Source organism: Silene latifolia, chromosome 7, assembly GCF_048544455.1.
Source record: "Silene latifolia isolate original U9 population chromosome 7, ASM4854445v1, whole genome shotgun sequence".
NCBI lineage: Eukaryota > Viridiplantae > Streptophyta > Magnoliopsida > Caryophyllales > Caryophyllaceae > Silene > Silene latifolia.
This window is the reverse complement of record NC_133532.1, coordinates 26,887,256-26,959,344: the sequence shown is the minus strand read 5'-3', so window position 1 is coordinate 26,959,344 and position 72,089 is coordinate 26,887,256. Positions and strand designations below refer to the sequence as shown.

Genomic DNA, 72,089 nt, shown 5'->3' with positions numbered 1-72,089 from the left:
CTATGCAATATGGCAGTCTTATTCATGTCATATGGTTTAATAGACTCTCTATTCTAGGTATCTCATGGTTGACCATCCGATTAGAATTACTTGTCCGAATTGGATTGCAAATTCCCAAACTTGAGTTCAACAACTCAAACCAACTTATATTAGTTTGATCTTATGGGTAGTGACACTAGGTCATAATCCATCTTTAATAAATCAAATTTATTACTTTGATCTTTGCCACTACAATCGAATCGTAATGCTTTAGTACTTTGTTCAATTGATTCTCTACGTCATTTTAGGAATTTCTCAAATCTCTCAAATGCTTCACCTTTTATTTGATTAAGTAAATACACCCTTATCTACTTAAATCATTGGTAAAAGTGACGAAGTAGTCGTAAATTCCCCTTGCGGTTGATACCCGTCGTTGTGAGTACCAAAGATAAAATTTATAATCTCCTATTAAGACTAACCTAGGCTAGTGGTAACAGGGTCGATCCGCAAGGAGGCAGTTGTAAACTTTAGTTGATTAATGTTCAGTCTGAGGTAACTAATATGGGGGTTGATTTGAATTGTTCTATAGCTAATAACAATGAAAGGAAAATAAACTAAAGATATGATTTAAACAGATAAAAGAAGGGTACTAGGATGGTCGGGTCATTATAGCTTCGGCGGCAGCAAACTAAGTCGGTCTGAATCAAACACAGGTAAGGCGGGAAATAAGAGGTCCTCTCGGTCCACTCCTAACAAATAGCATCTCTCGATCTCGCTATAGGTCCCTAATGTCACTAATACTAACTTTCGTCCTGAAAAGTGACTAATGGTCTAAACTATACCTATCTTTCGATCTTAGCACAGTTTAGTCGAGTTAATTGATGGTCAAACAACCTTCCCTATCTTTCGATCTAATGGGTCGGTCACAAAATAGGTATCTAACTGGTCGCATGCATTCGATTTGTTAAATACGAGATTAAATTCAATTAAAACGAATAACAACCTTACAAGGTCAGTCGATCGACCAACTATGTCAGTCGATCGACTGACACGCGGGTTCAGTCCGTGTCTAATCTAATGCCGCCTATGCCATAAATCGCCTACATCCTAGCACTAGAGAATTAGCTACTCATGATGAAGGTAAAAACAACAATAAAACTTATGACAATTACGGAATTCATGCTTAAAATAAATAACAATGATGATGAAACGATAATTGGCTTGGGAACACTAACTATCAATTCTATACTAACAATGGAAGTAAAACAATAAAACTGAAATTAGGGCAGAATGGATACTGAGATTAAAGAGGCAAGATTAAGAGCAAAGGCAGAGATCCAATGTTAAAGTCGATAACCCAAAAACCCTAACTCGAAATAAGCTAGAACTAAAAATACTGTATTGTGATAGAAACTTAGATGAAAACTTGATGAATAAAAGACTTCCCCCCTATTCTGATGTTTTAAGGTTACGTTATATAGCAATCAACGTAACAACTTATTTCTAAAACCTAGACTTCACGGGCCTTGAAGTTTCTCAATCTTTTAATTCCCGTCTGGAATCGAAATCTGGTCGATCGACTGATAATGCTGGTCGATCGACTGCTCCTCAGCAACAGTAGCTTCTGGGACCCGATAGTTGGTCGATCGACTGATGGGACTAGTCGATCGACTGGATGAGCTGCTACTTGACTTCTTTAACTCGTGGACTTGTCTTTTGGGCCTTGGATCGCGCACCAAGCTCGTTCTTTAAGCAATTCCTTTACGTCATTCGCAATGCAGATTACTCGGGGGCGGATTTGGCTTGATTTCCCGTCGAATTCTCCACATTTCTGCAATAAAGCACAAAAGTACGAAAGTAGAGGAAAATAGAGAAATATCGGCATATATAGCACATTTGAGCTCTGAAATGCGTGTAGAATGCAGTGTGAAACATCATATTTTAGACACGCATCAAATCTCCCCAAACCAAACCTTGCTTGTCCCCAAGCAAGAACTAGACTCCATCTAATGACCTAATGGAACGTGTTCAATCTCAGAGCGAAATGTCAACTGTAAAGCCCAAACCGATTTAATGCACAACCAACAATCAATCAGTAATGTGAATCATGCAAACGAATTATAAAGTCGTCAAAAACTGCTGAACCGTTAACTGTAGAGACTTATCAAACTGGACTCTCGCGGGTCGCTCAAATCACTCAATAAAGCACAGGTGATATATATGTAAGATAGAAAGAATTAATTTTTGTAAAGACTCTCACCTAACTACGACCTATGAAGACATGCCAGCAATAAATTATGAAGAAGACCTCTATGACCGTACATATGCATTCCAACCAAACAGATGACCATTGACACATGCCGAGGTATAATTATGGAAGTGTGAGGTATGGGTAAGAAGAGGCAAAACATTTAATGGTAAAGTGGAGGTACAGGTGATCAAGCTAGTACCAAAACGGAACCAAATGGCAACATCCAACTTCTTGCTCATAATCAAACGAAACAGTGCTATAACAAGCACAAAACTCACAAGCTCCAAACTAATAAATCAATAAACTCCCCATAGGATATAAATGAAACATGGGAGCAAAAATCGCCAAAAGATAAGGATTAAATTATGCGAATTGACTTTTTTCTCGGATCTTCAGTCGATCGACTATAATTGGCAGTCGATCGACTGCTTTGAACAGTACAGGACATTTTTCTTTTTCATTTCTTTTTCGAATCATTTTTTCATTTCTTTTTTCTTTTGTCTCTTTCTTTCCTTCTTTCATTTTCCAACCATCATCTCAACAGAGCAAATGCCACCAAAAACGAGTAACAATCCCAAGAAAACAGACTACTAGCTTGACAAAGGACAGGCTAAATGTAGGATGTAGTAAATGGGACAAAAAGGTTATTTTTGGCAGTGTGAAGCTTATGGGTAGAATGAGAAAAAGGAAACCTCTACCACATGTGTCAATTAACCACAAACCGAATGCATACAGGTATTAAGTAGATCAAATTCATAATTATGCGAATTAAGGAAACATGTCTCATAAGGAGTACTACTCACATTCCTAGATGAACTGGTCATGAATGTCACCAGTTATGGGCTCTAAATCTCAGAAATATGATGTAGGTTGCCAATTATTAAAGTCAAGTCTCAAGTTCAGCAAATAAATTAACGAAAAACTCGTAGATATGCATTTACGATTCTACTAATATCATGTTAATCAAGCAAGGCTCAAGCAAGACAGGTGCAAATGCTAAATCATCATAGAAATACTACCGTTCCGACTCGACCTATATGCTAAAATAAACGTGCATTTTATGGGAATTTTTTTGAAATTTTTCAATTTTTTTGAATTTTGTATTTATGTAGGAATGAAATGAAACAATGCAAAACAAAATGAAACGTGAATGCAAGCAAATGATATGCGACGCAAAACCCTTCCCCAAACCAAATCGCACAATGTCCCCATTGTGCAAAATCATGTAATGAAAGCGAAGAGAAACGGGAATTTGCGAGAAAAGGGAAATAAAAACATAATGACATAAAGTAAAGACTTGGGAACTCACAAGACTTTAAGCGCAGCAAGGGAAACCTCCCCAAACCAGCGTGAGCTAGGAGGTTTCAGTAGCCAGCAGTGCTACCAATAAGGACCTGAAAAGACAATTAAAAACCACGCATAAGACTGAAGAAAGCAATTTTGAAACGTAAAAATTGTGCACAATTGAAGCAAAAGAAGAAATAGATGATTCGACGGAAAAGTGGAGTAGAAAACTCCCTTGAATCCGCATATCGACCAAACACAGCAGGGGAGAGGTCGTGAACGCATATAGCAGCAGCAGTGGTCGATCGACCACTAAGGTCAGTCGATCGACCAAGTGTGGCATGAACAGTAGCTCTGTAAACCTGCAATTCAGTCGATCGACCAATGGTGCCAGTCGATCGACTGACAATACTGCCGCGTCTTATTTCTTCATAATTGCTCAATGATTTGAGCTAATAAGCTCTAAATACCTACAAATGCACAATAGTACGCGCCCAAAATTGCGCAAAACCCAGAACGAAGTCTAAAGTACTTAAAAATTCTAAGCAAACGAAATAAAGGCGAAGTTTTCGCGCACACAAAAGCAATAAAAAATAGTTCGAAAGCAATAAAGTGAAGTTTATAACGAATTTGATCAACTAATAGTTGATCAAAAAGGACCACGGTATGGCCCACTTCGTCGGCTTCTGGCTACTAGAGGTAGCCTCAATGGTGCTCATCTTATCAGTTGCACCCTTCTTAGCTTCGACAGTCGGAGAACTCAGCTAATCAGCTTCGTCTTCTCCCCAATCAAGGATTTCCTTGGAATCGTCGGACTCCAAATCCGCCCATTTCACCTTGACGGGCTCATCTTCCACTTCCTCGTCAGTCCCATAACTTAGGCATCCAAGACCGCCTCTTGAAACGATCCGCTCACGCCACTGAGCATCCAACGGCTCTTCCTTCCCCAAACCAGCTCCTGCGATGTCTAAAACAACAAGTTTTTCCTCCTTCTTGCTCCCAGTTCGGGGCGGAGGGGTTAACACAGCAGTAGTAATAGGGACAGGCAATTCAGGAAGCACAAAATACGATTTCTTGTCAGAAACCGTGTTACAGGTGACAGGCCACATGGGATCCTTTTTCTTAGCCGGCTGGGCAAAAACAATGGTGTGCTTTCCCACTTTGAAAGTCAAGGTACCTAGACCGACATCGATGATCGCACCGGCGGTGTGCGAAAATGGCCTACCCAAAATGATGGGAATATGGTCATCCTCAGGCATGTCAAGGACAACAAAGTCAACAGGGAAGAAAAACTTCCCTATCTGGACGGGTATGTCCTCTAGGACTCCTATGGGCTCGACCGCAGAGCGGTCGGCCATCTGGACTGTCATCTCAGTAATAGCAAACCTGGTCAGTTTAAGCTTCCTAGCTAGACTTAAGGGCATGACACTTATGCTAGCTCCTAAATCACATAAAGCCTTTTCGATAGAAAAGGTACCTATGCTACAAGGGACGGAAAAACTGCCCGGGTCTTCTAACTTATGGGGCGCAGTGTGAGACAAGTAAGAGCAAGACTCTTTAGTTAACGCAACAGTATGAACATGTTCAAGTGATTTTTTCTTTGACAACAACTGTTTCATAAACTTAGTATATGCTGGCACTTGGTTAACTAACTCAAGGAAGGGTACCTGAACATTTAAGCTACGGATAACTTTCTCAAATTTACTGAAAGATACCTGTTCCTTGGTTGGCACGAGTCTCTCCGGATATGGGGCTGTAAGGAGCACCTTAGCCCTCTCCTCTAATTCGCGTGCGCCGGCGTCCTTGGACTTTGGCTGGAAGTCCGTCACCTTTTCTTTGTTGAAGCTAGACCCCTCATCGGACCGTCTCAAATGAGACCCATTAACCGTCATTGGATCGAACTTCGGAGCCGGGACTGACCCATCAGCACTCGGGTCTGCCCCCAAAACTTTCGGGATGGTGGTTCCCCGAAACAAGTGGTCTCGTAGATTACTTGGCATTAAAGGACGAAACTCTTCAACATCAGTAGTAATATTGGTCGATCGACTACCCTCCTCAGTCGATCGACCGGGTTGCACAGTTCCAGAAGCTCCTATAACCCGTGTTTCAGTCGATCGACTAGGTACTTCAGTCGATCGACTGAAATACCTGGCAGACGGCTGTTTTTTTGATTTATTCGTTACAGCTTTGTTTGGACTCGGATCTGCCTCATTCTTCTCAACAGCTTTCTCGACCATGGCAGGACCCTCAAGTGTGGACCCGCTCCTCAAGGTGATGGCATGTAGGGTCTCCTTTTGTTCGGGTTGAGTGGGTAAGTGACCGGGAGCTCGAGTGTTACTTTTGCTAGCCAACTGAGCTATTTGGCTCTCTAGTAACTTCATCCCGGCCTCTCTTGCTTGGGACTCCTTCAGCAACAGATTCTTTAGCTCGGAAAATTCAGAATTTTGTGTTTGTTGCTGCTGCGGCACATAAGGAGGCTTTTGATATTGCTGTTGCTTTTGATGCGGAGGCACATATGGCTGCTGCTGTGGCGGAGGTTGAGTTGGGTTTTGGACATTCTGGCTCCTCCAACTCAAGTTCGGCTGCGGTGGCTCGTAGTAGGTGTTGTTCTGCCTGTAGTGTTGAAAGGCAGCACAAGATTCAAAGGGACTAGGGCAATTCTTCGAGACATGGCCCTCTACTCCACACCTTTCACAAAGGAAGGGACCGTCTGAAACAGCATTGACTTGGTATATCCCACCCTTAGAGGCTCCTCCTAGCTCATACTTGTCAAATCTCGCGGTGAGAGCCTCAAGTGCAGCAACAGAGGAAGATTCAGCAGCTCTCCTCTGGTTCCCTCTCGAATTCCCATACTCGGCCTTGTGGGTAGCTAGATCATCAATGATCTTCCACCCCTTGGTTGCTCCCAAATTTTCAAAGAAATCTCCCATTGGGCAGCAAAGATCCAAAATGGCCCTCTGATCGTCGTACAACCCATTGTAGAAATGATTGCACAAACTCCACTTTTCGAACCCATGGTGCGGTATGGTTCGCACTAACTTCTTGAATCGGACCCATGCCTCGTGGAAATTCTCATCTGGCCCTTGTTTAAAGCCCGTGATTTGAGCTCTAATAGCGATCGTCCTCGAAGCAGAAAAGTACTTCTTGTAGAACGCCAAGGCCAATGTATTCCAATCGGTGATCTCCGAGCGGCTCGGTCCGTATCTCTACCACTCCCTTGCAAAGATCACGAAGGAGAAGATGAACATGGTCTCTTTGATTTGATCCTGGGTCACGCCACCGGTGGTGGGGGAATGGAGCAGCGAGAGTCAATAAAGGTCTCCATATGTCTAGCTGCATCTTCGTTTGCAGCTCCCCCAAACTGATTTCTCTCGACCATGGTGATGTAAGCAGGCTTTGGTTCGAATTTCCTGGCATCTCCCGGTAACTCGAACCCCTTGTATAAATTGTTGGCTGTCGGCTCGGAAAAACTAGCTATACTTGCTTCCTCACCATGACCGAAATTTCGGAGAAGTAATCGTCTCGGCCAAGTCAGAGAAACGGGTGAAGATGGTGGATTTCCCTCGAACAGCTCGTTCTCGTAAAAGCTAGAATGAGAACTAGGCTCTTCCAGTTGTCGTTCTTGAAATAATCTCCTCTTTACGTGCAAAGATCTTTCAATCTCTGGATCAAATGGCAGTAATGGACCACCCTGAGACCTGCGCATAAGAGGAAACTACAACAAAATGTAAGAATAGTTTAAGGAACGGATGTTCCTTAAACTAAGAAAGACGAAAAATTAAAACAACTAAAATTAGGACTATTGCCTCCCCGGCAACGGCGCCAAAATTTGATACCCGTCGTTGTGAGTACCAAAGATAAAATTTATAATCTCCTATTAAGACTAACCTAGGCTAGTGGTAACAGTGGTCGATCCGCAAGGAGGCGCTTGTAAACTTTAGTTGATTAATGTTGATCTGAGGTAACTAATATGGGGGTTGATTTGAATTGTTCTATAGCTAATAACAATGAAAGGAAAATAAACTAAAGATATGATTTAAACAGATAAAAGAAGGGTACTAGGATGGTCGGGTCATTATAGCTTCATGGCAAAAACTAAGTCGGTCTGAATCAAACACAGGTAAGGCGGGAAATAAGAGGTCCTCTCGGTCCACTCCTAACAAATAGCATCTCTCGATCTCGCTATAGGTCCCTAATGTCACTAATACTAACTTTCGTCCTGAAAAGTGACTAATGTTCTAAACTATACCTATCTTTCGATCTTAGCACAGTTTAGTCGAGTTAATTGATGGTCAAACAACCTTCCCTATCTTTCGATCTAATGGGTCGGTCACAAAATAGGTATCTAACTGGTCGCATGCATTCGATTTGTTAAATACGAGATTAAATTCAATTAAAACGAATAACAACCTTACAAGGTCAGTCGATCGACCAACTATGTCAGTCGATCGACTGACACGCGGGTTCAGTCCGTGTCTAATCTAATGCCGCCTATGCCATAAATCGCCTACATCCTAGCACTAGAGAATTAGCTACTCATGATGAAGGTAAAAACAACAATAAAACTTATGACAATTACGGAATTCATGCTTAAAATAAATAACAATGATGATGAAACGATAATTGGCTTGGGAACACTAACTATCAATTCTATACTAACAATGGAAGTAAAACAATAAAACTGAAATTAGGGCAGAATGGATACGGAGATTAAAGAGGCAAGATTAAGAGCAAAGGCAGAGATCCAATGTTAAAGTCGATAACCCAAAAACCCTAACTCGAAATAAGCTAGAACTAAAAATACTGTATTGTGATAGAAACTTAGATGAAAACTTGATGAATAAAAGACTTCCCCCCTATTCTGATGTTTTAAGGTTACGTTATATAGCAATCAACGTAACAACTTATTTCTAAAACCTAGACTTCACGGGCCTTGAAGTTTCTCAATCTTTTAATTCCCGTCTGGAATCGAAATCTGGTCGATCGACTGATAATGCTGGTCGATCGACTGCTCCTCAGCAACAGTAGCTTCTGGGACCCGATAGTTGGTCGATCGACTGATGGGACTAGTCGATCGACTGGATGAGCTGCTACTTGACTTCTTTAGCTCGTGGACTTGTCTTTTGGGCCTTGGATCGCGCACCAAGCTCGTTCTTTAAGCAATTCCTTTACGTCATTCGCAATGCAGATTACTCGGGGGCGGATTTGGCTTGATTTCCCGTCGAATTCTCCACATTTCTGCAATAAAGCACAAAAGTACGAAAGTAGAGGAAAATAGAGAAATATCGGCATATATAGCACATTTGAGCTCTGAAATGCGTGTAGAATGCAGTGTGAAACATCATATTTTAGACACGCATCAGCGGTGATGCTCATTAGAACACATACATCGGCATGTATTAGTCTCAACAAATCACTTGCTTGTGTCCCTTTACCACTAAAGGAAGTATAAATTATATTGCAAAGGAGACAAGATTCGCATATTCCATATGATTGAAAATCAAATGGTTCAATAATTCTAGTCGACACTAGCGTTTAATGCGTTTCTCATTTACGTAACTTAATTGAAAAATCAAATGAACAAATCATTTGAATTACCAGTTATGAGTCTTATGGTGCGTATTATGTAGATATCTTTACATGAGTTGGAACTGTCTAAAACTTGTGTATCATAAAGATAAGTGACATGGCTCACATCCATGTCTATTTCAATAAAATACAACAATTGTCTTTGATGACAAAATATAGATCCTTTCATGTCTCACATGGAAATAATGTTTTAGACTAAGTGGGAACATAATAACAATTATGTAAATCATAACTCAAAGCTATTTGCTAAAACAAGTACATAAGTTTCTCATGAAGTGGCGGCTACCCGAGCTCCATTTCATTGTCGGAGATTCATATCACTCTTGTTTAGCTTTTCCACATTTCCAAGTCCCACTTGGAGTAACAAGTCCAACTTTGATATCTTCCAAATACTCGGGGCAAATATGCTTCCATTGGCCCATGACATTTAAATAATGATATTCATGGTAGGATTGGATACCCATCTTGGTTTTGTGGTAGTCTCACTATCAACTTCCAATTCACAATCGGATTTGGGTTTCTTACCTTTCTTTGCTTTTCCTTTATTAATACCAATACTTCTTTCATTTGCAAGGACACTCTTGCTAGAACTCCCACTTAATTTGATATTTCTCCTTGTTTCATCAAACAAGGATATCTTGGAATCTTTGAGATTCCCCTCATATGATCCTCTTACCTGAGAGGTAGGCATGTGAAGGAAATGTAGATTCATATACATATTAACATACTCATATATGTCTAAATTAATTTGTCATAAAATTAAAACGGATTTTATGCATGCAAACAAATAATATAATAGAAGAGAAATCTTGTCCTTACATTGTGGATTTCGGATTTAAGGGCACAAAAAAGATCACCTTTCTCTTTTGTTCTTGAGCTTTCCTTTAATGGAAGAACAAGATCCAAGTGTAGGATCTCTCCTTAGGAATAATACCCAAAGCTTAACTCTTAATCTAATTAATATTATAAGAACTAGTACAATATTAATTTAGTAGAAAAATGACCCAAAAATATTACAATACACTTGATATTTTCGGTTTTTATGAGGAAGAATAAGAGAGCTTTTTATCTCTCTAGCAATCTTATTTTGGATGAGTAAAAAGTGAATGAACAATACAATTACATTATTGTATATGAGGTAAAAATTAAGAGAAAAACCAAATGTTTTTCTCTTCTTAAAAACCGGACAAGGGTAGTGGGAGGAGAGCCAATGCATGGAAAAATTGTTCTTTACAATAAACCATAGGGTTGTATGGCTAGTTACTAGGGTAATCATCATGCCCTCCACTAATTATAATCAATATATAATTAGCTTAAAACTCCTCTAATTTTCGGCCCACTTGAGTTAATATGGATTCCATATTATTTTTGTCAATTGTCAATATGTCACATGTCACATGTCACATAAATTTGTTATGTATTTTTAACATATTAAAAATCAACGTATCATCAAAAATACGTCACATACAAAAATCGACTTAGTAATTTCATAATTACTTGTGCCAAAAATTTTACCATTTATAAATCACAACAGATTGTATTTATAATAATTCATTCAATTTTTGATTGTTTCTTTAAACATTAATTTCATCCGAGTAATGATACAATTCAATTACTCGATCAGTATCTCATTTAATCACATTTCAAAATGATACGTAAATTATACTTCCAAAATCGTCCGTCAATTTTCAAGTAATTTAATTAACTCGTAACATTATACGATTAATTAAATAATCAATTAAGAGTGTTGCCCTATAGGTATGACCTAGGGGTCAATCGATCACCACCGTCACACGACAAGAATGTCAAACTCTAGTCGACCAATCATTACCGATATATGTTGACCAGTTGACAGTAACAATATTACTTCCCAATTGTATTCTTTATAATGAGAATTAAACATGTGATCATCATGATCGTGATCGCATTATTGTCGGAGGACACATATTTCAACAATCTCCCACTTGTCCTCGACAAGTGTGCGTCACCAATTCTCTTGTCCTATTACTATCTCCCACTCAATGCAAGGTGTCTTTCAGGTCGTACTTGCAAGTGATCATATCGAGAGTGGTTTCCTCGATCTGGAGAATAACTGTTTGACCGGATTTATCCACTCTGGATACCTTCCGAGCGTGGCCACGCATTTCCAGTTCATTACTCCTCGAGTGGCCCTGAGATATTGTTTTAACCCTGACAAGGGGATGGACAATTCCTATCGCACTCATTCCCTTCGACTAGCCACAGCCATCATAACCCAAAATATGCCCATTTGACCCCATTTACGAAGGTCGTAGTAACACAAATCAAAGTTAATCTGAAACTGTGCCATCTTAGGTGAATAGTCTTTAGTCAAAAGAATCGACTCATTAGAATACTATAGTAGCTCTCGCCACGACCAGGCTATATAAATTTGCCAGAACTCTATAAGCGGTCATAAGGCCCAACAAGGTGTTCCTAACAATCTGCCTATGTGATCGACTAGTCATCTCACATGACTCTATGGCATTTGAACTTGCCATCAATCGCATCACACTCTAGTCACTTCGAGACGTCACCTCATACAAGTGACTATGGGCGAATACCATGCTAATCCGTGTTCACTTTAACGGGGTTCAATTGTCTCTACAACCCGTTTGGATGTAACAAGGTATAATAAAAGAGTTTTAAAGTAAAACTCGAACGACAAATGCGATTATCACATATGAATAGTCAATGCTTGATTACTATTCATGTTCTATAATCTAATTTGATCTTGTACGTAGTTGTTCATTTCAATTCAATTGAAATGACATGACTCATCATGTTTAGCCTTTGAGAAGGCTTTGGTTAGTAGGTTTTATCAACTTCTTGTACCTTACTCAACCTTACTACATACTCGTTTCCCTTTGTAATGTATACATTTGCATTACAAAACTTTCTGAGTACGTGTCGAGATCCAATCAAGACATAGGCCCTCTAGCCTAAGAATAGCTCCCACTGTTTTCACGAAGGTGACTCATCCTTCTTGCACATCTCATGATCACAAGTGTACTCAATTTCCGTTATAAACATCACTCATTGTTCTTTATTGCCTAGAACGATTCTAGAAAATCTACTTCTTAATTAACATTGCCACAATGGTATCTTAACCATCCTAATGTATTTTGATTATGGTTTTGTCGGAAACCATGCGCAATCTCAATTGTCAATTGTCACTTGTGTAACACCCTTACACAAAATTGCATCATAAACACTTTGCTTTACTTCCTTAATGCTTCTGCAAGCACTTAAGGGTTATTTTTATATCTTACTTGGTAAAGATTACTTAAATTCGATTTTTGAAAACAATTCATCATACTCAAAGCATATGAAGTGTTATACATCATTTCTTTTTAATTGATTCGGCAGCGGAAGCAAATGAAATCAATCAAATATGTTCAATTAATTGAACTAGTCATGAATCTTATCAACATAAGACTTCTTACTGACGCTAATATCATGTGGATTTATCTTCATAAATCCGGATATTCCAGATGTATTATAATACTCCAAAAGTCTTAAATCATTCTCAATGATCAATATGTCATCCACATATCGGACTAATTAAAACTTCCGTAACTCCCACTAAACTCCATGTATAAATACAACTTCTCGACTTATCGAGAAATGTTTTATCACATGATCAAAAATGTTGATTCTAACTCATTGATGTCCTACTTAAGACCCTCTCTTAAGTTTCACATTATCTTAGGATTGCAAGAATCTACTAAACTCATGATATGTATTGAATACATTCCTTCTATTGAAGAAGCGGGTTTTAGATTCACTTGCTACGTATTTCATAACCTCATAATGAAACACAATCCTTAAGAAGATCCAAATAGACTTAAGTATTTCAACTAGTGCAAAACCCTTTGCAACCAATCTTGCTTTGAAATATCTCTTTATTAGTGCAAAACCCTTTGTCACTAATCAAGCCCTTTCGTTTCGGATTTTCATGGCTCTAAGCCTTATATTGAGTTGTGACTTAAACACTCTTATGTAAGTCATATGTTCATTACTTTCTAGAAGTAATCAACTTGAATCAAACAATTTCTTTTGTAAGTTATAAGCTCACTTTCTAGAAGTAATCAACTTGAATCAAACAATTTCTTTTGTAAGTTATAAGCTCTTTACTTTCTTAAAAGTAGCATGAATTCATCATTTTTTAACAAGTGACGAATTTAACCTCCTAGGTTTTAAAGAAACAATTTCTTACACAAAACGTCTCATGTAGCCAAGAAAGACCAGTTTCTTGCGACATAACATTCTTTGTGGCTCTTGAATAATTTCTCCCACTCTGTCTTCTAGAAATAAACTTGTATTTTAGAAAGACAGCTTCACGAGCCGCAAACCCGTCGTACTCGTGAGAAAAGAAAGGGAAAAATGAGCATTTGTTTCTTGTGAAAACTTACAAATATGGTACCCTTACCATTTCATATCTCATATGATTTAGTGGAACATAATTTAGACAAAATGATAAAATCCCCAAGGGATCAAGTAACTCAAAGTAACTTGATCGAAGTCCAAACCATATCGAATAGCGTTTGATTTCTTATCCAACCACACATTGTCCCATAATGTGTGTTAAGAGAGATTAACTTGTGATACTATATCACATTTGCTTTGGCTTATATCAAAGTCTTCACTTTGATAATCCCATCACGACTAAATCGTGATTTCTTTAACTCTTTAAACTTCTTTAAAGATTTTCTATTTACCTTATTAAGTTAACACATTAGCGTCAACTTAAATCGTTGGTAAAAGAGAATGATCAACCTATTATGGATCAATGATTTATAACCTCGATCTCCTTTTCAACCAAAAGGCACGAGACATCTTGCTTTGAATACAAGATACGCCTATACCATTAACAATCTAATGGTTTCAAGAGTACTCGATAACTCTTTACGTTCATCATTCCAAAATTTAAGGTTTAATCTTGGGTTACCAATTTGAGTCTTGCATCATCTTTATGATATATCGTTCTAGTTTGGTTTAGAATATAATCACCTTGATGATGGGCTAGACATACATCAAATTGTGGTGTATAGGGTCACAAAAGTGAAAACCTCTTTTGTATCTTAACAAGTTTATAAGCACTTAATAGTCACAATTAAGTACAACTTTAAATCCAAAAACTAGATTGAGTACACAATTACTCTATCTCTCGACATTATTGTCGCTAGTCGTCATATTCTTATCATCCCATGTATCAAACATAATGATGAAAACCACCGCCGGTTTCTAATATTGACGAAGTAGAACTAGCAAAAATTTATGTTTAATCAAATAAACATTTAAAGAAGAAGGTCCCATTAGATGTCCCACAACTAACTTGTTGATTCTTCAATAATTTGGGGTAGTTTCCTTTCTCGTGTCCAACATTTAAGACAATGGAAACTTTATCGGTCGGGATTGATAGGTTTAGTATCGTCATTCTCAACAACTTTACCTTTAACATAACCTTGTATCAATTCCATTCTAATTTTACTTCTTTAACCTCGTCCTCATCTTAACGGTTTAAGAGAATGCTCCCACTCATTTCAATGAGTCTTTGCTTTGAGAAGCAAAATTTGAATTCATGAAGATTACTCTTCATTTGTTCGTTTTAGTCTTAAAACTTTCATTGAAGTGGTTGCGTTATTTTGGTCAATTACGAATTCTTGACAAAACTAATTACCAAAACAATTTATCGCTTCAAGGTACTTAATTCAATTAAGTATATGAAAAATAATCCATTGTAAGTAGATGTGTTAGTCAAGAATCAAAAACCTGTTTGATAATGAATAACTTCAATCTATACTCTTTACAAGAGATCCTTAGCAATGGTTCATATGAGGTTTTAGAAGCAAATTCATATTTGTCTTTAGTTACGATGTTTTAATGGAGATTTGAGTCAAAATCGAAATGATATCGTATATGAATTGTGGTAAAGAAATAGAACAATATAAAAACGGAATAGTGGAAAACTTAACATTTATCGTTTTATTAATACTTGGAAAAACAAGTATAGCATTTACATAGTGACCTCTACCCAACTATGATAAATGATTCCAAGACCCAAATTCATATCGACTTGGGCACGGTGGGGCCGATACATCCCTTATCAATATAACTCGGTGGATTAACTCTTTAATCGATTCTACTTTTAGAACTCTTGGTCGATAAAATTACATTAACATTTATCTTTAGCCCAAAACACATCGACAAGGGCACGGTGGGGCCGATACATCCCTTATCAAATACTTTTGTTGAGTTCAATCCAAATTTCGAATAAATGTGTCCATGATCCAAACCCACATTAACTTGGGCACGGTGGGGCCGATACATCCCTCATCAACATGAATTCGGTGGATTAACATTCATCACCCACTTCCCCTACGTAACAAGGTTTGTACCCCGGTGTGGCCGAGTGCACTCCCTCATGAAATAGGTTTTCATGGTTTCTACTATTTGGTAAGGCTATGTCTCAATTGATTGTTTTAGCGAGAGGTCATGTCAATTTATTATCTATCACGTTTTAAGTGAACTAAAGCGGTGAACTACGATAATTCTAATTGACACGGTCGATAAACTCGATAAAAGATAATGCATGTTTAGTTATGGCGATTTAGCGATGCATGTGACATAAAATAAAATGCAAGCATAAAGATAAATAAATCCTAGTATGGCCTTTCCTAAAATAGAAAAACTATTTAACTATTACATATTCGGAAACCAACTCCATTGGTCCCTTGAACTTCGGTTGTGGCACGGATCTCGAGGTAACACCGTCTTTATGTATCGCCATTCTTGAAGAAATCCGTCTTTTGGAACTCCGGAATGAATAAAATTACATAATAAATTACATAATTTCCTATTATACATTTGTAACTAAAATAAAATAAATCTATTAAATTACAAAACGGTGATACGAGATCACAATAAAATTACAACCGAATCGATATTCCCATACATTTCGGGAAATACCAATTAAAATCTAAGGCCATACTAAGTAAAATTACATAATTTAAAATTACATAAATTAAAATTATGACAATCATAAAGAAAAAAGCAGCATTATAATATGTATGAACATGCTCAATTTTTATGCTAAATCGCCTTTAAATAAGCCAATATCGTATATTACTCGGTTTTTACGGATTTGCATGATTTCAACATTTTATAATCACAAAAATACATAAACTCATATTTATGCATAAGTTAATTACCCTAACCTCTTAGGACTCAAAATTTAGTCTTCACTAATAATTTGACCATAATTAACCCATATTTTATAAAATTGTTCATAAATGGACCAAAATTACAAAAATAAGCTATTAAACTTCAAATAAATCACAAAATTTCAAATAAATTCAAAATTTGAAATTTAAACTCATGAACATTCTGAAAAAATTCCATGACACTCATAATGTTCAAAATCTTAGGTTAAAAATTTCGAAAATTTTCTGGAAAAACAATGTTGCGGTTTATCGATTTTAATAAAATAATCATAAAAACATGGAAAAATTATTTTCATTAACTTTTCAATTTTAGATCTGAAAAATATAATAAAATGCAACATTAGACGTTTTTCCTAAGTCATAGATTATGTTTTATTAATTTTCCACTAATAATGTCACTATTTATGCTATTTTTCTTCAAAAATTCATAAATCATGCAAAAAGACTTCTTTATAGCCAATTATTTTACACACATCTTGTAAAATTGCATGTGACAACATATTAATTTTCTATGACCAGATTCGAAATTTAACTCATATTAACCTATTTTTCACTTAAATCCGAATTTTCTAATGAGAAATTCATTTTTCGAGCATAACAAGTCCAAAAATTATGAAAATTTACAGGTTATCTCAAAATAATATATGTGACAACATATCCAAAAACCAAGTGAAAATTCGAAGTATAGCTATTTTTAGACCAAAAATGACATTTTTACTCATAAAATCACATTTAAATGCCATAATTGTAAATTATGAACAATAAAAATCCGAAAAATTAACCAAAATATCCTAAAACACTTTAGGACCAGAAATATTAACATGCATGTAATAATTTCGTGGTATATCATAATAACACAAATTTTACAAGTTTTATTTGTTATTCATATAACTTGGAAAAACTTTTAACCAATTTGCATGCAAACAACCGTGGCTCATGATACCGATTGAAGGAAATGTAGATTCATATACATATTAACATACTCATATATGTCTAAATTAATTTGTCATAAAATTAAAACGGATTTTATGCATGCAAACAAATAATATAATAGAAGAGAAATCTTGTCCTTACATTGTGGATTTCGGATTTAAGGGCACAAAAAAGATCACCTTTCTCTTTTGTTCTTGAGCTTTCCTTTAATGGAAGAACAAGATCCAAGTGTAGGATCTCTCCTTAGGAATAATACCCAAAGCTTAACTCTTAATCTAATTAATATTATAAGAACTAGTACAATATTAATTTAGTAGAAAAATGACCCAAAAATATTACAATACACTTGATATTTTCGGTTTTTATGAGGAAGAATAAGAGAGATTTTTATCTCTCTAGCAATCTTATTTTGGATGAGTAAAAAGTGAATGAACAATACAATTACATTATTGTATATGAGGTAAAAATTAAGAGAAAAACCAAATGTTTTTCTCTTCTTAAAAACCGGACAAGGGTAGTGGGAGGAGAGCCAATGCATGGAAAAATTGTTCTTTACAATAAACCATAGGGTTGCATGGCTAGTTACTAGGGTAATCATCATGCCCTCCACTAATTATAATCAATATATAATTAGCTTAAAACTCCTCTAATTTTCGGCCCACTTGAGTTAATATGGATTCCATATTATTTTTGTCAATTGTCAATATGTCACATGTCACATGTCACATAAATTTGTTATGTATTTTTAACATATTAAAAATCAACGTATCATCAAAAATACGTCACATACAAAAATCGACTTAGTAATTTCATAATTACTTGTGCCAAAAATTTTACCATTTATAAATCATAACAGATTGTATTTATAATAATTCATTCAATTTTTGATTGTTTCTTTAAACATTAATTTCATCCGAGTAATGATACAATTCAATTACTCAGACCGTATCTCATTTAATCACATTTCAAAATGATACGTAAATTATACTTCCAAAATCGTCCGTCAATTTTCAAGTAATTTAATTAACTCGTAACATTATACGATTAATTAAATAATCAATTAAGAGTGTTGCCCTATAGGTATGACCTAGGGGGTCAACTGATCACCACCGTCACACGACAGTAATGTCAAACTCTAGTCAGCCAATCATTACCGATATATGTTGACCAGTTGACAGTAACAATATTACTTCCCAATTGTATTCTTTATAATGAGAATTAAACATGTGATCATCATGATCGTGATCGCATTATTGTCGGAGGACACATATTCCAACAGCATGAGTATGTGAGTGGGAGGTGAAGAAGTAGTAAAAAGGCAAAGACTTCCATCCTTACTAAAGCCAACGCGTAATTCTCTAATCGTATCATTGTCATAATCGGAGCATTTTTCATCGTATGATCGGAGCTATGAATTTAGGTGATTAGTGTAGGAGTATAAGATGAATTCATTGCGAATAATTAACTACAAAAAACGGAAATGAAGGAAATAATTAACATCCATCGTTTTAATAATACTCGTAAATTAACTACAAGTATTGCATTTATATAGTGACCTCCACCCAACTACATAAATGATTCCGAGATCCAAATTCATATCAACTCGGGCACGGTGAGCCGATTCATCCCTTATTAATATAACTCGGTGGATTAACTCTTTAATCGATTCTACTTTTAGAACTCTCGGTCGGTAAAAATTACTCTAATTCTCATCTTTAGCCCGGAACACATGAGACTACGGTCAACAATACTTCCGTTGAGCTCAATCCAAATTTCGATGTAATAACAGTTTATTACCCCACTTCGCCAACGTAACAAGGTTTGTATTACGGTGAAGCCGGATTAACTCCCTTGTGAAATTGGTACTTCATGGGTTTCTACTATTTGGTAAGGCTTTTTCTCAATTTTTAATATGTGAGAGGTCTTGTCAATTTATTATCTATCACGTTTTAAGTGAACTAAAGCGGTGAACTACGATAATCATAATTGACACGGTCGATGACTCGATATGATATGCATGTGTTGTTATGGCGATTTGGCAATGCATGTAACATATTAAAAGAAATGCAAAGCAATAAATAAAATTCCTAGTATGGCCTTCCTAAAATAGAAAATCAAATAATCTATTACATATTCGGAAACCAACTCCTTTGGTCCCTTGAATCTTCAATTGGCACGCCTCCCAAGACATCGTCTTTGTCGGATCACCTTTCCGAATAGCACCGTCTTTGAAGATGCTCCATAATTACAAATAATAATAAAAATACAAAGCTATTCCTATTATACATTTGTAAAATGGAAAAACTAATGTAAATAAAAAATAAAAGTGATTCGAGATCACATTAAATTACAACCGAATCAATATTCCCTTTCATTACGGGTAATATTGATTAAACTAAGGCCATACTAAGATAAAATTACATAATTCAAAATTATATAAATAAAATACATTCAACAATTGAAATATGCAGCATTATAATATGTACCTATCATGCCAAATAATGTGCCAAATCGCCCTATTTAACTTATGTCGTACATATAACCCGGTTTTATGGAAATGCGTGATAATAACCTTTTAAAATCACTAATTAACACTTAAATCACATCTAAGCTCAAGTTAATTATCCTAACACATTTTAGGACTCAAAAATTAGTCATCACTAAATTTTTGACAATAATTCAACTTGATTTAATTTCATGCTCATTTTTTACCTTAAAATCATCATTTATATGTAATAAATCCAAATCAAATTATAAAAGTTTCAAAATTTGAATTTTAAATTTTTGAATATTCTGGAATAAATCCATGACACTCATAATGTCAAAAATAATGGTTAAAATTTTCGAATTAATTTTGAGAAAATATAGTTGCATTTTTATCGGTTTTATCTCATAAAATGTATAAAGTATACGAAAATTAAACCAATAATTTTTACAACTTTAGATCTGATTAGTGGGATATTAATGCAACTTAAAATAATTTTCTCAAGCCATGCAATACGTTTTAGCTAATTTTTGCTAAAATAGTCACTATTTATGCCATTTTTACTCAAAAATCCATAAATCATGCTAAAGAAGATATTTAAATCTAGAAATTTACATACTCTCTGTAAATCTTGCATGTGACATCATATTAAAAGATCATGGCTTAATTCGAAATTTAACTATTTTTAACCATTTTACCTCTTTTAATCCATCTTTATCTCATAAAAATCATAAATCATGCAAAATTAATCAAATTAACTCGTCCTTTTACACACAACTTGTAAAATATGCATGTGAGGTCATATAAATTTTCCAAGGTCAGAAACGAAATTTAACTATTTTTAGCATTTTAATTCCCATTTTAGTCATAAAAATGTAATAAAATGACCAAAAATCCTTAAAATGAGCAATAAATTTCCATGAATCATAAAAATGACCTAAAAACATTTTAGGACCAGAATATATAACATGCATAGTGATTTCGTGGCTTATACTTATAAATCACAAATTTTTAGTTTTATATGTTAACCTTTTAACTCGGAAAAACAATAACCGATTATGCATGCAACATCCTTATGCTCTGATACCACTTGTTAGGTTCATATACCTATTATTAGACTCCTCTAATAGTGAACTAATTAACTTGTTAATTATTTGTTCTTTAGATCTAGTGCATGCATAACAAAATGAAAGATTTATAAGAAAAACAATGTTCCTTACATTGTTATAGGTTTCAAAATATGTGGGCACAAGTAAGGTCACCTTCCTTCACTTGTTCTTGAGCTAAATATTGTGGATGATCCTCCTAAGACTCCAAGTATAGGAGCCACTCCAATAAATTGCACCCAAGATGAATCCCAAAAATTCCTACTAATATTAACTAGATATATAGTAGAAATATTTCCTTAATAATACTAATATTCTTGCATTACTACCTCTAGTAATATATGATGAGTGTATTAGTATTTATAGAGAGTTTTGTGCAATTGCATGTGAGGAAAACTTAGAGAGAAAAAACAACACAAGCAAAAAAAACAAGAAGTAGTAAAAATGAGCAACTAAATGCTCATTTTATCATGCCAAAACCGGTTGGCACACCCTTGAAGGGAATCTTGGCTTTTTGTTTTTACTCTTTGTTTAGTTATAGGTAGAGTGTAGGATGTAGGTTTTAAGATGTGTCATAGATATGTCTCTATCACACTAAGTTACAACAAATGAACAAGACAAACTAGAGCATCTTTTGCTCTTTGTTTTTGGCCGAAATATTGGTCCTTTTATGGACTATTTTTGCCTTTTGTCATTTGTCCCACAAATGCTTATAAGTCATATGTTTAACTATCTTACATATTTAATTATTAATGTAATCATTTAACACTTAAATATTACAATTAATAATATAATATACACTCCACTTTTTGAGTAGTATACTACCATTATATCAACATATAATGGGTCCCAAAATTACTAGTTAGTTAAAATTACAACTTCTTGTAACTTTAAATAACTAATTACCTCTACCTCAAAACTTATATTATTACCTCAACTAATTTAGTAAATTAACACTTAATAACTAAATTTAATCTTATTTAATCACATTATAATAAGACGCAAAATTGCACTCCCATAATTAAGGAATTAATTAATCTGTATCGCATACAATTAATTAAATATCTATTTGGGCCTCATCCTATAGGTGTGACCTAAAGGGATCAACTGACCACCACCGTCACACGACAGTAATGTCAAACTCTAGTTAGCCAATCATTACCAATTAATGACGGTCAGTCGACTGTATAAAGAATCATCCCTCACGTATTCTTAGTATGAGATTTAATTATGATATTTAAATCATGTGATCGCACTATTGTTGAGGACACATTTCCCAACAGTAATGACCTGGAAATGCGTGGCCACGCTCGGAATGAATCCATGGTGGATAAATCCGGTCAATCAGTTATTCTCCAGATCGAGGAAACCACTCTTGATATGATCACTTGCAAGTACGACCTGAAAGACACGTTGCATTGAGTGGGAGACAGTAATAGGACAAGAGAATTGGTGACGCACACTTGTCGAGGACAAGTGGGAGATTGTTGGAATATGTGTCCTCCGACAATAATGCGATCACAACTGTTGATCATGATGATCACATGTTTAAGTCTCATTTTAAAGAATACAATTGGGAAGTAATTTTTACTGTCAACTGGTCCACACATATCGGTAATGATTGGCTGACTAGAGTTTGACATTACTGTCGTGAGACGGTGGTGACCAGTTGATCCCCTAGGTCATACCTATAGGGTAACACTCTTAATTGATCATTTAATTGATCGTATGACGATACGGGTCAATCAAATTACTTAAAATTGACGGACGATTTTGGAAGTAATATTTACGTGTCTCATTGTAATTTGATTAAATAAGATACGGTCTAAGTAATCGAATTGTTTTATTACTTTGATGAAATTATTGTTTAAGGAAACAATTGCATTTGAATGAATTATTATAAATACAAGATATTGTGATTTATAATTGGTACAAGTAATTATGAATTACTAAGTCGATTTTGTATATGACGTATTTTTATTAATGCGTTGATTTTTAATATGTTAAAAATACATAACAATATTATGTGACATATGACATGTGACAAATTGACAAAGATAAAATGGAATCCATTTTATCTCTATATGGACCGAAATATTGGGGTGGTATTAACAAAATATTATGTTAATTGAGTTAGTGGAAAACATGATCATTTTTCTATACCTAGCCATGCAAACCTAGTGCCTCTTGTGAAGAGCACCAAGCACATGCATTGGCCATTTCCCACCCCTCCTACCCGGTTTCCTTTGTAAGAGAGCCAAGGGTCTTTTGCTATTATTCTCTATAATTCACTACATGAAAATACAAGTGAATGATTATTCATTCATCATCTAAAATTAGAATTTTAGAAAGATAAAATCTTCCTTCTCCTCCCTCTCTCTTAACCGGTTTTATTAAGAGACCAAATAATTATTTTGGGTCAATTTTTACACAAAATTAATATTGTTCTAGTAATCATAATATTAATTTTATTAAGAGTTTACCTTGGGTATTATTCCTTGGGAGGGATTCTACACTTGAATCCTAGTTCATCCAATTAAGGAAAGCTCAAGAACAAGAGAGTAGGAGAACTCTCTTGTGCCCTTTGATCCGAAACATCAATGTAAGAATGAAGATTTCTTCCTTATTTTACTTTTAGTTTGCATGCATAAGATCACCTTTTAATTTTATGACTAAATTAAAATCATAGCATATATGAATATGTTGAGTAAAGAGATCTAGATTTCTAACAGGATGATCGGTCCGTTTCGTGTTCACAATTAAAGGTGTGGTCGTTGGGTCACGTCCGAATCAAAACACAATTTATAGCTTCACAAACAACTCTACAATTAGTAAAGAGGCAAGTAAAGGTCGGATCCCAAGGGACGGGAATTGAGATGAGATTTCAATTGAAACTAGTGGTGTCTTAGGGGTGTCACAAATTGGGTTGATGTAGAAGGTCACTAACTAAAATAGCAATGTAAATAAACAAGCAAGATGAATTAAAAGGAATGTAAACAATTGATAAAAAGCACTAGGGTGTCATGGGGTCATAGGGGAATCATGGGAATTGATCATACAAACATGTTCTCAAATTATAAGCAAGCAATTATTGTTGTGATGGATTGAGTTGGGTTATATCTTACAATCCTAGGAATGTTTGGGTCCCGGAGCCGAATCGATTAGATTGTACAACACCTACAAGTCGACTTAATCTTCCCTACTCAACAACATGCATGGTCTAATGAGACTCGAGTTGGTTTATGTCTTACAAGTCTCATTGAAAAGATAGGTGATGGTGGTAAAAGCAAGGATTCATAGGCTTAGCATTTCATCAAACATAACATGTGCATGAGCTGAGATCAAAACAAGCAAGAAAATAAACCATGAAAGCATATTAATTTAAGCATGAATCATTCCCCATGTTGGTTTCCCCTAATCACCCATTAACCCTAGCTAAGAGACTACTCACTCATTATCATGTTAATCATGCTAGCAAGGTTGTCAATCATTCCAACAAAATGAAACATGATGAATAAATGAAAGTAATTAACAATAATTAAAAAGGGATTAAGAGAATTATACCTACTAATGATTCCAATAATAAAGCAAAGATAAAAGAAGTACTTGATGCTTGATTGAGAGGTTGTCAATCTCCCAATAATAACCCAAATAATCTTCAATTACCCAAAATAAAAGATGAACACAAGAGAGATTAAGGAAATAAAACTTGTATTAGAACTTGATTAATTGTTGATTACAAAACTAAAGAGAGATTTGATTGATATTAACTACTCTACTTATTGATAAGAAGAACATGCTCTTCTAATTAGACTAATGGTGTATTTATAGTGGAAATTAGGGGGATGCATTAGGGTTAACTAAGGGCTAAACTAGTAATTACACTTTTTAGATTGAGCAGGGAGGAGCCGGTATTTTCCGAAGGAAGGGCTTCTTTCTTTGTAGCTTGGAGAAGACGAAAATGCGCTGTAGAGGAATCCGAGCGGATCAGGGTCGGGACGGGCGGATTCTGGCGATGGAACCCGAGCGGATTCAAGAGAATCCGGGCGGATTGTGGTGGTGGAACCCGAGCGTCTTGGTGGAAAACCGCACGGATTGTGCAGGTGGAGGACGGCCGGATTGTAGACAATCCGCACGGATTGTGCCTCAGCAAGACTTCTTCTTCTTTTCTTCCCTTTTCTTCATAAATTCCTTGGGGATTTCCTTGGGGACTCAAGGATCCTTTCTCAACATTGCTCATCTACTATCATATGTACAAAGGCCTTCTAATCTTGTCTCTCCTTGATGCTTGGTCATTGGATTCGATCAATTTAGTCTCGTTTTGCCATGAAAATGCAAAATTCTTACTCCTTTCCTACCAAGGGATCAAAATCTCAAAAAATATGCAAAACAAAGAACTAAAGATAATAAATGACCCAAATATGCACTAAAAAGCATGGGAACAAGGCTAATTCGGGGGTTAAATATGCGCTAATTATGGTCACATCAAATATCCCCAAACCGAACCTTTGCTCGTCCCGAGTAAAGAGGTGACAAAGACTAGGACCATTATTTAAACTAACCTAATAACATAGCCGATATGAGACAATTACCGGGTCTCACTCCGCCCCTTCAACTCACAACAAGACAACCATGAGGTAGGATGCCTTCTTGCAAGGCAAGGTGGGTCTTGCCAAAATGGCGACACATCCAAACATTAAGCACACAAAATCACATAATGGATGCATCTACAAAAGAATAGCCACTTCCTCATCAAGTGGCGGAGGCGCTAAAGAGGAACAAATTTAAGAGCATGTAATCCTTCACAAATACTAGTTCAACAAATTACTAAGGCTAAGAGGATGGCACTAAATCACCTCCAAATGGTGTTAAACTAGACTACTTTCGTCCTCAATTTCCAAATGCTTTCGTCAAGAGCGATCGGATGGTGGTGGAATGATGATCCCTATGATGCTAGTAGCATATGACATGACAAGTCTCGAATTCTATACAAAAGTAAAGGTCATGGATCGTCCCAAGCTCGACAAAGTGGCTTGACAAAAAGGCTTTTTGGGAATGAAATGCTCAAATCTTTATACACAACGGGTGGATATGACTAGTGTTCAAAACTTGACCTCATTTCAACTTTCACATTTCAAAAATTTTAGATGGGGTTTGTCCCTTCCGGGCTAGTGTCCTTTGCTTTCGCCAATCGCTTATTAGGAAACCGGTTAACCTCTAGACAATAGCTTTTCGGGGTGATAGTCACTCTGTCTCTGGGCGGCCGAATTCACAACCGTGTGGGGGCCCAATTCAATGGATCCCGCTCCAAAGCACATCGAAGTGGTACGCCTCCATCAAAACAATTTAAATTTCTCAACTTTCAACAATTCATAACATTTGAGGTTTCCTTGGCATTAAATTACTTCCACATGACAAAACTTTAGAAATGAGCACTTCAAACTTATTGATAGAAAATATTTTTGGGTTGCCTTACCACAAGGTCAATCAAGGTCACCTAGACAAGTTAACCAAGTCCACATCGCATCACGGGGTTGGATAGGTGACTCACATGCAAACCCTTGACTAGGCTTTGGGTCATGGGTCAAAAGACACTAGTATGACACTATCTAAGGTGTTTTACAACCATTCTAGTAGGCAAAGTCTTAAGTTGAACAAGTATTTGTAATGGCTTAGTTGCTCTTGTCAAAGTTCCTAATTAGGCATTTTTCAAAACTAACATGCAACTACATGCTATGATGCAACTAATATAAACATCCTAATGCAAATGATTCTATCAACTAATATGACATATAAACTAAATGCAAGTCCTAAGTTCACATTGTTATACTGCATCAATCAAAATAAAGCCACATAGTCATTAACATAAAGAGGAAAAAGGAGATTGGAAAGATCATACCATGCGGTCTTCAATATCCTCATGTCTCGGATGTGGCGTAGTCGATCAATGTGAACAAGGATAGAACAAACACAATATATACAAGACAATTTATACAAAAGGAAATAAACATGTTTTTGGGTTTTCAATTTTTCGAATTTTTATGATTTTCAAAATTTTTCAATTTTTTTGGATTTTTTGAATAAGAGTTAAATGTTAGAATTCCCATCCCCACACTAATATGGGCATTGTCCTCAATGGCCAAAATGATGAAAATTATGCAAAGATGATGCATGATTTCTATACTAAATGCAATCTATACTAAGCTACACTACATGATGCATGGGTTTTTGTTATGACGGAGAGGATAATTTAGATTACCTCCCGTTGTGTATGCATTAACTTCCCCAAACCGAGTGAGACACTATTGCTAATGTCTTAGGATGGGTGTAGTTCATGCACACACTATGCAATGCATGAAACTAATTTGTCATTTTAGATTTTAAAAGCGGGAACAATAAAATGAGAACACCTCAATGGTACCGAGGTGTGAGTCCTCTATGCTGCTAGGACTACTCCATCAATTATCAAGAAAAATATTTAAAACAAAGAGAGAAATAGACAAACCATGAGAGGGTAGGAGCCTCCAAGGCTTGCTAATCTTCTATCATATCATCATCATCACCACTTTCCTCATTAGAAGTGGTCTCATTGCCACTTCCCTCTTCATTTGCTTCTTCACTTTCTTCTTCATCTTGTTCACCATCTTGCTCACCATCCTCTCCTCCTTCTTCACTTGCTTCTTCACCAATGTTATCATCAACTTCTTCATTACCAACAACCTCATTGTCACCCGAAACGACCCTAGATGCACCCGGAAATAGGACTTCTCTATCCGCCCAACTAGGCAAAGGACATGATGGATCAAGTAGTCCTTGCCTAGCTAAGTGTAGGAGGGGTGGATATTGAGCCAAGTAAGCGTTTTTCCGATCCTCAAAGGCTTGATTGTGCATTGCTTGCATGAGAAGAGTCACATAATCATTTCTTGCTTCAACCCCCTCGGGCTTGAACTCTTCGTACTCAAAAGGGTAAGGTGGTATGACAATGGAAGAGGAGGGCATTTCAAGTTCACCCTTTTGTTGTTGGATAATATACTCGGCCTCTTTAGAAAGGGGAAGTAGATAATTGGTCCGGTGGACGCTTAGACGACAAATCTTTGAAGGCAAAGTGAACGATTTAGCTTCACTAGTGAGCCATCCATACTTGGTGTCAAGAGGGTTATGGGCAACCCACTTGTACTTGTTTATCATAGTATGCATATCAACAAGATGACCACCCTCCTTTGCTTCATACTTGCTATCCTTGTTGAAGTTAGGATCAAAGTATTTGGCTAGGATAGTGACTAAGCCGCCATTGACAATAACGGTAGTTCCCTTCTTCCCACAATCAATGTTGAGCCATCTATCTACCAAAAGCCTTAAAGAGTTGAAAGGCTTGGTGTGTACTCTCCCAATATTCAAAGCCGATTCAAGAAGAATAAAATCAAGTTTGGTGAAATGGTTGGTATCTTTCCTTGCGTTAATGGTGTTTCCTATGACCTTGTGCCATACTCTTATGCCCGGATGGTGGACTAAAAGAGCACGACTCGCATGAAAGTCCTCAAATTTCCTTCCGGAAATTGCCTCGCAAAGAGGGTCGGGGTCATACTTTCCATAATTATTGAAATAACTCGGTTCATCACTAAGACCCAAAATTTCACCCAATTCTCTAAAGGAAATGCGTCTACTAACATTAGCTAGACGAAACTCGAGATTTTCCCTAGTCTCAACTTTGGTGACTTTCAAAGAACTCAAAAACTCCAAGGTAAGGGAAGGGTATGTTAATTCCTTTGTTTCAAACAATTTCTTTAACCCCATTGCTTTGAAAAAGGCTCTCGTTTGCTCAAGGACACCTAATTTATCTAAGTATCTTCAAAAATAAATTTGGTGGATTGAAGTGATTTCCTAGCAAACTTGGCAAAAGTATCTCTATGGGTTTTGGAAATAAAAGTTACCTCCGGATAATGCAAGAGTTGATCGATTTCCGGAGTAGTAGATGTTGTTGCTCCCATAGAAGGTTGTTGTTGTTGTTTCACTTCCAAGTTTGGGGTTGCTACCACCATAGCCAATGCTTTCTTTGCTTGAAGAGCCTTTTGCCTTTGTGAAAGTGTCTTTGGTGCCTTTGTTGCCTTTGCTGCTCCCTTAGTCCTTGCCATTGATGAATTAACCAAGAAAAGAATGAAAAATCTTCAATTAGTAGTGTACCCAAGTCGATTTAAAGGTGAAAGGCTTTGCCTTTATGAATTCAAAAATCGACTCAAAGGTTGAAGATTTGTGCTTGGTTTTGATTGTTATTGGAAAAGGAGTGATTGATTTGTTGTTAGAAGGATGGTTTGATTTGATTTTGGTGAATTTAGTTGAGGAATTTTGTTTTTGTGATGGAGAGGATGAGGGTTTTGATGTTTTGAAGTAGTGTTATGAATGAATGAATGAATGAATGAAGGTGGGAGGGGTTTTATAAAGACCGAAATTTTCGAACTGCAGGGGCAATCTGTGTGGTTTCTGCCCAATACGGGCGGATTCTGCACTTTCTGGGTTTGATAAAACTCGCCTAAAGACGGGCGTATTCAAGAGAAGACGCTCGGATTAGCTGACACGGGACGGGCGGATTCTCCAGAAGACGGACGGATTTCAGTCCAGGAATTTTTCTTGTTTTCCTCAGCTTAGAAGACGGGCGTCTTCTTTTCAAGACGGACGGATTTTCAGAGACGGGCGGATTGCTGTTCAGGACGCCCGGATTCTCTTACAGTAAAAAATATTTCAAAATTGCATTTCATAGGGACGTGCGTCTTCTGCCCAGTACGGTCGGATTGCATGAAAACGGGCGGATTCTCCTGAATCCGCTCGGATTCTACCCCTTTTGTACCCTGATTAAGTTCCATCCGTGTACAATGCATTTCCCTTACCATTCTTCCATTCTTCTTCATGTCTCGTGTTCTTCATTGTGGGGGCATTACTAGGGAAGGATAGACTAGGCAATTGTCATCCCCACACTAAGGTAAAGCACTACACATCAATTGAAATTGTTAGTCCCTCCCTCACTTCTCTCAAACATGACAATTATCTTGATCAAAGTAAATAAAATAAATCCAAAGATGACAAAAATGCAATACAAGAATTGAAATGCGAGTTAGGGAGTTAGAAGTATTTACAAACGGTGGTTTAGGGAGGACTCCACCAAACTCTCATTCTTGATGAGATGTCAAGGGGGCATGTTCAAGGTGTTGTTGATGTTGCTCAACACCTTGAAGAAATAATCAAAAGCTTGTTCATTATCGTTATAAAGCTCTTCAATAGACCTTTGCCCTTGTTGTCATTCTTGATCAATGGCATTACCAATGTAGGGATTAAAAATCCCTTCAAATTCGTCGTCTCAAAGACCACAAACTTCATTAAGTTGATCATTGAAAATTTCTTGATTTGATGGAGACAACTCTCCCAATTTCTTCTCTTGGCCAATGAGGCCATCCTTTTCTTCTTTGATTGATTTTGATGAGCTTTGCAAGCTCTCCTTGTCACAATTCACTTGCTCTTTGAATGGAGCATCTTCAATTTTCTTCTTCCATTGGAGTTCCGATTTCTTCCTCTCATCCTTTCGGCTATAATGATCAATCATGAAACACGGTTCATGCAAACGAGGAGCTCTCATAGTCTTGTAAAGATTAAAGGTTATGCTTTCATCTCCCACTTCTAGAGTGAGCTCACCATGTTTCACATCAATCAACGCACCCGCGGTGTGTAGGAAAGGTCTTCCTAGCATGATCGGAATGTTGGAATCTTCCTCCATATCAACAATGACAAAGTACACCGGGATGAAGAACTTCCCAATTCGTACGGGGACATCTTCCCATATCCCTAATGGTGTCTTCGTCGATCTATCGGCCATTTGGAGTGTGATGTTGGTGCATTTAAGCTCTCCCATCCCCAACCTTTTACTCACCGAGTACGGCATGACACTCACACTAGCCCCTAGATCACATAAGGCTTTGTTGATCGTTGTGTCGCCAATGGTACACGGTATTGAGAAGCTTCCCGGATCCTTTAGTTTTGGAGGTGAACTCCCTTGAAGTATTGCACTACTCACCTTAGTGAAGGCGATAGTCTCAAGTTTCCGGATCGACTTCTTCTTTGTGAGGATATCTTTCATGTATTTCGCATAGGCCGGCACGTGATTGATTAATTTCGTGAAAGGAATCGAGACTTCCAAATTCTTGACAATTTCCATGAACTTTCCAAGTTGGTCATCAAATTTGGGCTTGGCTTGACGACTTAGAAAAGGAAGTCTAATCACAACGGGCTCCTTCTCCTTGACCTTGTCTTCATTTTTCTTTGAACTTTCTTCCTTTGATGATTCTCCATTTTTGGAGTTTTGCACAATTTCTTCCTTATCACTAGCTTCCACAACTTCATCCTCAACTTGCTTCTTCGGTGCTTCATACCTTGTACCACTTCTCAAGTGAATGGCACTAACCATTTCATGTCTTGGGGGATTACTTTGAGGTGGTAATTGCCCCTTTTGTCTTTGTGAGCTTGAAGATGCTAGTTGAGTCAATTGGGTTTCCAACATCTTGGTGTGAGCTAGGATGTTGTTGATGGTTGTTTCCTTTGCTTGGCTATCTTTTTGCATTTGAGTGAAAAATTCTTGTTGATTCTTTTGCATTTGGAGGACCGCTTTTTGGACATCAAAACCTTGGTCATTTTGGTGATTGTATGGATTTTGATTTTGGTAACCTTGGTTTTGATTGTAAAAGGGTCTTTGATTTTGGTTTCTCATGGGAGGTGGGGTGTATGTTGTTTGAGGGTTTTTAACATTTTGGCTTTTGTATGAGAGATTTGGATGGAATTTGATGTTTTCATTGTAATAGTTGGAATAAGGAGTACCACTCTTGTATGCTTGGAAAGCATTCACTTGTTCATTTGTTCCCCTACATTCACTTTGGTCATGTCCCAAAGTTCCACAATTCTCACATATCCCACTTGGGATTGATGAAGATGCCGTCATGGCATTGACATGATGCTTTGGTGATTTTGAGTCCTCTTCAAGTCTAGCCATAGCTTTTTCAAACTTCAAATTGATTGTGTCAATGTGAGCACTAAGTTGAGCACCCAATTGAGTAACGGAGTCTACTTCATGGTTTCCTCCTCTAGTAGCCTTGCGAGGTCTACTATATTGTGAGTTATGGACCGCCATTTCCTCAATTTTGTTCCATGTTTGATTGTCATCAACTTCGGTGAACATTCCATTTGATCCCATATTGAGAATGTTCCATGAATCTTCATATAAACCATTCCAAAATTGTTGTACCAAGAACCATTCGCTAAGTCCATGGTGAGGACATGAGCGACAAATTCCCTTGAACCGTTCCCAAGCTTCATACAAAGATTCTTCATCCCTTTGCTTAAAACCCGTAATTTGAGCTCTTAGCAAGTTAGTCTTTTCCGGTGGGTAGAATTTTTTGTAGAAAGCTAGAGCCAACTGGGCCCTTATCAAGGCCCTTTAACCATTGCTTCGCGGTGCCAATTAGAGAAAAAGGAAATAAGACCCATCGAATTTGGTCTTGAGTTACACCGGTTTAAGAAATCGCATCACAATAGTCGCAAAAGGTTTCCATATGAGAATGAGGGTCTTCACTAGGCATCCCCCCAAATTGGCTCCTTTCGACTAATTGGATAAAGGCGGATTTGGCAATAAAATTTCCGGTTAGATGTTGTGGAGTAGGAGTACCATTGGGTAGGTTCTCCTCGGTGGGTACGGAATGTGACGAAAATTTAGGCATTGTAGGTTGATTTTGGGGTGTATTGTGTAATGGGTTCTCCTCACCTTCTATTGCGAAAGGGTTGATGAACTCAATAGTTGGTTGAACAACTTCACTAATACCTCTCAAATTCCTCCTTGCAAGTCTCCTATTGTTCGTCAAGGTTCTTTCAATTTCACGGTCAAAAGGTAACAAATCACCTTGTGATCTTCTAGACATGCAAAATATCAAACAACTTTAAAACAATTAGAACAAACCTTGAGGAGTTTTACTTCCCCAAGGCAAAGAAAAGACACAACTAATAACAATGTAAAGAAATCTAAATCAAGCTAACACCGTCCCCGGCAACGACGCCATTTTTGATCGGTCCGTTTCGTGTTCACAATTAAAGGTGTGGTCGTTGGGTCACGTCCGAATCAAAACACAATTTATAGCTTCACAAACAACTCTACAATTAGTGAAGAGGCAAGTAAAGGTCGGATCCCAAGGGACGGGAATTGAGATCAGATTTCAATTGAAACTAGTGGTATCTTAGGGGTGTCACAAATTGGGTTGATGTAGAAGGTCACTAACTAAAATAGCAATGTAAATAAACAAGCAAGATGAACTAAAATGGTTGTAAACAATTGATAAAAAGCACTAGGGTGTCATGGGGTCATAGGGGAATCATGGGAATTGATCATACAAACATGTTCTCAAATTATAAGCTAGCAATTATTGTTGTGATGGATTGAGTTGGGTTATATCTTACAATCCTAGGAAAGTTTGGGTCCCGGAGCCGAGTCGATTAGATTGTACAACACCTACAAGTCGACTTAATCTTCCCTACTCAACAACATGCATGGTCAAATGAGACTCGAGTTGGTTTATGTCTTACAAGTCTCATTGAAAAGATAGGTGATGGTGGTAAATGCAAGGATTCATAGGCTTAGCATTTCATCAAACATAACATGTGCATGAGTTGAGATCAAAACAAGCAAGCAAATAAACCATGAAAGCATATTAATTTAAGCATGAATCATTCCCCATGTTGGTTTCCCCTAATCACCCATTAACCCTAGCTAAGAGACTACTCACTCATTATCATGTTGATCATGCTAGCAAGGTTGTCAATCATACCAAAAAAATGAAACATGATGAATAAATGAAAGTAATTAACAATAATTAAAAAGGGATTAAGAGAATTATACCTACTAATGATTCCAAAAAAAAGCAAAGATAAAGAAGTACTTGATGCTTGATTGAGAGGTTGTCAATCTCCCAATAATAACCCAAATAATCTTCAATTACCCAAAATAAAAGATGAACACAAGAGAGATTAAGGAAATAAAACTTGTATTAGAACTTGATTAATTGTTGATTACAAAACTAAAGAGAGATTTGATTGATATTAACTACTCTACTTATTGATAAGAAGAACATGCTCTTCTAATTAGACTAATGGGGTATTTATAGTGGAAATTAGGGGGATGCATTAGGGTTAACTAAGGGCTAAACTAGTAATTACACTTTTTAGATTGAGCAGGGAGGAGCCGGTATTTTCCGAAGGAAGGGCTTCTTTCTTTGTAGCTTGGAGAAGACGAAAATGCGCTGTAGAGGAATCCGAGCGGATCAGGGTCGGGACGGGCGGATTCTGGTGGTGGAACCCGAGCGTCTTGGTGGAAAACCGCCCGGATTGTGCAGGTGGAGGACGGCCGGATTGTAGACAATCCGCACGGATTGTGCCTCAGCAAGACTTCTTCTTCTTTTCTTCCCTTTTCTTCATAAATTCCTTGGGGATTTCCTTGGGGACTCAAGGATCCTTTCTCAACATTGCTCATCTACTATCATATGTACCTAATCTTGTCTCTCCTTGATGCTTGGTCATTGGATTCGATCAATTTAGTCTCGTTTTGCCATGAAAATGCAAGATTCTTACTTCTTTCCTACCAAGGGATCAAAATCTCAAAGAATATGCAAAACAAAGAACTAAAGATAATAAATGACCCAAATATGCACTAAAAAGCATGGGAACAAGGCTAATTCGGGGGCTAAATATGCACTAATTATGGTCACATCACAGGAGAACCATCAAAGGAAGAAGTTTCAAAGAAAAGTGAAGATAAGGCCAAGGAGAAGGAACCCATTGTGATTAGACTTCCTTTTCCAAGTCGTCAAGCCAAGCCCAAATTTGATGACCAACATGGAAAATTTATGGAGATTGTAAAGAATTTGGAAGTCTCAATTCCTTTCACGGAATTAATCAATCACGTGCCGGCCTATGCAAAGTACATGAAGGACATCCTTACGAAAAAGAAGTCGATCCGGAAACTTGATACTATCGCCTTCACTAAGGTGAGTAGTGCAATCCTTCAAGGGAGTTCACCTCCAAAACTTAAAGATCCGGGAAGCTTCTCAATACCGTGTACCATTGGTGACACCACGATTAACAAAGCCTTATGTGATCTAGGGGCTAGTGTGAATGTTATGCCGTATTCGGTGAGTAAAAGGTTAGGGATGGGAGAGCTTAAATGTACCAATATTACACTCCAAATGGCCGATAGATCGACGAAGACACCATTAGGGGTATGGGAAGATGTTCCCGTAAGAGTTGGGAAATTTTTCATCCCGGTAGACTTTGTCATTGTTGACATGGAGGAAGACTCCAACATTCCAATCATTCTAGGTAGACCTTTTTTACACACTGCGGGTGCGGTGATAGATGTGAAGCATGGAGAGCTCACTCTAGAAGTGGGAGATGAGAGCATAACTTTCAATCTTCACAAGACCATGAGAGCTCCCCGTTTGCATGAGCCGTGTTTTATGGTTGATCATTATAGCCGGAAGGATGATAGGAAGAAGTCGGAATTCCAATGGAAGAAGAAAATTGATGATTCTCCATTCAAAGAGCAAGAGAATAGTAACAAAGAGAGCTTGAAAAGCTCATCCATGACAAATGAAGAAGATGGCCTTGTTGGCCAAAAGAAGAAAGTGGGAGAGTTGTCTCTATCAACTGAAGAGATCTTTAATGATCAAGTAGATGAAGTTTGCGGTCTTTGGGACGATGAGTTTGAAGGGATTTTTAATCCCTACATTGGTAATGCTATCGATCGAGACCAACATGAAGGACAACAAGTGCAAAGATCTATTGAGGATCTTTATCATGATAATGAACAAGCTTTTGACTACTTCTTCAAGGTGTTGAGTAACATCAACAACACCTTGAACATGCCCCCATGACATCTCTCTAAGGATGAGAGTTTGGTGGAGTCCTCTCAAAACCACCACTTGTAAATATTTCTAACTCCCTAACTTGCATTTTAATTCTTACATTGTATTTTTGTCATTTTTGGATTTTTTATTGCCTTGATCAAGATATTTATCATTTTTGAGAGAAGTTAGGGAGGGACTAATGATTTTATTGATGTGTAGTGCTTTAGCTGAGTGTGGGGATAGCAATTGCCTAGGCTATTCATGCCTCCGTAGTGCCTCTACAATGAAGAACACGGGATTTGAAGAATGAAAATGACACGGGATATGCAAGTGCACGGATGGAACTGAATCCGGGTAGACCAGGAGGAATCCGAGCGTCCCTATGGGTAATCCGCTCGTCTTATGGGAATCCGAGCGTCTATGGACAAATCCGTCCATCCAAATGAGCTGCAAAATTGAAAATTTTGGTCTGTTAGAGAATCCGAGCGTCCCAGCAGAGAAGACGCTCGTCTGAAAGAATCCGCTCGTCTTTGCAAGAAGACGCTCGTCTTATTGCCAGTGCAGAATAAGAAAAAAACCTATAAGGGAATCCGCTCTTCTTTGATTCAGAATCCGAGCGTCCTAGCTGAGAAGACGCTCGTCTTTAGGCGAGAAATCCTGAAGCAAATTGAGCAGAATCCGAGCGTCCCGACGGGAATCCGCTCGTCTTCCCCCCGCAGTTTTGAAAATTTCGGGTGTTTTAAATACCCAATCCCACATTCATTTCATTCATTCATACATTCAAACACTACCCAAAAACCCCAAAACCCTCACCCTCTCCATCACCAAAAACAAAATTTCCTCAACCAAATTCAACAAAATCAAATCCAAACTTCCTTACAACAACAATTAATCACTCCTTTTGTAACAATAATCAATCCAAGCACCAAAATCTTCAACCTTTGAGTCGATTTTTGAAATACAAAGGCAAATCCTTTCATCTTAATATCGATTTGGGTATAATTGGAAATTGAAGATTTTCAATCTTTTCTTGGTATAATCATCAATGGCAAGAACAAAAGGAGCAACAAAGGCACTCAAGGCAAAGGCACTCTCAAAAAGGCAACAAAGCCTTCAAGCAAAGAAAGCTTCAATGGCTATGGTGGTTTCTAGTGCAAACTTGGAAGTTCAACAACAACAAGATCCTCCCTTGGAAGCAACAACAACAACAACTCCGGAAATTGCTCAATTACCAAACTATCCGGAGGTAATTTTCATTTCTAACTCTCATAGGGATACTTTTGCCAAGTATGCTAAGAAAGCCATTCTACCCACCAAATTCATATGTGAAGATACCTTGAATAAATTGGGTGTCCTTGAGCAAACAAGAGCTTTCTTTGAAGCCATGGGGTTGGGAAAATTGTTTACTACAAGAGAATTGACATACCCCTCCCTTACCTTGGAATTCTTAAGTTCATTGAAAGTGACTAAGGTAGAGACTAGAACATACAACGAGTTTCGCCTTGCCAATGTGAATAGGCGCATCACCTTTGATGTTTTGAGTAAAGCGTTAGGTCTTAGTGATACTCCTTATTATCACAAGAAGCCTGAAAAGTATGACCCCGCTCCTCTTTGGGAGGCGATTTCCGGGAAGAAATTTGAGAACTTTCATGCTTGTCGCGCTCTATTAGTCCACCATCCGGGCATTAGAGTGTGGCACAAGGTCATCGGGAATACTATAATTGCAAGGAAAGACACTAACCACTTAATAAAGCTCGATTGTGTTCTACTTGAGTCGGCCTTAAATGTCGGAAGGGAATTCACCAAGCCTTACAACGCTCTAAGGCTTTTGGTGGAAAGATTGCTAAATGTTGATTGTGGCAAGGAAGGCACGGCTTTTATCGTAAATGGAGGTCTAGTGACTCTCTTGGCCAAGTACTTTGACGCAAATTTCAACAAGGATAATACTTATCTGGCGATCAAAGGGGGTCATCTCATTGACATGGATGCCATGATTAACAAATACAAGTGGGTCAAGCATAATCCTCTTGACACCAACTATGGGTGGCTCACCAATGATGCTAGATCTTTTACTTTGCCTTCCAAGATATGCCGCTTAAGTGCTCATCGAACAAACTACCTACTTCCACTCTCAAAGGACGCCGAGTACATCATCCGTCAACAAAGGGGTGAAATTGAAAAGCCCTCCTCCTCCATTGTCACACCACCCTATCCATTCAAATATCAAGAGTTCAAACCCGAAGGTGTTGAAGTGGGCAATGACTATGATGCGTGTCATTTATATGATATTTTACACCTCATTTTACACGCATTTCAGAGCTCATTTATGTAGTTTATGCTACTATTCTCCCTATTTCCGTCTACATTCGTGTTTTTGTACATTATTGCAGAAATGTGAAGAATCCAGCGGAAATTGAGCTAAATCCGTCCCCGAGTACCTTGCATTGCATTTGACATGGAGTAAAGACTCGGGAAGCGAACTTGGTGCGCGTTTCAAGGCCTAAAGATAGCAAAAGCATGGGTGCGTACGAGTTTAACAAGCGAAGAAGTGCTTCTCGACATTGCAGGCTGTTTAAAATGGCTATATCTCGAGTGCTACAGCTGGTAATCAAGTGATTCCAATTGGAGGTGAAAGCCTATCCTCTTAGCTTTCCAACGCCGCGTAGAACGCCTGATTTGACCAAGTAACGAAGAAATGGCAGCTGTTTTAAGATCGATGCGCGCTGCAGGAATCGTCAGAATGCAATTCTGTACAGCACCTTTGGTCGATCGACTGGCCTAAGTGGTCGATCGACCAACTTACGAGCTGATTCGTGAATTAAACTTATAGAACGAGAAACCCGAAGCCCAAGATGTGTTAGGTTTAGGAATAATGTTACGTTATATTTCTATATAACGTACCCTGACATTAAGCACTAGGCATCCAGTTTTTTACATTCAGTTTTCATTCGGTTTTTATCAGTTTTCATCATCAAATTCTAGGGTTCTTAGTTTATAATTATTTCCTTCCATACAAGTTAGTTTCGCATTCGGTTTTTGGGATCTTTATTCGCTGCAATTTCATACGGTATCTTCTGTTCCAAATTTCAGTTTATTGCTTTAATTTCTCTATAGTTAGATTTGCTAGTTAGGATTCCCAAAGCCGTGTTACTAATTTATGTTATTTGTTTGTTCAATTGTCTCAATCATGAATTCAGTATTTTTATGCCTTAGTCTTATTGTTATTTTCATCATAGACATGAGTAGCTAAATACCTTGCTAGGATGTAGGCGAACTTAGCGTAGATGGCATACGAATAGGTGACCCTCGGATTAGGGCTTGGTCGATCGACTGGCTTATCTGGTCGATCGACTGAGCCGGTTGGTCGATCGACTGGAGTAGCTGGTCGATCGACTGACTTCGCGTCTGATTTGCTTCGTTTAATTCGTTAAGTGCAATATCTATCAATGAGACCTAGCGGAGACTTGTTAGATGCTTAGTTTTGACCAACCCGTAGATCGAAAGATAGGGAAGGACTTAAATTAACGAATTAAGACGGCTAAATTGCTAGATCGAAAGATAATGTAATTTAGGCATTAGGATCACTAGTCAAGAACGAAAGTTAGTATTAGTGACACCTAGGGACTAATAGCATAGACCGAGAGGGGCTATTAGTTGACTTGGGCCGAGAGGACTTGTCATACCCATCACCCACGACTGTATTTCGAGACCTACCTAGACTTATGTGCCATCGAAGCTGTAGTGACCCGATCATCCTAGCTCCTTTTTATTATTTGATCATCATCATTTATTTTCATTGCTTGTTTTTATTTACTTATTTATTTCATTTGCCTCAGAATTAACTGAAAATCAAAACCCCCACAACTGTTACCCGACAGACTGAAATATAGAAATAACTATTATCTCCCTACCTCCCTGCGGATCGACCCTTACTACCGCTTGCTAGTAGTAGTTTGGAAATTATAAATATTATTTTTGGTACTCACTTCGACAGGTATCAAATTTTGGCGCCGTTGTCGGGGAGGCAGCGCTAGTTTTAGTTGTTTTTCATTTTAGTCTGTTTTTCGCCTCAAGGGAAGACTGAGTACCTTGAGGCAGTTCTTATCTTCTTCTTTAGTGTTGTTTATTTGCAGTACTTTAGGAGAGTCCACTCATGTTCCATTCTCAGGAGCAGCAGATGCCGTTTTGTGGGAGATGCGGCGGAACGGGACACACATCTGAGGGATGCGGGCACCCTAAGGAGAAGATGTTTGCTTTTCATCAACTTCAGCTCGACAATTCATATAACTACGCTCCTACTTCACCGCATCAACCATATGTGCCTCCTCATGAAGCCCCACCACCTTCCACTCCGTCACAGCAAGAGTTGAAAAACGAAGTTGCAGAGTTGACGAGTCTAGTGCAGCTGCTTATGGTGGAAGTACAGAAAAGAAATGCGGCGAATCAGGCCCTAATCACGAAGCTGATATCTCAAATTGCCACATTAGACAAGAATGCAGCTGAGATACCAAGTCAATTCCACTCTCTGAATCAGCGTATTGAGACCGTACATGCAATGACGCTGAGGAGCGGGTCTGCTCTTGATGGACCTGAGAAAGCTGCTGAAAAAGGGAAGAAGAAAAAGGTCGAGAAAAAGACGATCAGCAGTAATCACGGTCGATCGACCACATCATCCAGTCGATCGACCAGTCCGCGAAAAGAAACAGCTACTGTTCCTGTAGAAGTTAGTCGATCGACTTACATACATGGTCGATCGACTGACTGCGCTGCTGATGATTAGCCATTTCGTCCTCCAATGCCAGATAATGCCGGTATGAGAGACCTAGAGGAGAGGGCTAAGTTACTTTTGCAAGCCCCATATCCAGAGAGGCTGGTACCAACAAAAGATGAGGTATACTTTGAAAAATTTAAAAATGTCATTCATGGTCTTAATGTGCAAGTACCTTTTCTTGAGTTGGTAAATCAAGTTCCCGCTTACATGAAATTCATGAAACAACTTTTAAATAAGAAGCGGAAACTTGATAGGGTCGAGTCTGTTAATTTAACTGAAGAATCTAGTTCCTATTTGACTCACACTGTTCCACACAAGTTAGCTGACTCGGGTAGCTTTTCCGTTCCTTGCGATATTGGTACCTTCTCAATTGAGAAGGCATTATGTGACCTAGGAGCCAACATTAGCGTTATGCCTTTGAGTCTAGCTAGAAAATTGAAATTGACTAGGTTTGCAGTTACTAGTATGACGGTACAGATGGCTGATCGTTCTGCGGTCCAGCCTATAGGAGTCTTAGAAGACATTCCTGTGCAAATAGGAAAGTTTTTCTTCCCTGTTGACTTCGTTGTACTAGATATACCCGAGGATGCTCATATTCCTATCATTTTGGGTAGACCCTTTCTGCACACTGCTGGTGCAGTTATTGATGTTGGCTCAGGGACACTAACCTTTAAAGTAGGGAAGCAGTCCATTAGTTTTACCCAGACTTATAGGAAGAAAGATGCTATGTGTCCTGTGACTTGTAATGTGATTTCTACTCGTAAGTCTTATGTTGTCATTACTGACACTCCTACTCCCTTGCATGTACCTATTCCTGTTATGACACCTCCGCCCCAGATTGGGAGCAAATTGGAGGAAGATTCTTCTGTTTTGAGTATTGCAGGAAATGGTTTGGGGAAGGAGGAACCGCTAATCGCTCCAGCTGTGAAGGAGCCCATTGTTCAAAGAGGCGGTCTAGGATGTCTTAGTTATGGCACGGACGAGGAGCCAGATGAGGAGCCCAAGAAGAAGGAGCCAGTCAAAATTTCGGAGTCGGATCTCGAGTGTGAGGAGCTAGAAGATGATGGTCATGCTTGGGAAGATGCTAGAGATGATCCATTGAGTATTCCAGTCGGAGTAGAGTGGAGTCCAGCTTCTGAGATGAGCACTGCGGAAGCTACTTCATGTAGACAGAAGCCTTGGTCGGAGATTTTCCGCAGTTTCCGTTGCTTCGTTTCTTAGACCTTTTTAAGACAATTTATTGCTTTTAGACTGTTTATCGTTTTTCGTGTGCGCGAGACTTCGCTCTTTAATTTGGTTTGCTTAGGATTTTTATAAACTTTAGACTGTTACTTTGGGTTTTGCGCAATTTTGGGCGCATTGTTATGTGTATTTGCAGGTTTATAGACCTTGTTAGCTCAATTTATTGAGCTAATTCGAAGAAATCGGTTACAAAGAATGACCATTTCGATCGATCGACCGCCATCTTGGTCGATCGACCGAGCGCTCTGATTCCCAGAGCTTGTTCCCGTCATCTTGGTCGATCGACTGGGTAAGATGGTCGATCGACCGTTGTCGCTGCTGTACCAATTCACGACCTTTCCTCTGCTGTGTTTGGTCGTTTTGCGGAATTATGGGAGTCTTTCCTCCCTTTTATTTTCCGACATTTTTCTGTTTTCTTCCATTTCTTCATCTTTTGCGCATAACTACCGCTTCCACGTTGCTTTCTTGGTTTTATGCGTGGTATTGTTGTCTTTTCAGGTACCTATTGGTAGCACTCATTGCCATCAACCTCCTAGCTCACGCCGGTTTGGGAGGTTTCCTTTTTCTTTTTTAAAGTCTTGTGAGTTCCCGATTTCCACTTCATGTCTTGTTTGTTTAATTTAACGCAAATTCCCGTTTCTCTTTTTATTTCATTACATGATTTTGCACAATGGGGACATTGTGCGATTTGGTTTGGGGAAGGGTTTTGCGTCGCATCTCATTTGCTTGCATTCACGTTTACATTTCAGTTTGCATTTGTTTATTTCATTTCCCTTATATATATACAAAAATCCAAAAAAATTGAAAAAATTGAAAAAAATTTCAAAAAAAATGCACGTTTATTTTAGCATATAGGTCGAGTCGGAACGGTAGTATTTCAATGATGACATTGCATTTGCAGCTGTTTACGCCTAAGCCTTGCTAATTGACATGTTATTAGTAGAATCATATATGCATAGTCTACGAGTTTTCGTTAATTTCTTGCTGAACTTGAGACTTGACTTTGAAAATTGGCAACCTACATCATATTTCTGAGATTTAGAGCCTATAACTGGTGACATTCATGACCAGTTTATCTAGTATTGTGATTAGTACTCCTTATGAGACATGTTACATAAATGTGCATAAATATGAACTTAATCTGCTTAATACCTGTATGCATTCGGTTTGTGGTTTGTTGACACATGTGGTAGAGGTTCCCTTTTCTCATTTTGCCCATGAAACCCCTCATAGCCAAATTTAGCCTTTTGTCCCTTAACTACATCCTATATTCAAATTTGCCTTTGTCAAGCTAGTAGCCTTAGTTTTCGGGAATATGTTTATTGCGGTTTGGTTATATGCTCATTTTTGAGATGATGATGGATAAAAAGAATGAAGGAGGAAAAAGAATTGAGAAAGTTGAAAAGAAAGAAAAAAAAAGAAGAAGAAAAAAAATGATTCGAAAAAGAAAAAAAGAAAGAAAAAGTGTGCTTACTGTAGAATCCAGTCGATCGACTGCTCCTTATGGTCGATCGACTGCAGCCCGAGAAAAAGAAAGAAAAAGTCACATGTTTCAATTATTATGATTTGGTGATTTTCACTCCCATGTTATCATCTATATTCTTTGGGGAGTTGACTTTTACGGAAGTTGCGAGATTTGTGCTTGATAATTAGCACCGGGTTTTATTGTTGATTTTGAGCAAGAAGTTGGATGTTGTCATATGGTTTTGTTTAGGTACTAGCTTGATCACCTATACCTCCACATTCCCATAAATGTTTTGCATCTTCTTACCCATTACCTCACATATCCATATCTACCTCGGCATGTGTCATGGTCATTTGTTTGGTTGGAATGCGTATGTACGGTTGTAGAGATTACTTTCATATTAGATTGCAGGCATGTTTTCATAGGTCGTAGTTAGGTGAGAGTCTTCACAAAATTGCTTCTTTCTATCTTTACATATATTCACCTGTGCTTATTTGAGTGATTTGACCGACCCGTGAGAGTCCAATTTGACAAGTCTCTATAGTTGACGGTTCAGCAGTTTTTAACGACTACATAACTCGTTTGCATGATTCGCATTACTAATTGATTGTTGGTTAATGAATTAAAATGGTTTAGGCTTTGCAGTTTGTAATTCGCTCTGAGATTGAACTCGTTCCATTAGGTTTTAGGATCGAGTCTAGTTCTTGCTTAGGGACAAGCAAGGGTTTGGTTTGGGGAAGTTTGATGCGTGTCATTTATATGATATTTTACACCTCATTTTACACGCATTTCAGAGCTCATTTATGTAGTTTATGCTACTATTCTCCCTATTTCCGTCTACTTTCGTGTTTTTGTACATTATTGCAGAAATGTGAAGAATCCAGCGGAAATTGAGCTAAATCCGTCTCCGAGTACCTTGCATTGCATTTGACATGGAGTAAAGACTCGGGAAGCGAACTTGGTGCGCGTTTCAAGGCCTAAAGATAGCAAAAGCATGGGTGCGTACGAGTTTAACAAGCGAAGAAGTGCTTCTCGACATTGCAGGCTGCTTAAAATGGCTATATCTCGAGTTCTAGAGCCGATAATCAAGCGATTCCAATTGGAGGTGAAAGCTTATCCTCTTAGCTTTCCAACGCCGCGTAGAACGCCTGATTTGACCAAGTAACGAAGAAATGGCAGCTGTTTTAAGATCGATGCGCGCTGCAGGAATCGTCAGAATGCAATTCTGTACAGCACCTTTGGTCGATCGACTGGCCTAAGTGGTCGATCGACCAACTTACGAGCTGATTCGTGAATTAAACTTATAGAACGAGAAACCCGAAGCCCAAGATGTGTTAGGTTTAGGAATAATGTTACGTTATATTTCTATATAACGTACCCTGACATTAAGCACTAGGCATCCAGTTTTTACATTCGCCATTCGGTTTTTATCAGTTTTCATCATCAAATTCTAGGGTTCTTAGTTTATAATTATTTCCTTCCATACAAGTTAGTTTCGCATTCGGTTTTTGGGATCTTTATTCGCTGCAATTTCATACGGTATCTTCTGGTCCAAATTTCAGTTTATTGCTTTAATTTCTCTATAGTTAGATTTGCTAGTTAGGATTCCCAAAGCCGTGTTACTAATTTATGTTATTTGTTTGTTCAATTGTCTCAATCATGAATTCAGTATTTTTATGCCTTAGTCTTATTGTTATTTTCATCATAGACATAAGTAGCTAAATACCTTACTAGGATGTAGGCGAACTTAGCGTAGATGGCATACGAATAGGTGACCCTCGGATTAGGGCTTGGTCGATCGACTGGCTTATCTGGTCGATCGACTGAGCCGGTTGGTCGATCGAGTGGAGTAGCTGGTCGATCGACTGACTTCGCGTCTGATTTGCTTCGTTTAATTCGTTAAGTGCAATATCTATCAATGAGACCTAGCGGAGACTTGTTAGATGCCTAGTTTTGACCAACCCGTAGATCGAAAGATAGGGAAGGACTTAAATTAACGAATTAAGACGGCTAAATTGCTAGATCGAAAGATAATGTAATTTAGGCATTAGGATCACTAGTCAAGAACGAAAGTTAGTATTAGTGACACCTAGGGACTAATAGCATAGACCGAGAGGGGCTATTAGTTGACTTGGGCCGAGAGGACTTGTCATACCCATTGATCGGAGCCATTTAGTTCACAAATTAAGCAAATGTGGTCGTTGGTCAATGGTCGATACAAAACACAATTTATACTTCACAAACAACTCTACAAATTAGTAAAGAGGCAAGTAAAGGTCGGATCCCAAGGGACGGGTATTGAAAACGAAGATTTCTATTGCTACTAGTGGTGTCTAGGGGTGTCACAAGTTGGGTTGATGTAGAAGGTTACTAAACTAAAATAGCAATGAAAATAAACTAACAAGGTAAATAGAATAAGGGTGTAAACAATTGATTAAAAGCACTAGGGTGTCATGGGTTCATAGGGGATTCATGGGATATGATCATACAAACATGTTCTCAAATTATAAGCAAGCAATTATTGTTGTGATGGATTGAGTTGGGTTATATCTTACAATCCTAGGAAAGTTTGGGTCCCGGAGCCGAATCTCTTGGATTGTACAACACCTACAAGTCGACTTAATCTTCCCTACTTAACACATGCATGGTCTAACAAGACTCGAGTTGGGTTATGTCTTACAAGTCAAGTTGAAGAGATAGTAGATGATAATAAATGCAAGGATTCATAGGCTTAGCATTTCATCAAACATAACATGTGCATGCATTAAGATCAAAACAAGCAAGCAAATAAGATATGAAAGCATATTGATTTAAGCATGAATCATCCCCATGTTGGTTTCCCCTAATCACCCATTAAACCCTAGCTAAGAGACTACTCACTCATTATCATATTGATCATGCTAGAAAGGTTGTCAATCATACTAACATAATGAAACATGATGAATAAATGAAAGTAATTAGCAATAATTAAAAAGGGATTAAGAGATTATACCTACTAATGATTCCAATAATAAAGCAAGAATAATAGAAGTACTTGAATCCTAGATTGAGAGGTTGTCAATCTCCCAATAATAACCCAAATAATCTTCAATTACCCAAAATAAAGTAAGAACAAGAGAGAGATTAAGGAACTAAAACTTGGATTAAAACTTGATTAATACTTGATTACAATATTGAAGAGAGATTTGATTGATATTAACTACTCTAATTATTGATTAGAAGAACATGCTCCTCTAATTAGACTAATGGGGTATTTATAGTGAAAATTAGGGAGGATGCATTAGGGTTAACTAAGGGCTAAACTAGTAATTACACTTTTTAAGTTGAGCAAGGAGACTCCGGTATTCAATGAGAGAAGGGCGTCTCCATTTTGTAACTTGAAGGACGAAACCATGCTGTCTTTGTGATCCGAGCGGATGGAGGTCGAGACGGACGGATGGGGCATGGACGATCCGAGCGGATCAAGGCGTAAGACGCTCGGATTGGGCCTGGGGATCCGAGCGGATCTCGGTAAGGACGCCGGATTGAGTCTGGCGGACGGACGGATCGTGGATGATCCGTTCGGATTCTTCTACAGCGTCATTCCTTCTTCTTTTCTTCCCTTTTCTTCATAGAATCCTTGGGGATTTCCTTGGGGACTCAAGGATCCTTTCTCAACATTGATCTTCTACTTAGCTATGTACAAAGGCCTTCTAGTCTTGTCTCTCCTTGATGCTTGGTCATTGAATACGATCCATTTAGCCTCGTTTTGCCATGAAAATGCAAGATTCTTACTCCTTTCCTACCAAGGGATCAAAATCTCAAAGAATATGCAAAACAAAGATCTAAAGATAAGAAATGACCCAAATAAGCACTAAAAAGCATGGAAACAATGGTAATTCGGGGCTAAATATGCGCCAATTATGGTCGCATCAAATATCCCCAAACCGAACCTTTGCTCGTCCCGAGTAAAGAGGTGACAAAGACTAGGACCAATACTAACCTAACCTAATAATAATAGCCGATATGAGACAATTAGCGGGTCTCACTCCGCCCCTTCAACTCACAACAAGACAACCATGAGGTAGGATGCCTTCTTGCAAGGCAAGGTGGGTCTTGCCAAAATGGCGACACATCCAAACATTAAGCACATAAAAACACATAATGGATGCATCTACAAAAAGGAATAGCCACTCCCTCATCAAGTGGCGGAGGCACTAAAGAGGAACAAATTTAAGAGCATGTAATCCTTCACAAATACTAGTTCAACAAATTACTAAGTCTAAGAGGATGGCACTAAATCACCTCCAAATGGTGTTAAACTAGACTACTTTCGTCCTCAATTTCCAAATGCTTTCGTCAAGAGCGATCGGATGGTGGTGGAATGATGATCCCTATGATGCTAGTGGCATATGACATGACAAGTCTCGAATTCTCTACAAAAGTAAAGGTCATGGATCGTCCCAAGCTCGACCAAGTGGCTTGACAAAAAGGCTTTTTGGGAATGAAATGCTCAAATCTTTATTCACAATGGTTGGATATGACTAGTATTTCAAAATTGTCCTCATTTCACTTTCACATTTCAAAAATTTAAGATGGGGTTTGTCCCTTCCGGCTAGTGTCCTTTGCTTTCGCCAATCGCTTATTAGGCAACCGGTTAACCTCTAGACAATAGCTTTTTGGGGTGAAGTCACTCTGTCTCTGGGCGGCCGAATTCACAACCGTATGGGGGCCCAATTCAATGGATCCCACACCAAAGCACATCGAAGTGGTAAACTTCCATCAAAACAACTTAAAAATTCTCAACATTCAACAATTCATAACGCTTGAGGTTTCCTTGGCATTACATTACTTCCACATGACAAAATTTGTTTGAGATGAGCACTTCAAGCTTATTGATAGAAAATATTTTTGGGTTGCCTTACCACAAGGTCAAACAAGGTCACCTAGACAAGTTAACCAAGTCCATATCGCATCACGGGGTTGGATAGGTGACTCACATGCAAACTCTTGACTAGGCCTTGGGTCATGGGTCAAAAGACACTAGTATGACACTATCTAGGGTGTCTTACAACCATTCTAGTAGGCAAAGTCTTGAGTTGAACAAGTATTTATAATGGCTTAGTTGCTCTTGTCAAAGTTCCAAAATAGGCATCTTTTCAAAACATTTCTAACATGCAACTACATGCCATGATGCAACTAATATAAACATCCTAATGCAAGTGATTCTACCAACTAGCATGACATATAAACTAAATGCAAATCCTAAGTTCACATTGTTTTTACCGCATCAATCAAAATAAAGCCACATAGTCATTAACATAAAGAGGAAAAAGGAGATTGAAAAGATCATACCATGCGGTCTTCAATATCCTCATGTCTCGGATGTGGCGTAGTCAATCAAAGTGAACAAGGATAAACAAACACAATATATACAAGACTATATGTACAAAGGAAATGAACTTGTTTTTGGTTTTTTCAATTTTCAAATTTTTATGATTTTTGAAATTTTTCAATTTTTATGGTTTTTGAATAAAAGTTAAGTGTTAGAATTCCCATCCCCACACTAATATGGGCATTGTCCTCAATGGCCAAAATGATGGAAATTATGCAAGAGTGATGCATGATTTTCTATATTAAATGCAATTCTACACTAAACTACACTACATGATGCATGTTGTTTTGTTATGACGGAGAGGATAATTTAAATTACCTCCCGTTGCGTATGCATCAACTTCCCCAAACCAAGCAAGACACTATTGCTAATGTCAAAGCATGGGGGAGTTCGTGCACATGCTATGCTATGCATGAGACTAGATTGTCATTTTGGATTTTCAAAAATGGGAACAATAAAGAACACCTCAAAGGAACCGAGGTGTGAGTCCTTTGATGTTGCTAGGACTAAACTAACCAATGATCAAAATGAGAATAAAATACAAAGAGATATAGACAAACCGTGGGAGAGTAGGAATCTCCAAGGCTAGTCTTCCATCATACTACTATCATCACCACTTCCCTCATGAGAAGTGGTCTCATTGCCACTTTCCTTGGCACTTTCTTCATTGCTTTCCTCATCATCATCTTCACCATCTTCTCCTTCTTCATCATCTCCACTTGCTTCTTCCTCAATGTTATCATCAATCTCCTCATCATTTCCAACAACCTCATTATCTTCCACCACATCCCTTGATGCACCCGGGAACAAAGCTTCTCTATCCGCCCAACTAGGCAAAGGACAAGATGGATCAAGGAGTCCTTGCCTAGCTAAATGTAGGAGGGGAGGATATTGAGCTAGATATGCATTCTTCCGGTCTTCATAAGCTTGCTTGTGCATGGCTCTCATAAGAAGAGTTACATAGTCTTTCCCAATTTCAATTCCTTCCGGCGTAAACTCTTCATAGTCATAGGGGTAAGGTGGTATGATAATGGAAGAGGAGGGGGCCTCATGGTCACCCTTTTGTTGTTGAATGATGTACTCGGCTTCTTTGGTTAGGGGAAGTAAATAGTTGGTCCGGTGGACACTAAGACGGCAAATCTTTGCGGGCAAAGTGAATGAACGAGCCTCACTAGTAAGCCACCCATACTTGGTATCAAGGGAATTGTGAACAACCCATTTGAACTTGTTAATCAAGATGGACATATCAATGAGATGGCCACCATCCTTAGCCTTGTACTTGCTATCCTTATTGAAATTAGGATCAAAGTGCTTGGCTAGGACCGTGACAAGGCCGCCATTAACAATTACGGTTTGACCCTTCTTCCCACTATCTACATGAAGCCATCTATCAACCAATAGCCTCAAACAATTGTAAGGCTTGGTGTGAATTCTTCCAATATTCAAAGTTGATTCAAGGAGAATAAAATCGAGTCCCGTGAAATGATTGGTGTCTCTTCTAGCAATTATGGTATTTCCCACAACTTTGTGCCATATTCTTATGCCCGGATGATGGACCAAGAGAGCACGACAAGCATGAAAATCTTCATATTTCTTCCCGGAGATTGCCTCCCAAAGAGGCGCGGGATCGTACTTCCCATATTGCTTATAGAATTTATGTTCATCACTAAGACCCAAAATTGCACCCAATTCCGGAAAGGAAATGCGTCTACTAGTGTTAGCTAGACGAAACTCAATATTTTCCCTATTCTCAACTTTTGTCACTTTCAAGGAACTTAAGAATTCCAAGACAAGGGAGGGGTATGTTACTTCTTTCATTTCAAACAATTTCTTTAAACCCATGGCATTGAAAAAGACTCTTGTTTGTTCAAGGACACCTAGCTTCTCTAAGGTTTTTTCACATATGAACTTGGTGGATTGAATTTGTTTCATAGCAAACTTGACAAATGAATTTCTATGGTCATCGGAAATGAAAGTTACCTCCGGATAATGCAAGAGTTGATTAATTACCGGAGTAGAAGGTGATGCTTCCATAGAAATTTGTTGAGGTTGTTCCACTACCAAGCTTGGTGTTGACACCACCATTGCCAAAGCTTTCTTTGTTTGTAGAGCTTTTTGCCTTTGAGAGAGAGCCTTTGCCTTTGGTGCCTTTGTTGCTTTTGTTGCTCCCTTTGTTCTTGCCATTTGATGAACAAACCAAGTAGAGAATCAAAAATCTTCAATTTGTAGAATGCCCAAATTGATTTTGAAAGTGAAAGGCTTTGCCTTTATGAGAACAAAAATCAATTCAAAGGTGAAGATTTTGTGCTTGGTTTTGATTTTGTTTTGGAGATGGAGTGATTAATTTGATGTTTGAAGGATGGTTTGATTTTGTTTTGGTGATTTTGTTGAGGGTTTTTGTGTTTGAGATGGAGAGGATGAGGGTTTTGGTGTTATGGGTAGTGTTTATGAATGAATGAATGAATGAATGAAGGTGGGGGGTATTTAAAGAAACGAAAATCTCGAAGATGCAGGCACGATCCGTGCGGATTAGGCGCAATCCGCTCGGATTTTCAAGCTTCAAATTTTAAAAATCCCGCCTAAAGACGGGCGTCTCCTGGGGAAATCCGCTCGGATTTTTATTGAGGGACGGGCGTCTCTTGGGAAATCCGGACGGATTCTCATCCAGAGATTTTTCTTGTTTTTCTTCAGCTTCAAGACGGGCGGATTTTACCAGAGACGGACGGATCCTGGGAGACGGGCGTCTTTCCAGAAATCCGCTCGGATTCCTTAACAGACAGGAATTCTTCAATTTTTGCACAGCCCAAGACGGGCGTCTTCTCAGCTGGACGCTCGGATCCTCTGCAGACGGACGGATTCTCCAGAATCCGCTCGGATGCTTCCTTGATTACACGGATCCTTGCGCAAACCCTTTCCTTAACATTCTTTCTTTCTTTCAAATCTTGTGCTCTTCATTGTGGGGGCACTACTAAGGCGTGAATAGCCTAGGCAATTGCCATCCCCACACTAAGGTAAATCACTACACATCAATTAAAATCATTAGTCCCTCCCTCACTTCTCTCTTTTCATGACAATTATTTTGATCAAGGTAAATAAAATCCAAAAATGACAAAAATGCAATGCAAAAATTAAATGTAAGTTAGGGAGTTAGAAATATTTACAAGTGGTGGTTTAAGGAGGACTCCACCAAACTCTCATTCTTGATGAGATGTCAAGGAGGCATGTTCAAGGTGTTGTTGATGTTGCTCAACACCTCGAAGAAGTAATTAAAAGCTTGTTCATTGTTGTGGTAGAGGTCCTCAATAGACCGTGGCCCTTGTTGTTGATCATGATCGATGGCATGCCCAATGTAGGGATTAAAGATCCCTTCAAATTCGTCGTCCCAAAGACCACAAACTTCATTGAGTTGATCATTGAAAATCTCTTGCTTGGATGGAGACAACTCTCCCAAATTCTTCTTTTGGCTAATGAGGCCATCTTCTTCTTCCTTGGTTGATTTTGATGAGCTATGCAAGCTCTTCTTGTCACAATTCACTTGCTCTTTGAATGGAGCATCTTCAACTTTCTTCCTCCATTGGAGTTCCGATTTCTTCCTTTCATCCTTCCGGCTATAGTGATCGATCATGAAGCATGGCTCATGCAAACGAGGAGCTCTCATGGTCTTGTCAAGATTAAAAGTTATGCTTTCATCTCCCACTTCTAGAGTGAGCTCTCCATGTTTCACATCAATCACCGCACCCGCGGTGTGTAGGAAAGGTCTTCCTAAGATGATTGGAATGTTGGAATCTTCCTCCATATCAACAATGACAAAGTCCACCGGGATGAAAAACTTCCCTATTCGCACGGGGACATCTTCCCATATCCCTAGCGGTGTCTTCGTCGATCTATCGGCCATTTGAAGTGTGATATTGGTACATTTAAGCTCTCCCATTCCCAACCTTTTACTTACCGAGTACGGCATGACACTCACACTAGCCCCTAGATCACATAAGGCTTTGTTGATCGTTGTGTCGCCAATGGTACACGGTATTGAGAAGCTTCCCGGATCCTTTAGCTTTGGAGGTGAACTCCCTTGAAGTATGGCACTACTCACCTTAGTGAAGGCGATAGTCTCAAGTTTCCGGATCGACTTCTTCTTTGTGAGAATATCCTTCATGTATTTCGCATAGGCCGGAACGTGATTGATTAATTCCGTAAAAGGAATTGAGACTTCTAAGTTCTTCACAATTTCCATGAACTTTCCAAGTTGATCATCAAATTTGGGCTTGGCTTGACGACTTGGAAAAGGAAGTCTAATCACAATGGGCTCCTTTTCTTTGGCTTTGTCTTCATTTTTCTTTGAATTTTCTTCTTTTGATGATTCCCCTTCTTTGGGACTTTGCACCACAACTTCATTCTCACTAGCTCTCACAACTTCATCCTCAACTTGCTCCTTCGGTGCTTCATATCTTGTACCACTTCTCAAGTGAATGGCACTAACCGTTTCATGTCTAGGAGGATTACCTTGAGGTGGTAATTGCCCTTTTTGTCTTTGTGAGCTTGAAGATGCTAGTTGGGTCAATTGTGTTTCCAACATCTTGGTGTGAGCTAGAATGTTGTTGATGGTGGTATCCTTTGCTTGGCTATCTTTTTGCATTTGAGTGAAAAATTCTTGTTGATTTTTTTGCATTTGAAGGACCGCTTTTTGGACATCAAAACTTTGGTCATTTTGGTGGTTGTATGGATTTTGATTTTGATAACCTTGGTTTTGATTGAAAAAGGGTCTTTGATTTTGATTTCTCATGGGTGGTGGAGTGTATGTTGGTTGAGGGTTTTGGACATTTTGGCTCTTGTATGAGAGATTTGGATGGAACTTGGTGTTTTCATTGTAAAAATTTGAATAAGGGGTACCGCTTTTGTAAGCTTGGAAAGCATTGACTTGCTCGGTTGTTCCCCTACATTCACTTTGATCATGACCTAAGGTTCCACAATTCTCACATATCCCGCTTGGGATTGATGAGGATGCCGTCAAGGCATTGACATGATGCTTTGATGATTTTGAGCTTTCCTCAAGTCTAGCCATAGCTTGTTCAAACTTCAAGTTGATAGTGTCAATGTGAGCACTAAGTTGAGCACCCAATTGAGTAACGGTGTCCACTTCATACTTTCCTCTAGTAGCCTTGCGAGGCCTACTATATTGCGAATTATGGACCGCCATTTCCTCAATCTTGTTCCATGTTTGATTGTCATCAACTTCGGTGAACATTCCATTTGATCCCATATTGAGAATGTTCCTTGAATCTTCATATAAACCATTCCAAAATTGTTGCACTAAAAACCATTCGCTAAGTCCATGGTGAGGACATGAGCGACAAATACCTTTGAACCGCTCCCAAGCTTCATACAAAGATTCTTCATCCCTTTGCTTAAAACCCGTAATTTGAGCTCTTAGCATATTAGTCTTTTCCGGTGGGTAGAATTTTTTGTAGAAAGCGAGAGCTAACTTCTTCCAAGAATCTATTCCAAGAGTGGCCTTATCAAGGCCCTTCAACCATTGCTTTGCGGTGCCGATTAACGAAAAAGGAAATAAGACCCATCTAATTTGGTCTTGAGTCACGCCCGTTTGAGAGATAGCTTCACAATAATCACAAAATGTTTCCATATGAGAATGAGGGTCCTCACTTGGCATGCCCCCGAATTGGCTCCTCTCAACTAGTTGGATGAAGGCGGACTTGGCAATAAAGTTTCCGGTAAGATGTTGTGGGGTAGGAGTACCGTTTGGTAGATCCTCCTCGGTGGGTATAGAGTGTGACGAGAATTTAGGCATTGTAGGTGGATTTTGTGTGGTATTGTTTAATGGGTTATCTTCTCCTTCTATTGCGAAAGGATTGACAAACTCACTTGTGGGTTGGACAACTTCACCAACACCTCCCAAATTCCTCCTAACAAGTCTCCTATTATTCGTCAAGGTTCTTTCGATTTCACGGTCAAAAGGTAACAAATCTCTTTGTAACCTTCTAGACATGCAAAATATCAAACAACTAGAAAACAATTAGAACAAACCTTGAGGAGTTTTACTTCCCCAAGGTGAAAAAGACACAACTAAAAATAACAAAAGAAATCTTAAATCAATTAAACACCGTCCCTTAACGGCGCCATTTTTGATCGGAGCCATTTAGTTCACAAATTAAGCAAATGTGGTCGTTGGTCAATGGTCGATACAAAACACAATTTATACTTCACAAACAACTCTACAAATTAGTAAAGAGGCAAGTAAAGGTCGGATCCCAAGGGACGGGTATTGAAAACGAAGATTTCTATTGCTACTAGTGGTGTCTAGGGGTGTCACAAGTTGGGTTGATGTAGAAGGTTACTAAACTAAAATAGCAATGAAAATAAACTAACAAGGTAAATAGAATAAGGGTGTAAACAATTGATTAAAAGCACTAGGGTGTCATGGGTTCATAGGGGATTCATGGGATATGATCATACAAACATGTTCTCAAATTATAAGCAAGCAATTATTGTTGTGATGGATTGAGTTGGGTTATATCTTACAATCCTAGGAAAGTTTGGGTCCCTGAGCCGAATCTCTTGGATTGTACAACACCTACAAGTCGACTTAATCTTCCCTACTTAACACATGCATGGTCTAACAAGACTCGAGTTGGGTTATGTCTTACAAGTCAAGTTGAAGAGATAGTAGATGATAATAAATGCAAGGATTCATAGGCTTAGCATTTCATCAAACATAACATGTGCATGCATTAAGATCAAAACAAGCAAGCAAATAAGATATGAAAGCATATTGATTTAAGCATGAATCATCCCCATGTTGGTTTCCCCTAATCACCCATTAAACCCTAGCTAAGAGACTACTCACTCATTATCATATTGATCATGCTAGAAAGGTTGTCAATCATACTAACATAATGAAACATGATGAATAAATGAAAGTAATTAGCAATAATTAAAAAGGGATTAAGAGATTATACCTACTAATGATTCCAATAATAAAGCAAGAATAATAGAAGTACTTGAATCCTAGATTGAGAGGTTGTCAATCTCCCAATAATAACCCAAATAATCTTCAATTACCCAAAATAAAGTAAGAACAAGAGAGAGATTAAGGAACTAAAACTTGGATTAAAACTTGATTAATACTTGATTACAATATTGAAGAGAGATTTGATTGATATTAACTACTCTAATTATTGATTAGAAGAACATGCTCCTCTAATTAGACTAATGGGGTATTTATAGTGAAAATTAGGGAGGATGCATTAGGGTTAACTAAGGGCTAAACTAGTAATTACACTTTTTAAGTTGAGCAAGGAGACTCCGGTATTCAATGAGAGAAGGGCGTCTCCATTTTGTAACTTGAAGGACGAAACCATGTTTGTCTTTGTGATCCGAGCGGATGGAGGTCGAGACGGACGGATGGGGCATGGACGATCCGAGCGGATCAAGGCGAAGACGCTCGGATTGGGCCTGGGGGATCCGAGCGGATCCTGGGTAAGGACGCTCGGATTGAGCTGGGCGGACGGACGGATCGTGGATGATCCGTTCGGATTCTTCTACAGCGTCATTCCTTCTTCTTTTCTTCCCTTTTCTTCATAGAATCCTTGGGGATTTCCTTGGGGACTCAAGGATCCTTTCTCAACATTGATCTTCTACTTAGCTATGTACAAAGGCCTTCTAGTCTTGTCTCTCCTTGATGCTTGGTCATTGAATACGATCCATTTAGCCTCGTTTTGCCATGAAAATGCAAGATTCTTACTCCTTTCCTACCAAGGGATCAAAATCTCAAAGAATATGCAAAACAAAGATCTAAAGATAAGAAATGACCCAAATAAGCACTAAAAAGCATAGAAACAATGGTAATTCGGGGGCTAAATATGCGCCAATTATGGTCGCATCACCCATCACCCACGACTGTATTTCGAGACCTACCTAGACTTTTGTGCCATCGAAGCTGTAGTGACCCGATCATCCTAGCTCCTTTTTATTATTTGATCATCATCATTTATTTTCATTGCTTGTTTTTATTTACTTATTTATTTCATTTGCCTCAGAATTAACTGAAAATCAAAACCCCCACAACTGTTACCCGACAGACTGAAATATAGAAACAACTATTATCTCCCTACCTCCCTGCGGATCGACCCTTACTACCGCTTGCTAGTAGTAGTTTGGAAATTATAAATATTATTTTTGGTACTCACTTCGACAGGTATCAGACTACATGACTCTACTCATGCAAGAGATGCATAAACAAGCTTACAATGATCGAGTAGATGCATACTTGGCCCAATATCCACCCCTCTTTCATTTAGCTAGGCAAGGATTACTTGATCCTTCATGTCCTTTGCCTAGTTGGGCGGATAGGGAAGTCTTCTTTCCAAGTACATCTAGGGGTGAAAGACCGGGTGAAGATGAGGTTGTTGATGATGAGGGCGTTGACGAAGAGGTAGATGATGAAGAAGAAGAGGCCAATGAAGATGATGAAGGAAGTGAGCAAGGATGTGAAGAGGGGAGTGGAGATGAGTCCGCTTCTATGGAGGAAAATGATGACAATGATGATATGGTGGAAGACTAGAAAGCTTTGGAGGCTCCTACCCTCTTGAGGTTTGTCTACTTCTTTCTTTGTTTTATTTATTTTATCTTGATCATAGTTTGGAGAGTCCTAGCAACATGAGGACTAACACCTCGGCTCCATTGAGGTGTTCTTTTTATTGTTCCCGTTTTGAAAATACAAAATGACAGTATATAGTTTCATGCAATGCATCTTGTGTGCATGAACTATCCCAAATTTAAGACATTAGAAATAATGTCTATTTTTGTTTGGGGAAGTACATGCATACGCAACGGGAGGTAATCTAAATTACGCTCTCCGTCATAAACAAAAACACATGCATCATGTAGTGTAGATTAGTATAGCTTGCATTTAGTATAGAATTCATGCATCATACTTGCATAATTTCCTATCATTTTGGCCATTGAGGACAATGCCCATATTAGTGTGGGGATGGGAAATTCTAACTTAACCTTTATTCAAAAAATCCAAAAAATTAAAAATTTCGAAAATCGATAAAAATTGAAAATTTGAAAAATTTGAAAATCCAAAAACAAGTTCATTTCCTTTGTAGTGTAGTCATGTATATATTATTGTATATAGTGTATTTGTTCTATCCTTGTTCACATTGATCGACTACGCCACATCCGAGACTTGAGGATATTGAAGACCGCATGGTATGATCTTTCCAATCTCCTTTTTCCTCTTTATGTTAATGACTATGTGGCTTTATTTTGATTGATGCGGTATAAACAATGTGAATTTAGGACTTGCATTTAGATTATATGTCATATTAGTTGGTAGAATCATATGCATTAGATTGTATATATGTTAGTTGCATCATGGCATGTAGTTTACATATTAGAAAATTTTGTGAAACCGTCTACTTGGGAAACTTGACAAGTGTATATAGGCCCTAGTAGATGTTTTTTCTTCTTAAGACTTTGTTTGTTTGAATACTTGTAAAACACCCTAGGATGTGTCATGCTAGTATCCTTTGACCCATGGATTAAGGCCTAGTTAAGAGTACCTTGTGGCGTGATAACTCCTTGGCTACCGTTTATTCCAAGGTGACCCTTGAAACCATGCAACCATCATTCATCCATGTTCTACCACATTTTGTCATCAAAAAGGGAATGGGCACAAAAAGAAATTGTTCAAATTTGAGTTCAAGAAATGAAAAGAAAAGAAAAGAAAAAGTTTGCAAAATTGCATCAAATGAAAAGAGGAGCAAAAATAGACTCCTATGCTTCAAATATAAGGCACCCTCACTACATATGGGGTGACTTTGAAAATGTTCAAAAGAAATGCAAAGAAAAGATGAAAAAGTTGTCAAGTGTTGAAAATGCCAAAAATCAAAAGAAATGGCAAGAAAATGTTCTCAAATGTCAAATGCCACAAAGAAATTGGGGGGAAAACAAACAACAAAGCAAACTCCCAAATGAAACTCAAATACTATCGATCCCTTTATCCATCATATCCATTTTTGTGCATGGTAGAGAGGGGACGACCCTTCTTCTTGTCTAGGCAAGAGGGGGAATTCCGCGATCCTCCAGTGTTTCTAACACCATAGGGAGTCTATTCTTGACAAAAGCATTTAACGATTGAGGACAAAGGTACCCTAGCTTCACACAATTTGGAGGTGATTTATTGGTATCCTTCTAGGCTTAGTAGTTTGAAGAAATTGCATCTATGAAGAAGTGTGTACCCTTGAATTGCTTCCCTTGTAGATAATTTCCGCCACTTAGATGAGGAAAGTGGCTATTCTTTTGTAGATGCATCCATTACTTGATTTTGTGTGCTTTAATGATTGGACGTGTCGCCATTTTGGCAAGACCCACCTTGCCTTGCAAGAAGGCATCCTACCTCATGGTTGTCTTGTTGTGAGTTGAAGGGGCGGAGTGAGACCCGCTAATTGTCTCATATCGGTTATGCTATTAAGTTAGTTTAAATAATGGTCCTAGTCTTTGTCACCTCTTTACTCGGGACGAGCAAAGGTTCAGTTTGGGGATATTTGATGTGACCATAATTAGAGCATATTTAGTCCCCGAATTAGCCTTGTTCCCATGCTTTTTAGTGAATATTTGGGTCATTTATTGTCTTTAGTCCTTTGTTTTGCATATTCTTTGAGGTTTTGTGTCCTTGGTAGGAAAGGAGTGCAAACCTTGCATTTTCATGGAAAAATAGAGCTAAATTGATTGAATTCAATGACCAAGCATCAAAGAGAAGACAAGTCTAGAAGGCCTTTGTACATACTATAGTAGATGGGCAATGATGAGAAAAGATCCTTGCATCCCCGAAGAAATCCTCAAGGATTTTGTGAAGAGAAAGGAAGAAAAGAAGAAAGAAAGAAGCTGTAAGACAATTCGAGCGGATTGTCCACAAGCCGCCCGTCCACCATAGGCAATCCGAGCGTCTTCCTCAGCTGGACGCTCGGCCAAATCCACCACAATCCGCCCGTCATCCCCAACAATCCGCTCGGCCAAATCCTCCACAATCCGCCCGTCCCGTGCCCTGGACGCTCGGATTCTGTGACAGCTAAACCGTCTTCTACTTGTTTAAAGAAGGATGCGCATATTTTTCCAAGACCGGCGAAAAGGAGACCGGAGTCTCTCTCGAGACCGGCGATTCCTCAAGGACTTAATCGTATTTTAAGCCCTTAGTAAACCCTAATCTATGTACCTAATCCCCACTATAAATACCCCATTAGTCTAATTAGCTAAGCATGTTCCTCTTAGCAATCTTTAGTGTAGTTATTATCAATCAAATCTCTCTTTAATCTTGTAATCAACTTTTAATCAAGTCTTAATACAAATCTCATTTCCTTAATCTCTCTTTTGTTCATCTTTCATTTTGGGTAATTGACGATTATTTGGGTTATTATTGGGAGATTGACAACCTTCCAATCAATCATCAAGTACTTCTATTATTCTTTGCTTTATTATTGGAATCATTAGTAGGTATAATTCTCTTAATCCCTTTTTAATTATTGTTAATTATCTTCATTTATTCATCATGTTTCACTTTGTTGGTATGATTGACAACCTTGCTAGCATGTTCAACATGATAATGAGTGAGTAGTTTCCTTAGCTAGGGTTAATGGGTAATTAGGGGACACCAACATGGGGGATGATTCATGCTTAAATTAATATATTTTCATAGTTTATTTGCTTGCTTGTTGTGATCTCAACTCATGCACGTGTTATGTTTGATGAAATGCGAGCCTATGAATCCTTGCATTTTTTACCCATCACCTATCTTTTCAATGAGACTTGTAAGACATAAACCAACTCGAGTCTCATTAGACCATGCATGTAGTTGAGTAGGGAAGACGAAGTCGACTTGTAGGTGTTGTACAATCTAATCGATTCGGCTCCGAGATCCAAACTTTCCTAGGATTGTAAGATATAAACCAACTCGATCCATCACAACAATAATTGCTTGCTTATAATTTGAGAATATGTTTGTATGGTCAATTCCCATGAATCCCCTATGACCCCATGACACCCTAGTGCCTTTTATCAATTGTTTACATCCCTTTTTAATCATCTTGCTTGTTTACTTTTATTGCTATTTAGTTTAGTGATCTTCTATTCATACCCCAAATTGTGACACCCCTAGACACTGCTAGTTGCAATTGAAAATCTCATCTCAATTCCCGTCCCTTGGGATCCGACCTTTACTTGCCTCTTTACTAATTGTAGAGGTTTTTGTGGAGTTATAAATTGTGTTTTGGTCTAGGTGCTCCTATCGACAAGTACCGAAAACTAAACCCTCTCAAGGGGTCACAACCAGTTGGGAACTAGTATTATGTTAAGTTATGGATGCGTTTTACGGCAATAAACAAGAGAACTCGAGGATCTAGTGTGAGTGTGTGTAACTATTGTGGATCGTTAATTATGATTGTGGAAATAAGTGCATCTATAAAGAAGTATGTCATTTGGCGGTAATGTTGAAGAGATGGCGTAGTGGTTATGCTGAGGATTTTATGATATAGGTTAGATAAAGTGCAGAATAATTGGAGGCACGAGAGATGTTAGAGAGAGAGAGCCTTGGATATGGGATGGTTGTCGGTGTTGAAGTTATAGTCGGTGATAGGTGTGGACATGGGCCCCGGGGGCGCTTGGGAACAAGCTTTTGCATTGGTGGAGTCGCCACCAATTTATTGTGGAAAATTGGAAACCGTTCGAATACCTTGTGCCATGTCAAGACACAAAGTAGTGACATGAATACCAAGAACTCGTTACCCTTAGCATTCTATGTCTAGAATGACTCTCGTGGATGCCAATGAACACGGATGTTCAAAGAGATCTGGAGTAAGGGGTGAGGGTACGTATTAGGAAGCTCTTTTGATCGAACACCTAATCCCGCCCGCCTCGATAGCGGCCTCTACTAATGATTAGGGAAGTTATCTATACTCGATATGTTATCGATTATATGCATGCAATGCAACATCCATTAGATTAATCCTAGCATGTGAGAATTAATACTAAGTCGGGTAACACGTAATTTAACATACAATTAATGTCGAGGTAGGAATTTAGATTGATTACATGTGAGAGCATACAAGCAATACAATGGAAGAAATACAATAATAAATACAATAAAGGAAAATTACAATAATTACATCGGATTAATTGATTTATGTCGAAAATACATCTAAAACGGATGGTTTGGGAAAAGAAAGAATAAATAAATAAACAAACAGATATTAGGTGATAATACGATTAATAGTTAATTAAATACGTAAGCTAATAAACTAGGTCAAAGCAGAAACGGGACTTCAGGGACATAACTCAACCCGGAACAGGCGCAGCAGAGCTGCGTCCCTTGGAAGAGGCGTAGCAGTTGTTGCGTCTGTTCCGGAGCTCAGTTCTGGCTGTGAAGCCGGAATTGCAAATCGTTAATGTTCGTTGGTGATTTTAATGCTTGATTATATTATTTGACTCGGATGGAAGTTATTTACATGTGATTGAGTCATAAAAACAATAAAACATGAACAAAACTAATTAGAACGAATTATTTACAAGATTAAAAAGGTTATTTAACGGATTAAACAAACTAAAACAAATTAATTAGGTTAAACACGTTATTAGTGACGAACTAATGATGGTGACGATAAATAACAGATGCAAATATATCAAACGACGAATTCCAGAGATTCAATATTGATGAATCGAATCTCTAAAAACCGAATTGATTTTAATGACGAAAACCCGCAAATATGGATTATAAGGGATTTAAGTCGGGAATTTGAAAGATGAATTAATTAATGATGATTAATGAATTACAGGTCGAAATTATCATATTAGAATTGTTATGGTAATGAAACAATGAACAATTGAAAACGAAACAAAACAATCGAATTATCAAAAGACGAAGGAAGAAGAAAGGAAGCAGGAACTGCGGCAGCCTCACAAAGAGGCGCAAAGAGTATCTGCGTCCCTTCAAGAGGCGCAGCGATTCTTTGCGTCCTTTCTCGACGTCTGTCTTCTGATAATCCGTAAAAAGGGTTTGAAACAAGGTTTGACAAATCGTTTTTAAGAGTACTTTCGACATAAATCTTACAATATTAATTACAATAATAAAGAACAATAAACAAAAGAAGGATTTACACCCTCAGAATTACATGTTTGACGAAACGAGATGAACTAAGTTAACGTTTAGTGATGCTCGACTCGAATGTACGATGAAAGAGCCCTCTAGGAGGAAAACGAATAAAGTTGATTAAGTTAATTGATGTGGAGTTGGTCAAATTGGTCGGTCATGCAAAATGAGGCTGGTACTCAGAAAGATCCGAGCTTACGTGGTCGAAAGTTCAAGCACGTAGACGCCAAAAAGTAAGAAAGTGGTCTTAGAATGCAAAGGGAGAAGAGAAGGGCGGACAATCGCGTGAGAAATATGTGAGACCGAAGGTCTCTATTTTTACTAATCACGGAGGAAGTAGGGTTTTCGCAGAAACATTGGAAGTGAATCTGGAAAAGATACGGAAAATACGCAGAAAAGGACTGAAGAAGAGGCGCAGCAGGCACTGCGTCCCTTGGAAGAGGCGCAGACTGCTGCGCGCGTCCTTTCTCGGGTTTCCTCCTGCGGAAGAAAGATTTCGGCGTTTCTATTATGGAATAGCGGATTAATCTCGTTTCCTTAATATTTTGCGTGAATATTACGGAAGATATTTTACTAAAGATCAAAAGATTGGAAAATATGGAATAGAAATATCCGGAATATTCCAGAACATTCTGACTCGGTTATTAGAAAATGAAGACGGTTTTTGACCCGGACTCCAAATGAACTCTAATTACTGGCAAAACGACCGTATCAGCACGTAGATGACATTTAAGAGGTAGACACAAGTGTTTGAGCGATCACTTGACGATAAACTTACGAACTGTCACAAATCGTTCCGTACACCAAACATGCGGCCCAATCATCACCGGGTGGCTTGCGGGAGGTGCAGAAATGAGGTATCTACAGAGCCCCCACTTTGACTGAGGCTTGGAGAAGGCGAAAGTCAAAGTATAGCCATCAGGTCAATCGAAGATTACAACCTGACGACTATGGCGACGCGAGGCGGCTCAAGGGGTCTGAGCCAAGGACCTGTCGTCGGGAACATTTTAGAGTCTGTCGACTATCGGGGAGGGTCGTTTAAAGTCCATTAGTCTACGTAAGGAAGCTCGCCAGCCATAAGAAGAGACCATACCTGAAATTCCTTGAAACTCCAGGGGAAACAAAACGCGATATTGGGAGGAGGCAGCAGGACATAGTCCGGAACTGCTGGGAGAAGTCTGCTTGTGGTCGGCTTCAAACACACTTCGGAAGAGCTTGGGGTCGATGTTGATCTCCATGTCTCGAGAGGGACGATTGTCTGTCCGTGAACTCTCGCTAGGGGAACATAACCGGGAACTGATCTCCATGTCTCGAGAGGGAATGTCTATCCGTGTACTCTCGCTGGGGGAACATAATAAAGGCGTGTCGAAACACCTGTCAGAGAAGAACCGCTCGTTGTGACAAGCAAGGCCTTGGTAAAAATACGGCGACAGTTTGCTGCTGGCTTGGAAATACGGGTCCGGGCGAAGAATAAATGTCAGACGGACCAAATATGCGATATGACATCGAGGAAGAGGCGCACCAAAGATGGGCCCACAAAATAACGAACTTATAACGAATCTTCGAAAATTCGTATGGAGGGAAACTGAGGAAGAGGCGCAGCAAGAGCTGCGTCCCTCGGAAGAGGCGCAGCACCTGCTGCGTCTTTTCTTGAGTGCGGTATTTCTGGGTAAAAACCCGATGAAACAAGGGTTTTTTTCATAATTTCGAAATAAAAATTCTCTAATTTCTCTCTCAAATTCCAACCATTTTTCGTCAAAACTTGATCAAAAACTCGCATTTGCCATGACTAATCGAGGTTTGTGTATTATTTGTGCATTAATCTTCTATAATTGATCAAATTGGACCGACAAAATCAGGGTTTCAACCCTAATTATGTCGAAAATTTGGGGCTTTTCCCCCAAATGATCTTGCCTTGCAAAATTGACCTTGTAAATGGCTAATTGGTAGTATAAGTATCATAACCATGTATTTGTTTCGAATTTTCGTTGAGTTTCGAGCATTTGAGTGAAATTGTGACGGTCTCACAGCTAAACCGTAAATCGCTTCGAAAATTGCCTTAGAATTGCCCATTTGTGACGAAAACTCGATATTTGGAATCCTTGTATGATGGGTAAAATTCCTATCATCTCGGAATTTTGATTTGTGACGGCTTTTTCAGGACACTTTTTTAGGGCATAATCGCCGTTATAACGAAATGCTGTCGAAATTCCGACTCGAACCCATGACTAGGCTTCAAATTAGGCTTGACTTGACCCAAATTACTACATGAGTGGACGGGTTTGTGGGAAAATTGCCAAAGATGGCGAGAAAAGAGCGATTTCGGAGCTCTGAAAACTTGAAAATCCCCTAATTAAGGCTTGTCGTCACTTGACGTGGCCTAAATTCACTTTAATTTTGCAGGTGATGAGGCTTCTACGTAAGGGAGAGCTCCCATGGACATGGATACTGCTATTGACCCTTCTCGTTCACTTGAGGAGGCGTTAGAGCAGGCCTTTACTGCCGTGGTGACGGCTGCTGAGGATGAGGTCCTTGAGGAGGAGGTTGTTGAGGAGGAGGAGGCCCCGAGACGGGCCAACGTTGGACGGGGTGGTCGCCAACTGAGGGGAGCACCTGCGTGGGCTGAGACTTGGGACAGTAGGCACCTACTTGGGGCTGCAGAGGGTCACTTGTCCTGTAGGACGGTGAAGAGCTTGGTAAATCGAATTCATCGCTCTTCATTCATGTTCTTTCATTCCTTCTTGTTATTCCTTTTCTTCTTCATTCAAGCTAAAGATAGCTTTTGTTTCGAACCCAAATAGGAGGCCGGGAACATCAGATCGTTCTCGGGCTACACGACGGCGATGGGGTGCTACGAGAGGTTGTCGGCTGAGGAGCGAGGCATCATCGAACAGGGAGCGTTCGGTGCTTTGGTGCAGGCTTGGAGGGAGATCACGAGGAGGAAGCTTCGGGCTAACCTCAGCCTCGTCCGAGCTTTCCTGGACCGGTTTTGGGATACGACCTCCACATTTCACATGCCTTTTGGCGAGGTGGGAGTCACGTTGGAGGATTACGGCATGATTTCTAGTTTGTCGTGTGGGACTGAGGTGGTGGAGTGGCCGGAGACAGCCATGAGGGTAGACTCGGCTGAGGCTAGGAGATTGATCGGCTGGAACTTGATGCCGAAGGCTGCTGCGGTGCCTGGATTGGTGCCTAGTTCTTACGTCCAGGACTATTTTGCTGGGAAGACCCCGGCGTCGGTGGTGATCGAGGGGAGGGAGACGGCTCCTCCTCCCTGTACTGCAGAGCAGAGAGTCCGGTTGTGGCTCTGGTGGTTCCTGTATTCGATCTACCTCGGAGATAAGGGAGAGAGGCTATCGACGAAGCTTCCTCCCTTTCTTTCTGACCTGAGTGACCTAGGCCGTTGGGACTGGGTCACTGTTGGTTTTGCGGTCCTCATTCGTTTTATGAGGGCCATGGTTCGTCCGGAGTTGATGGAGAAGGGGACTTCTCCTGCTGCTGTTGGCCCTGGACTACTGTTGGAGGTATAAACCTTCATCTTATTTCGTGAAAGATCATTTCTTTTTCTTATCGAACCACGAAAGATCGTTGTTGACTATCTTGTTTTACACGCGTGGGTGTACTCCTACTTTTCGGGCCTCGCGCCCAAGAGGACGGAGCCGGTGGAGAGGGCCTATCCCGTTGTGAGGGATTGGGTGATGTGCCTGATGTGACCATAATTAGCGCATATTTAGCCCCCGAATTAGCCTTGTTCCCATGCTTTTTAGTGCATATTTGGGTCATTTCTTATCTTTAGTTCTTTGTTTTGCATATTCTTTGAGATTTTGATCCCTTGGTAGGAAAGGAGTAAGGATCTTGCATTTCCATGGCAAAACGAAACTAAATTGATCGAATTCAATGACCAAGCATCAAGGAGAGACAAGATTAGAAGGCCTTTGTACATATTATAGTAGAAGAGCAATGTTGAGAAAGGATCCTTGAGTCCCCAAGGAAATCCCCAAGGAATTTATGAAGAAAAGGGAAGAAAAGAAGAAGATATGTTGCTGAGTGACAATCCGAGCGGATTGTCACCAATCCGTCCGTCCCGCAGCTGCACAATCCGTGCGGCTTTGCTCTAATCCGCTCGGATTCCACCTCCACAATCCGACCGGATTCCCTTGAATCCGCTCGGATTCCAACGCCAGATTCCGCCCGTCCCGACCTTATTCCGCCCGGATTCCAGCACAGCACGATTTCCTCTTCTCCAAGCTACAAAGAAAGAAGCCCTTCTCTCGAAAAATACCGGCTCCTCCTTGCTCAAACTAAAAAGTGTAATTACTAGTTTAACCCTTAGTTAACCCTAATGCATCCTCCCTAATTTTCACTATAAATACCCCATTAGTCTAATTAGAGGAGCATGTTCTTCTTATCAATAATTAGTGTAGTTAATATCAATCAAATCTCTCTAATATTGTAATCAAGTATTAATCAAGTTTTAATCCAAGTTATAGTTCTTTAATCTCTCTCTTGTTCATCCTTTATTTTGGGTAATTGAAGATTATTTGGGTTATTATTGGGAGATTGACAACCTCTCAATCAAACATCAAGTACTTCTATTATCTTTGCTTTATTATTGGAATCATTAGTAGGTATAATCTCTTAATCCCTTTTTAATTATTGTTAATTACTTTCATTTATTCATCATGTTCCATTTTGTTGGTATGATTGACAACCTTGCTAGCATGATCAACATGATAATGAGTGAGTAGTCTCTTAGCTAGGGTTAAATGGGTGATTAGGGGAAACCAACATGGGGAATGATTCATGCTTAAATTAATATGCTTTCATGTTTTATTTGCTTGCTTGCTTTGATCTCAACTCTTGCACATGTTATGTTTGATGAAATGCTAAGCCTATGAATCCTTGCATTTACTATCATCACCTATCTTTTCAATGAGACTTGTAAGACATAACCCAACTCGAGTCTCATTAGACCATGCATGTTGTTGAGTAGGGAAGATTAAGTCGACTTGTAGGTGTTGTACAATCTAATCGATTCGGCTCCGGGACCCAAACTTTCCTAGGATTGTAAGATATAACCCAACTCAATCCATTACAATAATAATTGCTTGCTTATAATTTGAGAACATGTTTGTATGATCATGTCCCATGATTCCCCTATGATCCCATGACACCCTAGTGCTTTTAATCAATTGTTTACACCCCTTTAATTCATCTTGCTTGTTTATTTTCATTGTTTAGTAACCTTCTACATCAACCCAAATTGTGACACCCATAAGACATCACTAGTTTCAATAGAAATCTCATTTCAACTCCCGTCCCTTGGGATCCGACCTTTACTTGCCTCTTTACTAATTGTAGAGTTGTTTGTGAAGCTATAAATTGTGTTTTGATTCGACCGTGACCCAACGACCACATCTTTAATTGTGAACACGAAACGGACTCGCATCAGTGCCGTACGAAGAGTCGGCGTTCCTTCCATGACGTCTGTCGACGGGAGGTGAACGCTCTTCAGTTGGACGGCGTGAGTACTTCACCTTGCGTTGTTTGTCTTTCTTCTTTACTTTTTAGAACTGATCATAAGAATGACCCTTCGTTTGCTTTTCCTTGTGGGTGCCCAGGCCTTGGGCGGACTACGCTGGTGCTCCTCCCTTTGTGGCTGAGGTCCTTCGACCTAGAAGCTCGAGCCGGTTGCTGCTTAGGACGTCGATGGGTCCTGTGTGGTACTTGGGCGAGCGTTTGGCTCGTCAGTGCTCTCGGGATGTCTTGACGGTTCCCATCGATCCTCCTCGGACGATGTTCAGGGAGCCTTCTGAGGCTGAGAGGGAGGCTGACCTGACAGGCGTTGGTGGTGACGCCCTCCTCCTTCCAGGCGAGGACTACTCGGCGTTCCTCTACGGGAGGCTGGCGTACTTGCCGGTCGTGGTAAGTGTTTTACTCTTACTTTTGATCATTTTGAGAACACGATGAATGATCATCGGTTAACGGAAGTCATTTGACTTTGCAGGAGGTCGAGGCGGCGGGCATCGAGCCCCCAGAGTACCCCGAGACCCTTGAGTACACTGACGCGACGGGGATGACGACGATCTCCGAGCTGCGTGATTTTGATGCGGCGGTGACAGATGCTGGCTTGGACGAGTGGCAACATCTGATTCGGAGAGTGAGTCTCCTAACTTGTATAATTTTGTGTAGGAACACATTTGCTTGAGTTTGTCCAATCGTTAAGAATCTCTTCTTTTGAAATGCAGGTTGCGCCATCCCGGTTCATGGCTTTATGGAGGGTAGCCAACTAGCTGCGGGCTACTGCGGTCGAGGCACTTACTGGCGGCCGAGGACGTCATGTATGAACCTTCCGTTTACTTCATTTTCAAATTTTCTAACTTTCCTTATGTTTGAAATGATTGACATGAGCCAATTCTTGCTGTTTGCAGAGGGAGCGTGAGCTGGAGCGAGAGCTTGCCCAGTCCCGGGAGGAGACAGCTCGCCTGCTGAGGGAGCTTGAGGTCCGCGACGCCGAGGTTGCTGCTCTCGAGGTGAGAGTTGCCGAGCTAGGCGACGACCAGCAGTACTTTGCTTGTTGTTTTTTTTTGTCTTCGGCTGTATTTTGCACATTTTGTACATTTTTAGGACCCACATTTTGGACATTCGGACTTTGTTTTGGGGCTCGAGCCCCCAGTTTGGTGTACATATCCTCTTTTGATTGTATATATGATGGCCTGAGTGCCTTTGTTGCTGGGTTGCTTTGTTTGTACCTGCAGGTTAGCTTTGAACAGGTTTGGTAGATGACGGTTTATGCCGTCATGCTGCCGAAATTTACACAGAAATCACATAGAACATTCATTTGTACACATGGCCTAAGTTAGCGCAAAACAACGACTCGAAAATGCAAAAAAATTACCGGAAATTACCGGACGGTAGGGAGGGTTACCCCCTAAAAAAAGGAAAAAATAGAAACATATAAGTTTGAAATGTAATGTGGAACGGGAGTGAAATGATTCCCCAAAAAGAAAATTAAGAAAGAAATGTATAAGTTTGAAAATGAATAAATTGAATTGGTGAAATGATTCCCCAAAAGAAAATAAAAAAGAAATGTATAAGTTTATAAATGAATAAATTAAATTGGTGAAATGATTCGCCAAAAGAAAATTAAAAAGAAATGAATAAGCGTGCTAAGATGACGAAAATGTCGATATCGCCTCAAAATGCGTGTCCGTGGAATTAGGAAACACGAAACATGGCAATTTGACGAATTTACCAAAATAATAACCCATATGAATAGGAAATTATTATTTGAGGAATTAGGAAAGATCCAACGCGGAAAATCACGAAAAGAAGGTCGAGGAAGAGGCGCAGAAGAGTCGCGTCCCTTGAAGAGGCGCAGGCAGTGCTTTGCGCCTGTTCCCAGTGTATCCGTCCTGACGGATTTTAGGAAAACAGCTTTTAGTATAAATAGAGACGTCGAGGGAGGTTTTATTCACACAATTCTTCCGTCTTTCCTTCGTCTTATTACATAAAGCTCTCAAAATAAGCATACATCATGAATACTCTCGAAATTCGTCAAAGAGAATGGACAAATGAGTTCTCTAATGTGGAGAAACACGACATGGGTGCTTATAACTTTGGATCACTTTTGAGTTTGAAGTTGATCAAGGTGGTCAAACCGTTCCTAGATGCTTGTCTTGATTATTGGCACCCGAATTATCACGTATTTGCCTTCCCTGGAGGCGACATTTGCCCATTTCCCGAAGAAATTGCTGCAATTGGTGGTTGGGACCCGGAACATTTGCCTGCTATTCCCTCCACTTCTCAAGGATATACGAACAAGTTTAGGGATTTGCTTGGGTCGACAAGAGCTGAGGTGGACCGTCTTGTGACCTCAAAGGGAGTGTGAATGTTGGACTTCATTGATCGATTCATCAATAGGACAGATCCCACTATCTCTTATGTTGCCAGGCGAAGGGCATTCGGGTATTGCCTACTACATGTATATGTCCTTCAAGGGCATGTCGATGAGGATTCGAGAGGTGACCCTCGTTATTTGAGCTTGATTGAGCAAATGGAGCTGCGCAGGAGCCCAACTTGCCTGTGCTTAGGAGAGATCCTGTTAGGGTTAGATAACAGGAAAGCCAACCGTGACCTTCCTTATCTGGGAAGTCCCATTATTTTGCAGGTAAAAGAACTTTTTCTCTCTTTTTCTCTTTTTTTTTTCTTTCTTTTTTTTCGTTTTTTTTTTTTTCGTTTTTTTTTTCTTTCGTTTTTTTTATACCTGCTTTTGGTAGGTCTGGCTTATGGAGCGTCTTCGATTGATCGAGCCCCTAGTTAATGTTCCTGCTTATCATGCTCGCTCAATTGCGATGAGGACTAGGCTCTACATGGTGGACTTCACTCGAGTCTGCAACTATTGGGAAAACAAGTTGAAGAGTGAAGATGGTCCCTTGATTAGATGGATCGTACCATGGTGGCACCTCAAATCTGTCACTGGAGTATCATCCTTGGATCCTACCCGGTCTGTGCGCATTCCTCGCTTGGAGTTCATGATATGCATCTTCACGGAGAGGTTGATGAGGCAGGTTGGATTGAAGCAGATGATTCCGAAGCTTGACACTGTCCCGCAGACTGCCGTGGCGCTTACTACCGAGAGTCGAAGAGAATGGGCCATCAAATGGGCTCAAAGAAATGTGTGGTTCTTGAATTCTTCTGTTAGTGCTCTATGGGTGTCGGATTCCTATCTGCGGTGGAGGAAAGCTACTACTCCGGAGGAGCGCGAGAGACTGGGGAAACGCGAACCTGTTGACTACAAGGTTTGTGATGTAAAAAAGGAGAAAGAGAAGCATCTGACTGAGGGAGAGGAAGAAGCCGGGTTTCGAGTTGTTCATTCTTCGAAGAAACCGAAGACTTCTCCTGCCATCGAGATGGTGGTTGACAAGAATGGCAGGGCTAGACCACGAGAGAGACCATTGGTGATTAGGTCGGAAGTGGCGCAAGAGCGTCCGGCTCGAGGTCGAGACAAGAAATATGATAAAAATGACAAAGGCAAAGGGAAAATGGAAGAATAGCCTAAGTCTTTATTATTATTTATTATTATTTATTATTGTAATAAGAAGGTGGTGTTTTTAGAATTCTAGCCTATTTTATTTTTTATATTATGTGGCATATTATTATTAAAGAAATGAAATAAAAGAGGTTGATTGGCTATGAAACCGTTATGATTTTCTATTTTTATTCTTGTCGAATTCCAAATGCATTTGCAAATGTCCTTCTATTTACATTTAAAATAATTA

The 72,089-nt window shown here is 39.0% G+C and overlaps 2 non-coding genes across 2 annotated transcripts; both read left to right on the top strand.

Annotated features, from left to right (window-relative positions):
- Positions 1–32,168: 32,168 nt before the first annotated feature.
- LOC141593783 (small nucleolar RNA R71) lies at positions 32,169–32,275 on the top strand. The gene has a single exon (XR_012521847.1). It is a non-coding gene; the product is annotated as a small nucleolar RNA R71 (small nucleolar RNA).
- A 21,699-nt stretch (positions 32,276–53,974) lies between these two features.
- On the top strand, positions 53,975–54,081 carry LOC141593503 (small nucleolar RNA R71). The gene has a single exon (XR_012521582.1). It is a non-coding gene; the product is annotated as a small nucleolar RNA R71 (small nucleolar RNA).
- Positions 54,082–72,089: the final 18,008 nt, after the last annotated feature.